This window comes from Phaseolus vulgaris, chromosome 6, assembly GCF_051622355.1.
Source record: "Phaseolus vulgaris cultivar YP4 chromosome 6, ASM5162235v1, whole genome shotgun sequence".
Taxonomy (NCBI): domain Eukaryota; kingdom Viridiplantae; phylum Streptophyta; class Magnoliopsida; order Fabales; family Fabaceae; genus Phaseolus; species Phaseolus vulgaris.
In genome coordinates, this window is record NC_143503.1 from 30245779 (window position 1) to 30313276 (window position 67498).

Consider the following 67498-nt stretch of genomic DNA (forward strand, 5'->3'; position numbering starts at 1 on the left):
ACTTTTTTAAGTCATAATGGGATATTACTTAACAAAGAAAACTTCCCATTTTTTCCCTACTCCTACACTAATCCTTTTTAATTGTTTAAAAATATGATACTAATTTTCCTTAAAGATTATACCAATCTTCTTAATTATTTAAAATATATTATACTGTATTTAGAAAATGACCTAAACTAAAAGAACAAAGAGTGTAAGATAGAGTTGAAGAGAAGGAGAAGAAGTAGAAACTGGCCCACATAACCAAAAAACACCACACTTGTTAAGCCCACCATCTGAATTTCTTTTCATACCTCCTAATTGAACGGGAATTGATTTTCATACCTCCCTGTATAATTACTAGTTAACGATAAAATAATTTTAACAGTGAGAACGCATGAAATTTAACTTACTTTTCCAACTCAATTGTAGCCTCATGCTGGTTTATAATGCCATTGTTCCAAAAGCTAAATATTTAAAATACATTAAAATATTTAAATCTTAGAGAAACTAAATGTATTTAATTTAATTTTCTAAATAGATATTTTTGTTTGCTTTTGTAAAACCAAAGCGTGCTTAGTTTTTTTTAACAAAAGATTTTATTATATATTTAATATTAATTATGTGCCTATTCGTTATAGATATATTGGAATTATTGATTTTTTATAATTACTAATATTTATAAATATTTATTTTATATTATTAAAATTATTATTATTCTATTCAGTTAATTTTATCTTATATATTTATTCAATGAATTATTTTAACTTAGTTGATATGATCATATTTTCTATTTTTTTCATTTATTAATTTTATTATAAAAGATTAAATAGATAAATAAATAATGTTTAGTTATAGATATTCCTTATTTTGAGACCAATTTAGTGATAATTTTTTATCTTTACATATTTGATCAACAAAGTTGGTTTAAAATTTTATAAAATTTAGTTACAAGAAAATCATCAAATAAAAACCAATTTTAGAGATTAAAGAAAATTAGTTGCTATAGTGACTAAATTATAGACTATTTTAGAGACTAAAAAAATTTTGGTTTCTAAATTAGTTTTTATTACTGTTAAATAGTTTCTAAATTGGTATCTAATTAGTTACTAAGATTCTAACTATCAATTATTTTCTAAATTTAATTAGATACCAATTTAAAATTATCTTAAATATAGTGACTAATTGTCTCTAAATAAATAAATAAATAAATAAATATTTTTTATGATCAATAGTTACTAAAAAATGTATATTATATATTATAAGTTTTTATTAATAATAAAAACTATTTTAAATATCAAATGAATTTTAGTTTATAAAATAGTTTTTAATTTAATAAATATAATGCTTTCGTCTACATTTAATAAATTTATTGTACTCCCTCATATATCTAATTCTAAGCATATCTTTACACAATATCTAGCAAGTGTAGACATCTAATTCTAATCATCAACTTTTGTTTAGTTTCAGAAACAGTGTACATTTTCTTAATTTTGTTGGACGTGCTCCAGCCATATTAATTGAAGATTGAATTTGGATTCAAGATGTGCTGAACTTATTACATGAGTTTTTTGGTCTTATCGCAAGAACATATTTGTGTGAAACATTAACATTTTCTTAAATTTGTTGCTTTTGTGCTCCAGCCACATTTAACTAGAAAAAACATTTCAAGAAGATAATGATTTCTGGTCTTTCTTTCTTGCCCTACACGATGCAAGAGGTAGTCGTCGTGAGCAAGCATGATATCATCATACAGTATAATACGTACGTCATATTAATTTTATGTTCCCTTTCTGAGAAATAGTTAATACAAGAAATCCACCCAACGATCTCCATAAACAGAGGCTTGGGATGAGATCTGAGCACAAGCAAACTCAGTATTAACTGCAGAACACTCAACATGGGTTCCATGAGTGCAGTAGCAGTGGCAGTGTTCTGTGCATTTGCTATGCATGCAAGCTTTTTAGTCACTAATGCTCAGCTCAGTCCCACGTTCTACAACGAAACATGTCCAACGCTAAGCGATATTGTGTTTAGTGTCGTCTCAAATGCTTCCCTCACCGATCCCCGAATCGGTGCCAGCCTCGTCAGGCTTCATTTTCATGATTGCTTTGTTCAAGTACGTATATTCTCTACATGCAAACATATGTAATTACTAGCTAGATTTGTTTTTTCACAACCTTACGTTTGTTTGGTTTGAATCAGTAAAGTAATGGGAAAAAAATTTAGGAGAAACTTTTCTTGAATGGATTGTTAGATATAGATGAATGCGAGAGTTTTTTAGCAGAGATAAAAAAGAATCTGTTCTTCTCAAACCTTATTTCGATCCTTACAAAGGAAGAGAAAGAAAAGAGTAATGGACTCCATATTTTTTGCTAATCCTAAAACCTAACAAACAAACGTTGACCTTTTAGCTGTCTAAGTAATGGACGGTGCCTCGATAGTATATATATATGCTTGCTATGATTAACTAATTTCAGTAACTAAAATATTAATTGGAGTATATATATAAGAATTTAGAAGTAGAGTGATAAATCAAGAAGAATGAAGTTGTTATTCTTGTGACAGGGTTGCGATGGATCAGTTTTGCTGAACAGCACTGACACCATACTAAGTGAGCAAGATGCACTTCCAAATGCCAACTCACTCAGGGGCTTAGATGTGGTGAATAACATCAAGACAGAAGTCGAAAATAGCTGTCCACAGACAGTTTCTTGTGCTGATATTTTAGCTATTGCAGCTGAAGTAGGTTCTGTTCTGGTAAGTTCTACTTTCCAACCTTTTTAGCTTTTGGTGACTAGTATATAGTGCCCTAATGGTGAATTAGACCAAAAACACAAATCAAAGTTCCTTTTAGATTAGATTCTCCAGTAAAAAATGTGGGATGGATTCAATTTTTTTGTATTAGGGTTCAAATTTAAAATCTGTAAGTTGCAATCGAAACATCGAAAACAATGAAATAGTTGAAAAATAACTATTTTAAAATTCGAACATAACACTTTTTAAATTGGAGCTAGTGATGTACTAGTTGGTCGATCTCTATTATCAATAAACATTCATAATTTAATTGAAAATACTCTCACTGTGATTCGGTGTTATTTTATTAAAAATAAAATAGAAAAGAAGTAAAACTCTTTAGGTTTACATTTAACCAAGAAGTAAAACACACTTATTATTTAATTCCTCATTTTAAAGATAATATTATTTTCTCATGTTTGTTATCCACCACTATTTTGTAGGAAAAGTATGGTATATTTGTTGTAGTTGCTATTCAACTTGGCTGATCATATGTTATGTGTAGGTATATAAGGGTTGAAATATTTCTAAAATAATTTTTTTAATTTTATTTAATTTTTGCTGATAAAAAAATTATATATGTATGAAAATGATTAGTAATCAGTAAAATTTTCATTCTTTTATATTTAGACCTGAACTATAACATATTGTCTTGATAAGGTTTACAACCAATTTATTTCAGATTTTAAATATATTCTGAAGTAAAGTAATTTACTGATTTATGTTTTAGAGATTTAAAAAAATAAAAAGTCTAATTAAAGTTTGTTGACATTAATTTTTTAAAGAAGTAATTGATTTTATTTCAGTAATCAAATTTATGATTCGTTAAATTTTTATTATTTTAAAAGTTGTAACAAACGCATGACAAAATTAATTATCTAGAAGCCTACAATTATGTAAAAGCTGTCCAGAAGCCTACAAGATTATATAACTTGTTCTTCCTATATATTCTCTCTCTTTGCATTTTTCTATTGTTTTTCCTAAATTTTTAAACTGTTTTCAAGGGTTCAGCGATCTATTTCTTAAAAGCAATTATTTAATGAAAAAAACTTGAACAATGAGCCTTAATCTACTTGTAGTCAGCTGGATGCTAGGGATATATGTTTTAATACTCCCAAATAACAGCTGCACAAAATATATACTTCAAAAGAAAAAGAAAAATCTTAAGCAATTTTTTTATTTTCGAACCCCTGAGTGTGAAATTGGCTAATTCTTTCATGTTCAGAGCGATGAAGTTAGGTATCTTTATAACTAATATCTCAAAAATTCAACTCTAGTAGGTCGGCAGAAATTATTTTGATAATCTCAATATATATACTATTGCAGTATTAATTATTATAGTCAACTTTTGATGTATGTAATGTAGGACATGTACAATGCTTATTCCATACCCTAATTCTTGGAAAATAGTAATGAACTCAAGGAAAATAATAGCATAGTTTCGTAAGAGTGAAAGGTGATATTTAAATAATTAATGAAAACCCATACATACAATTTGGTGCAATATATTGAATAAAAATAACGTTAGATACCATAGGTTATATATGGTATCCCCAAAATTATTTTCTGTGTTTTAATTATAAGATAGTTACCTTCTTTCTAAATTGCCCTACGTTATTATAGATATCTTATAGTAATTTATGTTAAATTTCACACTGCAATTACTTATCGTTATGATTGCATACCACAACAACAATATTATTGGGGCTATCATTACCTGAATTAGAAACTATAAGTTTTAATAAGTCATTTTTTTTGCAAAGGAGAGGATACAGTTAGGGCTCTCTGTGCTAATCCGTAAAGTTTTAATCTGAAAGTGCAGTGCTTAAATTGTTTGATGTAGGAGGAGGACACAGATTTTACACAGAGGATTAGTCTCAAAAACATTAAGTTAGTTGTATTTGAGGGACTTGAAAGAGTGTATTGAGAGAGGAAAATATGAAACATTGCAGTGTATATATTTTTAAAAAAGGTTGGAACATGCAAATGTTCCGATTTTGGTTTATAATATTTGAATCTATTTACAGGGAGGTGGTCCATCGTGGGAAGTTCCATTAGGAAGAAGAGATAGCTTAAACGCAAGTCAAGCTCTTGCAAATACAAATCTTCCAGCACCCTTCTTCACAATAGATCAACTCACGGCTTCCTTTGCAGCTCAAGGTCTCAACACCACTGATTTAGTTACTCTCTCAGGTACACATAATCAAATTCGTATTTGTTAGCAACAACAAATAGATAAATATTTTAGTTTAGATAATTTTTCCATTATTAAACCATGGATAATACATGTGTAGGTGCTCATACGTTTGGAAGAGCTCGGTGCAGTACATTCTTAAACCGATTATACAACTTCAACAACAGTGAGCCTGATCCAACTCTAAACCCAACTTACTTAGCCGTATTGCGTGAGATATGCCCTGAGGATGCAACTGTGGATAACATCACTGATTTGGACCTCACCACACCTGATCAGTTTGATAACGCCTACTACTCCAATCTTCAGCAACTCAACGGCTTGCTTCAGAGCGACCAAGAACTCTTCTCCACTCCTGGTGCTGTTACCGTTGACCTTGTCAACAGTTTCAGCAGTGACCAAAGCGTTTTCTTTGACAACTTCATAGTGTCAATGATAAAAATGGGAAATATTGGAGTGCTGACAGGAACTGATGGAGAAATTCGCACGCAATGTAATTTTGTGAACGAGGATTTGTCCGCAATATTAGCTGGTGTGGCCTCCAAAGATCCTAATGAGAACCTGCTTGCTCAATCTAAGTAAGTTAATACGTGTAAGTTAATATGTGTAGTAAAGGGAAAATAAAAGGTTCTAAACCTTGGTGCTGTGTTGAAATTGTCCAATTAGTGTGGATGGCAAAGTGATTTTGCCATGTACCTCTCAGTTTGCTATGTATTTACTTCGATGAATCTCATTATCATTTCCACCTTTCTCTCTCTCCTCTCTTACTTGAATAATATAAAGTCTATACATTTCTTTCTTCAAATGCTACAGAAGTAAAACCATATGGAAATTAATTGTGCATACAATTAGGACAGGAATATGTATCAGACAAACAGGCACAAGTCTGGTAAGATCTGATATATATACGCATTGGGATACCCTGTCTGCTACACAAAATGTTTTGTAATACAAATCTACGGGTATCTTGTACTTGTAGCAGTGTGACTGATTCATGTAGATGCATACAGTCCTTGTCCTGATAATGTAATGACAATTTTAAACACATAATATGGCAAGAGTTGCATAGCAAAAGATCACGTTTTCATGCATACTTTGTTTTATTTCAATATTGTAGTAAAGAGGTTTACAACCTTTAATTTGCTTTTACAGCTCACATTTCCCGTTAACTTATTAAGATTGAGAAACCATGTTTTGTTTAGAATTTTTGGACGTCATACTAGCTAGTCCAAAGGAGTCTCCATTCACAAAATTACACTGTAACCGAATTTCTCCTTCACCCCCCGTCAGCACTCCAATATTTCCCATTTTTATCATTGACGCCCTAAAGTTGTCAAAGAAAGTGTTTTGGTTACTGCTGAAGCTATTGACAATGGGAATGGTATCAGCAGCAGGAGTAGAGAATAGTTCTTGGTCGCTCTGAAGTAAGCCATTGAGTTGCTGAAGATTGGAGTAATATTTGTTATCAAATTGATCAGGAGTGGTGAGGTCCAAATTGGTGAGGTTGTTCCCAGTTGCATTCTGGGGGCATATCTGACGCAGTGTTGCTAAGTAAACTGTATTCAGAGTTGGATCAGGGTTTCCAGTGTTGTTGAAGTTGTATAATCGGTTATTGAATGTACTGCAGTGAGCTCTTCCAAACGTATGAGCACCTGTGTATATGCATATATATAATGGTTTGAAAATTAGAAATAGTACATGTAGTGTTTGATACCATGTTAACTTATTCACTTTTCAACAAATTAAACAAAAATTAAGAAACTCTATACCTTAAATACAATTTGAGATCATGAAGTTGATGCTAGGTATTAGTAATGTGAATTTGATTATGCATACCTGAGAGTGCAACTAAATCAGTGGTGTTGAGACCTTGAACAGCAAATGATGCTTTAAGTTGAGTGAGGTTGAAGAAAGGAGGAGGAAGGTTTTGATTTGCAAGGGTTCTGTTTGCAGTTAAACTATCTTTTCTTCCTAATGGAACTAACCATCCTGGACCTCCTCCCTGAAATAGATAAATTAAAACACTTTAGTACATATTTTATAAAACTCAACCAAAAGTTAATGGTGGATGTTTAACTAACTGAAATTTTAATTTATTGTCTCGAACAAAACAACAATGTACCATATATATAGTTGTATACTTTGATATTTTATATTTTTTAAATATGGCACAGATATTTTTTATAGGGTGATGATACACTGATACCCATTAAATAAAAACACACACATTGACATTCTTAAATAATAATTTTGTAATCATATTTTTTTTTATTTTTTAATTTTAAATTCTAATATATATTATTATATTATTAAAATAGTTTGTAAAGTGAATGTTATTTTTTGAAGAGTGTCAATAAAACTTTTTTCTTTTTATAGAGATAGTGATTAATTATTTAAAACATCATCAAAGATATTTCAGTACAAACAAAAGTCAAATTATGTTCTATTTTCTTTTCAATGACTTTTTTCGCAAAGAAGAAAACATATACGTAATAATAAGCATTTTGCACGAAAAGCCAGGTCACATGCAACACATTAATTCATCCTATATACTTCAATTTGACTTTCTATGTTGATGATGCGAGGTATTTCAAAATCATTTTTGCCGTGCAAGAGTTGAACACGATGATAACGAATTGTCTATAAATAAGGAAAAGTTTCTTTTGACATTCAAAAAGAAAACCAAAATAAAATTAATATATTAAAGTAATAATTAATAGGGTTGTTAAATGTATGTGTTTTACGGATGTCACCACCCTATTAATAAATACCTAAATACCCGAATTTTGAGATGTTATTAAAATAATAATATATTGACAATTCAATTTTTTATATAACCATATTATAATTTTAATATTTTAATATCATTTAATTATAAATTTATTATTTATTATATATATTTATTTTTAAATTTATTACATAAAAAATTATATACTTCTTTTTCAAAATTGTGAAACCATCATTTCTCATATTATTACTTATTACTTGAGAGTTGGCTAGCTGTTTCACACTCAAGGGTGTATAATATATTATTACAATTAAACATTGCTTAAGTTTTTTTTCCTCTTTCGCATATCTTGGAGGCAAGTAAGTTCAACACGGATTGAGTCCATTTATTCATGTGATTAATGGTGACTCACACACACACACTAAAATTATGGTATTAAAAACTATGCCCTTAGGTTTAATCTTAATTACGCCAGTTAATTATCATAAAGAATAACCTACAACTCTTGCCAATCTTCTCTATCTTGCTTTTTTGTTCAAAAAGCCCGGAAAAGTTATTTATAATCAGTTATTGCTGATAAAAAAAAGGTTATTATAATCAATCAAAATTTTCGAGTCTAAGAGTATTAAAATTAAAAACTATGACTGATTCCCATCCATTAATACTTATTGAGGATTGAGATCTTTCAATGATATCCGGTGTGACCCTTATTCAAAGAATTGGGTTTGAATTTTAATTATAATTTTTTTTAATCAGCCAAAATTTTTTTGTTACAAATTTTATATTTGAATCCCAATACCATGTATATAATTTTTAATCCATGCCATTTTTTAAATCTAACATAAACTGTATATTTCCTTTTTTTTCTAATTCACCTTAATTAGGACATCACACTACGTTAAATGATTGAGAATTTGAACTTACCAGAATAGAACCTATTTCAGCTGCAATAGTAAGAATATCAGCACAAGAAACTGTCCCCGGACAACTATTTTCCACCGCTGTCTTGATATTATTGACCACATCCAAACCCCTTATTGAATTGTTATTTGGAATTGCATCTTGTTCGCTTTCTATAATAGCAGTGTTGTTCAGTAAAACTGATGCATCACAACCCTGTCAAGAATATAACAATATAGCTTTAGTTGTTGTTAATGAGATTTCTCCTTTTTACCATAGTATCTATATCCTATTCTAATGATATAAAAACAGTAAATGTTGTCCAGGTTTGTTTGTTCCTTGTTCAAGAAAACTGTATTAAGCTGAATTAAGCCACCTTTTTTCTTTAAGTACCTAATTACAACATTAGGTAATGAATGAATGCAACTGTGCACATACCATGGTTGTTTTAATAAGCACAGTGCTTAGTAAAAAGAGCAAAAAACAATGACAAGTGTTTTGGAAAAAAGAAGTACATACTTGAACAAAGCAATCATGAAAATGAAGCCTGACGAGGCTAGCCCCTATTCGGGGATCGGTTAAGGAAGCTTGAAAGATGACTTGAAACACAATATTGAATAGATTTGGACATGTTTCTCTGTAGAACGTAGGACTAAGCTGAGCATTAGTGACTGAAAACCCTGCATGCAATGCAAATGCACACAACACTGCCACTACTACTACACGCATGGAACCCATTTTGGCTGTTCTTGATCCCAACTTAATATGTTCTCAGATCTCACATCGATCCTTTATTTATACAAGATATGAAATGGGTGGATATCTTGGAAATCACGACATCTCATATGTTTGCATTAACTTCATTTTTTTTAAATTATTCTTTCACGAATGTATTCTTTATGATATGGCGCCCAATTGGCTATGATGCTTCTTGATTTTTTTTACTTGAATTATTGTGCCATGGTAGGACCAGTAAAGAGTAGGAATCGTTATCTTCTTGAAATGTTATTCCCACATTCTGTAGAATGTGATGGAGCACACAAAGCCACGAATTTAGAAAATGTTATATTTCACACAAGTATTTTTTGATGAAAACTGAATTTCAAAAAACTTGTGTACACTAAGTTCAGCATCTTGATCCTAACTAAAATTTGCTTTGTAGGACCACAGCAACACCACATACCACTGCAGTAGGCACTGTGCAAAATAATTCACCTCTCTTAAGAGAGCATCCACTCCCCTGAACCTCTCTGCATAAACATTTTCATACTAAATTACCTTTAGCATTGACCTGTAATGTAGTAGGGGTAAAAGAGTGATTTTCAGGGAAATTGTGAAGCATTAGAGCTTTCTTCAACTTTGGCTTACATAAAATAAAATCATGAAATAAAAATCAATTTTAGAGAGAAAAAATAATTAGTTGTTATAGTAACTAAATTAGATACTATTTTAGAAATTATTTTTTTTAATTCTAAATTAGTTTCGATTATTGTTAAATAATTTTTAAATTAGTATCAAATTAGCTATCAAGGTTTTAACTACTAATTAAATAGAAACCATTTAACAATAATATAAGCTAATTTAGAAACCAAAATTTTTTTAGTCTTTAAAATGATCTTTAATTTAATCATTATAACAACTAATTATTTTTTATTTCTAAAAATTAGTTTTTATTTCATAATTTTCTTTTAATGTAATAAAAGCATGTTATGTGACTTTTAAAATAATTATTAAAAGTGTACATATTCTATATAAAAAGCATTACACCTTTTACTGACAAAAAGTTATCTTTGAGTGTGATTTTAAAATAAGTATTAGAAATATATATAAAAAAATGTACCAAATATGATATAGTATCTAGTTTTAATAACTATGAAAAAATTATATTATAAAAGAAATTTAATCTAAGTTACACTACAAGGAAATCATGAAATAGAAACTAATTTTTTTTTTAGTTTTTAAAATGGTATCTAATTTAATTACTATTGCAACTAATTATTTTGGTCTCTAAAAATTGGTTTTTATTTCATGATTTTCTTGTAGTGTTAATTTGATTGCATACACTACAAGAAAATCATGAAATAGAAATCTATTTTAAAGACAAAAAATAATTAGTTGTTATAGTGACTAAATTAGAAACCATTTTAAAAACTAAACAAACTTTTGGTTTTAAAATTAGTTTCTATTATTGTTAAATGATTTCTAAATTGGTATCTAATTAGCTACCAAGGTTTTTGCTACCAAATTTAGAATCTAAATAATTGGTAGTTAAAATCTTAGTAGCTAATTAGATACAAATTTAGTAACTATTTAACAATATAAAAACTAATTTAAAACCAATTTTTTTTAGTTTCTGAAATAGTCTATAATTTATTCACTATAATAACTAATTGTTTTTTTTTTTTAAATTAATTTCTATTTCACAATTTTATTGATAAATCTAATTAAACATGGTGGATGATTAAGAGTAATTAATAATTATGGTATTCTCTTTTAAGTTTCTTATGTCAAAGTCAAGTTTCTAAACAGGAATTCTGTAATAAATCTTTTAAAGATCTTCTTTCTAGAAAGCCACCTATTTCTTAATTATTAGAAGAGTGATGATATTTTGATATTCTTTTTTGTTTTAGATAAAATTGTTTAATAACTTGTTACAATAATATAATAATATGAATATTCTAATTATAACAAGATCATTTTTAAATGATATATTATATGTTATTATAATAAGGTTCTACACATTAATTTGCTCATTTTTACTCCATCATTAGCATAAGGTTACAAAAGTCAAATGGTTGTCCATTAACCATCTGCATGACTTTGGAGTACTTGGTCATAACCTTCAATTGATTAAATATTAGCATGTTCGGTGTTAACTAATCATATATTAATAATTAATATTATCAAAATAATATTTTGATAATTGTTTATTAATAAAATATAAGTATTTAATTGAAATACTATTATTATTATTATAAAAAACTATTATTCTTTTTATCGACAACCACTACGAGAAAAATTTGATTTAGCTTCCAAATTTTTGCGTGGGCCATTTGCGGACGCTACTCTCGTTGGCCAAAATGAGTAAAAGCCCACGCAAGATTTACATTGGACGCATATATTAATTTATTTATTTTTTTTAAAAAAAGTTTTGCGTCGGCCGCGGCCCACGCATAGGCGTCGGTTTTGCGTCGGCCGCGGCCCACGCATATGCGTCCGTTTTGCATTGCCCACAGAACCCACGCGTCCGCTATAGCCCACACATGTTTAGAATTTTAAAATTTAAATATTTTTAATGTATAATAAATATTTTAATTTTGAATTCTTTATTATATTTATTTTAGAATTATTTTTTTAATATTATAATAAATTATTTAATTTATCAATTTTGAATATAAATTAATTAAATTAGATTTATTAAATTAAATAAGCGTTTGATTTAAAATTAATTGAGTAAAATAAAATATATATTTAAATTATCTAAATGTTATATAAAATATTTGTTTATTTTAAATATTATTTATTTTAAATTTATTTTATTTATATATTGTCATAACTATTTTATTTTTGAAATTATGATATAAATTAGTTAAATTAAATTTATTAAATTGATGATAATAATATTAAATTTATTAAATATTAATATTAATACTAATAATATTAATAATATGTATAATAATATTAATTATAATATTAATAATAATTTTTATAATAATATTAATTATAATGTTAATTATAATATTAATTATAATGTTAATTATAATATTAATTATAATGTTAATTATAATATTAATTATAATGTTAATAATAATATTAATTATAATGTTAATAATATTATTAATAATAATGTTAATGATAATTTAATAATAATGTTAATAATATGAGTATAATTTATTTTATTATTATTAATAATAATTATATTAATATATATAAATTTATTTTGCACTTCCTCCCATACAAACTCCATCAAAGGCAACATCTCATTCCAACTTCCCAGATGATCCAACACACATGTCCTCACAAATCTTTTAAGGACTAGATCGTTCTCTCATACTGCTCATTTGTTTGAGGATGATATGCAGAGCTCATTCTCAATCTAGACCCCAAATAATCTTGTAGAATTTTTCAAAACTATGAAGTAAATCTGACATCTCTATCAGAAACAATATTCGAAGGCACTCCAAGCAATTTCATAATCCCTCTGATGTACAACTGTGCCAACTTGGCTATATTATTCTCAAATTAACTGGAAGAAAAATGAGCGCTCTTTGTTAGTCGATCATCTATCACCCAGACTGCATCAATGTCTCTTACTATTCTCGGCATATAGGTAATAAAATCCATAACAATGCTATCCCATTTTTACTCGAGAATATCCCACTACTGCAACAACCACTAGGTCTCTGATGTTCTACCTTTGCCTTTTGAGATGTCAAACTTGTCACAACATACTAAGCTATTTCTTTTCTCATGTCTGATCACCAAAAGGATTCCTTCAAATTTTGGTACATCTTATTCATACTGGGATGTAAACTTATATAACCCTTATAACCCTCTTCTAGAATCATTATCTTCAGTTCTTCATTGGTAGATATACAAACTCTGCCGTTGAATCTCAATATCTCATCTTCTCCCATCACAAAGTCCTTAGTTTGATATATACTACAACTAATATGATTAACATGGAATTGTACTCCCAAATTTAGATTTCTGAACTGCTCAATCAACTTCTGCTCTTCAATCATCATGGCTGACACTTGTGCTGACTTTCTTCTAAGAGTATATGCAACTACATTAGTCTTCCTTGGATAGTACATAAGCTGGAAATCAAAATCTTTCATAAACTCCAGCCATTCTCTCTACCTCATGTTCAACTCTTTCTGATCCAACAAGTATTCACTGAACATCTGAAATTGAGTTTCATATAAATAATGTCTTCAAATCTTCAAAGCAAACACCACCACTGGAAACTCTAAGTCATAAGTAGAATAATTTCTCTCATGAACTTTGAGTTTCATTGAAACATATGCAACTCCTATCTTCTCTTGTATTAAGACACAATTCAATCTCTGATGTGAAGCATCATACTAAACCTCAAAAGGATTTTTTTTTTCCTGTATCAGGAATCTCCAACACTAGAACACTTGTCAACCTTTTCTTCAGCTTTATGAAACTCTGCTCACATCTTGGTTGGATCCACTGAGACCCCTGAGCTGATAATACATACTCATAAAGTTCATATCGAGACCTAAAGATTGTCTTCTGCACATCTTCAGCCTTTACCAAAATCTTGTGCTATCCAAATCTCATATCAAACTTTGAGAACTGTGGCTCCATGTAACTGATCCATCAAATCATCAATTCTGGGTAGAGGATACTTGTCCTTGATGATCAACTTATTCAACCATCAAATCACCTTTCTTTTTAACTAACAATAGTGGAAACCCCGTGAAAATATATTGAGCCAGATTAACCACTTCTCTAACAACTCTTCTACTTGTTTCTTCAATTTAGTCAACTCAGTTGGAGTCATTCTGTAAGGTCCAATTGACATTGGTCCAACTTCAGGTACCAGATCAATGTAACATTCTACTTCTCTCTTTAGAGTTAATCCAGGTATTTCTTTTTGGAAATACTTCTACGAATTCCTTCACCACATGTATACTACTCATCTCATCTTCATTCTTAACTCCCATCTGAATAAAAATTATAAAACAACTTGATCTTTTCTTCAGTTCAGACCACACTTGTTGAGTAGACATAGATTCTAACTCATTGGAATTTGGAAACACTATCTTTCATTGAGCACAACCTTTGAAAATGTGATTGGCAGATAGCCAATCCATTTCTGGAATAATATCCAATTCATCTCCTACATACTTGGCATAAGCTAGTGTGTCGATTCCAAATCATACAATGCTTTCAAATCCATATCAACTAAACAACATCCATTCTGCATGAATTTTTTTTTTTTCCAAGTAATTTCTCTGTCTGTTCCTTTTCAACAATTTTCTTTGTCTAACTATAATCTAAACACAATTAAGATATCTCACCTTTCTTCTTTCTCAATATTATTGATACTTCTCAAATGATATAATCAACTTGTAAACTTTTTTCACCATAAAATCTCAAATTTTCTTTTAAGCTTTGTTGTTCAGCTAGAGCCATCTTATGTTGTGTTATCAACACTAACCTTTTCCAAGCTTCATATCAAAGAAAATTCATACTTTCATCTTGGAACTTAACTCGGGTACTTCCCATGGAAACACGTGCTTAAATCTTTAAACCTTCAACATACTATTTATTTACTCTTCATAACTTATATGTATCTGAAACTAAACCTTGACACAACTAAATCTAACTTGCACTTGCTCTACACTTATAGGGTAACTATCCATTCTTACTTTCTAGGGATTTTTGGAACTATTGTTTACTATTTCTATTCCTATTCCTATAAAATGTAATTCATAAAGAATCAATTTATTTAGAAGACAACATCTAGATCTTACAAAGGCAAGCAATCTCAAAATCATCTAGAATTTGAGTTTATCAAAAAATTCATAATACTTATAATATAAAGTATTATACCAAAATAATTATTGATGTACAACTGTTAATCTAAAAGACAACTTTCCATCAAATACAAAAACACTTAATGAAATAAAATGAATCACACAAAAATTTAATATATGCTAAACATCAAACTTTTAGAATTAAGATAGAGAATCATCTTGATTCAGTTATGAGTGTGCACCCTCACTACTTTATCAAGATCTTTTCATTCTTAATACTAAAATTTTCATTTAGAACACACATTTACTATAGCACAAACAAGATTTTCAAAAACCTTTTTAAAAAAAATATTTGAAAACCTTTCACTATAACTTTAATTAAGACTCCAATAATTATTTATAAGCAAAAGAAGCACAATGAACCCACTACCCTCAGGTCATCCTAAGGATGAACTGCTCTGATACCAAATGTAACATCCCTATATTTTCCCATATCTATAACCATAATCTGTATGAAATATTAAAATAAATATATAAACATAATACAAATATATCTAAAATTTCATTATTATAATGTTTCAAATTATCTCTCTCTTCATAAGACTCATTTACATAAAATTTAAAACAAAATTTCAAAAGAAAAATAAACATTTTCCATTATCCATCTTCTCACCGAAAAACTTTATCACCTCTAACATCATCTGCTCCCGTGTAAAATACACGATCATCATAGATCAAAGAAAAACAACCACAAAACAAAACAAATGGTAAGCTAGGTATTTTTAAAACTTATAACACAAATATGACTTTAAACATCCACATAAATTCATCATTTCTCATGCATTTCACATAACCATCAAGTGTCTATCAACAATTTCAATATTCCTCTTTTTCATGTTAGACTTCTACTGACTCATAACACATAGACACTTGACTCTACTTCCGGAAGACTCGTGCGTTGACTTAGACTCAGAGATCTGCACCTGTCATACTACATCACTGTGAAATCCACACAGCTATGCGCATAATTAATCTCAATATCATCTCTCTCCTAGTATGACAGGGTTAATTCATATAACATGTCAAGTTAATTATCTTTCAAACAACTTACTCATTCATATGAACCTCCTTCGACTCTCACCACCTGAATAACTTCATCTATATGATTCCATTATCTCAGGAGAGTCAGGATATCTCTTTCTAGACGAATCCCTAGTCAATGCACATCCTAAACAATCTTAACACGGTATTTTCTTTCCTGAAAATACTATGTCTCGATTAGAATTCATATTTTGAACCTCATAATATCCACCATCAAACAATCAAATCATATCAATGTTTAGAATATCCAAAATACACAACAATTCATTAACTAATCATATAAATGTCTAATTAAAGAGATTTTCAATTAACTATACATGAAATAAAAGTTTACATACTTTATACGAAAAATTATATAGGAATGAATAAATCAATCTTTTAAAAGCAAATAAAAATTAGTTTAATATTTTTATTTATTATTTTATTTTACTTTAGCTTGAGCTAGAATTCGCTAGCTTGAGCTAAAATACTCCAGAGAGCACCAGAATTTTTAGCTTGGGCTAAAATTCGCTAGCTTGGGCTAAAATCCTTCAGAGAGCACCCATAACTTTTTTAGCTTAGGCTAAAATTCGCTAGCTTGGGCTAAAAACCTCCAGAGAGCACCCAGAATCTGTTTAGCTTAGGCTAAAATTCGCTAGCTTGAGCGAAATATGCAGAAAATTTTTGCATAACTTAATATACCTATCAGATTATAAATCAATACCTCATTCAATTCATAAATTATAAATCTACATATTACATTGACAGTTCCTGTTCAGCATGATACAATCACTCTCATTGAATCCTTGAGCTATTATGTCCATTTATACATATATATGATTTTTAATTCCAAAACCATTTAAATCAAACAACCAATTCTCAATCACAACACTTTCAATTTCAATCAAACTACAATCTACTCAGAACAAGAAATCTTGCAACAAAATTTGGAATTGGTGACCACGTCACACTCACATTCAAATCTTCTAACCTAGGGTTCTATTGAAGATTTTAAACTAGCTCCCTTTACCTGGACTTTAGCAGATGCTCATTAAGATCTCCAAACCCACCAAAAGCTTAAGGATACCCTAACCTGCACCACAGAGTCCTGGTCACAAATCTAAGTACATCACTAGGACCCTGAGCTAACAGAGACTAATTCTGAAGATAAAAAACCTCACATGCAAACTTAAATTAAAAGGTAACCCAACCAGATCAAAACTAACTCAAAGGAAAAAGAGCCAAGAATGAACTTACTCTATCTAAGATTTTGATCGGTCAAACTTGTAGAGTTCACTGCCAGGAGTCCAATGGCAGACTCTAATCATCAAACTAATGAAAGAGGAGGTCAGAATCTAAGAGAGAGGAGAGAGGAAAGGAAAAAGGAAACAAAAGTGAACATACTCTATGAAAGATTGTGATCGATCAATCTTGTAGATCTCGCTGCCAGGAGTCCAATGGTGGACTCCGATCGTCAAACAGATGAGCGAGGAGGTCGGGATTTTAGAGAGAAGGCAGAGGAAAGGAAAAATGAGTTTTTAGAGAGATGATGGTTCTTTTTAAAATGAAACCTGAATAACTAAATTTCTATTTATATAGCCTTTTCACTTTAATAATAAAATATTCAGGTGTCATTTTAATTGTACCATTTCTACTCTAAGACTATTTTTCTCGGTCCTTACAGTAGATACATCTTGTTTGGTTATAGATGACAAATGAATCCATCTTACGAGTATTGTCATAACTCCGTTCTTGGAAATTCCTACTTTAATTGGGTATGGATAATATCTAAATTTTGTAAATTGTGTATAAAGACGTGTAAAAAACTGATACTCGAATAATATTTTTAAAAATAATAAAAAAATATCTATCATTTAAAAGAGTGTGAAAGTCATCAAGTTCATATTACAACAATCTTGTAATGAATTGATTGCGGTAATCCTAAATCTAAACCCTAAATCCCAGAAAAAATATTTCAAAACTCTCCTTAAATACCACGAGTTTAAAAATTTTCATAAAATACTATGAATTTCAAAACCTTCATAAAATACCACGGATTTCAAAACCTCCATAAAACACCATAGATTTCAGAACCTCCGTAAAATATCATGGGTTTCAAAACCTGCATAAAATATCACAGATTTCATAGCCTCCTTAAAATTTCAGAGCCTCCTTAAAATATGACAAATTTAAGAACTGATGGAGAAATTCGCACGCAGTGTAATTTTGTTAACGAGGATTTGTCCGCATTATTAGCTGGTGTGGCCTACAAAGATCCTAATGTGAACCTGCTTGCTCAATCTAAGTAAGTTAATACGTGTAAGTTAATATGTGTAGTAAAGGGAAAATAAAAGGTTCTAAACCTTGGTGCTGTGCTGAAATTGTCCAATTAGTGTGGATGGCAAAGTGATTTTGCCATGTACCTCTCAGTTTGCTATGTATTTACTTCGATGAATCTCATTATCATTTCCACCTTTCTCTCTCTCCTCTCTTACTTGAATAATATAAAGTCTATACATTTCTTTCTTTCAAATGCTACAGAAGTAAAACCATATTATGAATTTAATTGTGTGCCATACAATTGCGTAGCAAAACCATATTATGAATTTAATTGTGTGCCATACAATTGCGAGCCTAAAAGCATTTTGTTAATTTCAAGTTAAGTGGAGTAAAAAAAGTGTTAATTAGATTTGAAGTTGTATGTGGATAGCAGTGATAGTAAAATTATAGAAACACAAGAATAAGAAGATTTTCAGACACATGAGATAAATCATAATGAGATTTTTACTTTCGCGCAACTGAAGGCTTGATCTTGGGTAAAGTCCAAAACCTATAGGGTATGTGTTTTCCTTTTCTGATTGGTCTCAAGAGTCACTGATTTGTATAAAATCTGTCAAAAAAAATTAGAAGGTATAACTGATGAGTAGAGGGTTCAATGTTAGTTTTAACGCTTTTTAGTTACGTTTTTGTAAAAGAGGTTAGACTCAAAGTTTTTGCTTATGTTATGAGATTGGAGTAAGAGAGAGTGGTAGGTCTTTTATACAATAATTGATGTATTTATGAAATAACTCTTATTTATTCATTGTTTTTTATAAAAAATTAATTAGGATAGGAATATATCAGACCAACAGGCACACCGTGCTTTGAAGTATTAATATGTTAATCACCTGGAAGTTGGAGATAAAATCTGATATAAGCATTGGGATATATACCCTGTCTGCTACACAAAAATGTATTGTAATACAAACCTACGGGTATCTTGTACTTGTAGCAGTGTGACTGATTCATGTAGATGCACACAGTCCTTGTCCTGATAATGTAATGACAATATTAAACACATAATATGCCAAGAGTTGCATAGCAAAATCACGTTTGCATGCACACTTTGTTTTATTTCAGTATTGTAGTAAAGAGGTTTACAACCTTTAGTTTGCTTTTACAGCTCACATTTCCCATTAACTTAATAAGATTGAGAAACCATGTTTTATTATGGATTTTTGTTCACAAAATTACACTGGGACCGAATTTCTCCTTCATCCCCCGTCAGCACTCCAATATTTCCCATTTTTATCATTGACGCCCTAAAGTTGGCAAAGAAAGTGTTTTGGTTACTGCTGAAGCTATTGACAATGGGAATGGTATCAGCACCAGGAGTAGAGAACAGTTCTTGGTCGGTCTGAAGTAAGCCTTTGCGTTGCTGAAGATTGGAGTAATATTTGTTATCAAATTGATCAGGAGTGGTGAGGTCCAAATTGGTGAGGTTGTTCCCAGTTGCATTCTGGGGGCATATCTGACGCAGTGTTGCTAAGTAATTTGTATCCAGAGTTGGATCAGGGTTTCCAGTGTTGTTGAAGTTGTATAATCGGTTGACGAATGTAATGCAGTGAGCTCTTCCAAACGTATGAGCACCTGTGTATATGCATATATATATATAATGGTTTGAAAATTAGAAATAGTACATGTAGTGTTTGTTGCCATGTTTGAAAAAACTTATTCACCTTCACTTTTCAACAAATTAAACAAAAATTAAGAAACTCTATACACCTTAAATAGAATTTGAGATCATGAAGTTGATGCTTGGTATTAGTGATGTGAATTTGATTATGTATACCTGAGAGTGCAACTAAATCAGTGGTGTTGAGACCTTGATTAGCAAATGATGCTTTAAGTTGAGGGAGGGTGAAGAAAGGAGGAGGAAGGTTTTGATTTGCAAGGGTTCTGTTTGCAGTTAAACTATCTTTTCTTCCTAATAGAACTGCCCATGCTGGACCTCCTCCCTGAAATAGATAGATTAAAACATTTTAGTACATATTTTATAAAACTCACAAAAAGTTAATGGTGGATGTTTAGCTAACTGAAATTTTAATTTATTGCCTCCAACAAAACAACAATGTACCATATAGCACAAATATTCATTAATTATTTAAAACATCATCAAAGATATCTCATTACAGACAAAAATCAAATTATCTTCTCTTTCCTTTTCAATGACTTTTTCTCAAGAAAAAAACAAAACTATAAGTAATAATAAGCATTTTGCACGAAAATCCAGGTCACATGTACTTAAATTATTGACTTTCAATGTTGATGATGCCAGGTATTACCAAAATCATTTTTGCCGTGCTAGAGTTCAACACGATAACGAATTGTCCTTATAAATAAGGAAAAATTTCTTTTGACATTCCAAAATAAAATAAATATAATTAAAATAATATTTTATAGGGTTGTTAAATGTATGTGTTTTACGGGTGTTAAATATCACCACCCTATAAATAAATACCTAAATACCCGAATTTTGGAGATGTTATTATTTGAGTGTATAATATATTATTATAATTAAACATTGCTTAAGTTTTATTTTTTCTCTTTTTGCATATCTTGGAGGCAAGTAAGTTCAACACGGTTTGAGTCCATTTATTCATGTCATTAATGGTGACTCACACACACACACTAAAATTATGGTATTAAAAACTATGCCCTTTTTTCAACCAGCTGACTCAAATAGGTTTAATCTTAATCACGCAAGTTATTTTTTTTTTTCAATCAAGGCTTTAATTACGCCAATTAATTTTCATAAAGAATAACCTACAACTCTTGGGAATGTTCTCTGTCTTGCTTCTTTTTTTCAAAAGCCCGGAAAAGTTATTATAATCAGTCAATTTTTTCGAGTCTAAGAGTATCAAAATTAAACATTATCACTGATTTCCATCCATTAATACTTATCCCATCATTAATACTTATTGAGATTGAGATTTTTCAATGATATCCGGTGTGATCTGATTCAAAGAATTCACTACAAGAAAAAAAAGTTAAGCTAGTTTTAGTGAGAAAAAGTAATGATAAATATAAGATTGGTTACTATTTATATATTATTTGTGATTATTATTTTTTCACTAATATTGTTTATAATAGTGACAAAATTAAAAATATCACAATAAATATATTAAAATTAATGATAAAAATAAAATTTGTTCCTATTTATTTATTATTTGTGACTATTCATTTTATTTGTCACAAATGTTATTCATGATAGTGACAATATTAAGAAATATCACAATAATTATATTAAAAGGTTAAAAACACATATCATAAATAATTACTAAAAAATATATAATATTTTTTATAATAAAAATATAATTAATATAATTTACTAATTATTTATAAATTAATAGTTATTTTTATCAATGATAAATTTTTAATTATTAGTCTGTTAAAATATGTCTAACATTATTTTCATTTTATGATAATATAATTAACGGTGATAACTATAAAAATTATGACTATTTTTTTAAGTTATTAAAAAATAATTGTTCTACTTTAGATTTGAACTCAAAATCCTTTAATGAAAAAAATTCATTATTTTCACTATATCACTTTAGAATTATCATGATGTTTGTATCAATAATAATAATTCATTCTTAAAAAAAACTATTAAATTTATGTTATTTTATATTTAAATGTATGATTTTCTTTTTTATAAGTCAATATTATTTTTATTTTGTGATAATGCAATTAATAGTGTTATATATAAAATTTGTCACTATTTGTATATTAGTTGTGACTATATTTTAAGTTGTCACTATTTGTATATTAGTTGTTACTATATTTTAAATGTGACTAATTTTAAGTTGTCACTAATTTTTTATTAAAAATAAAAAATATACATGCTATAAATAATTATTTATTAATGTAAAATACCATATGATAAATTTATTTTTCTTTCAATAAAAATATAATTAATAAAAAATTTATTGAATTTTTATAAATTAATAATGATTATTTAATATAAAATATCATATAATACTAATTTCATTATTATATAACTAGTAATTGTGAAAAAAAATATTAAAATTTTTCTATTTTAAATTTGAACCCATAATCTTTTATTAAAGAGACAATTTTACTTTCATTGTGTCACGTTACAATTACAATACTTATTTTGACACGATCGGTCGGTTACTTAGACCGAGTGACTGACTCGTCTAGTACCAACCGGTACATTAACAATTTAAGAAATTATACAACTAATGTGTTAAAGTGAAAATGAAAACATATAATCAGAATTCATGAAATTATAAAATAAATAATCAAAAGTACATAATTCATCCGTCAACAATTTTTTTTTATCTTTTCTTTTCAATTTAACACTCTTTTTATTTGACTATGTTCTTCTTTTTTCTTCATACTTTATAAATTATATAGACTTATACTATTTATTAAATTTTATCTTTTTCTAAAAATAAATATAATTATAAAATATAAATGATTAAGTACAAAGTTTGTTATTATGTATAAATACATAAATACAAGATAATGAATCAATCTCTATTTGTAGTAGGCTTATAACTGGTTAAAATATTCAAAAATAAGTTTGAAGCTTATAATTTAGTCAATTATAACTAAATCAGTTATCATGTATTGTTCTCCACATATGTTGAAACAATGTATATTTCTAAATATCTCAAGAGTTAAGATACGAATAAGATGTTAGTACTTAAGCTTATATATTATGAGAAAAATGCAATTATTCTCTTTGAAATTAGGTTTATCAATGTTGTCTTACAAAAATATGCGGTAAATTTTGTCATTAACATCATAATATATAATATACAATTATTTAATTGTAATTATTATTTTATTGTTGACCTTATAATATATTTAAATAAATAATAAAATATAAATATAGTTATATTTAAGTTAATATATAATCAATGTTTATGGTTAAATAAAATAAGATAATTAAGTATTACTTTATTAAAAATATATAAAAATTTAACATCATTTATTAAAATAAAAAATTATAAATTTATTTAAAAAATTAAAAATATATAAATTTTATTAAAAGATTATGAAAAATAAATATTTTTTTAAGAATATAAACGTTTGAGTAACATTTAAAATGATTTATAATGAGATAATTATATTTTTTAAATTAAATTATAAAAAAGACAAGTTTTTTTAAAGTAAACTTGAATAAAAATTACTCTTATTTTATACTTCTTAGATTGATCCATCACATATGTAACCTTAGGATTACACCTCTCCTCAATATTACTCAAAGACTCATGTTTATATGTTTGTGCATATCTAAAACAGTTATTTTCATGAGATTTATGTAACCTTTGGTTTTGGTAATTTATTTAGATTGAGCTAACTAAGCCATCTTCTGATGATTCTTTGGTGGCCAAAGTAGCCAATCCAGCAGAGTTCCCATTAACAAAATTACATTGTTTTCTAATCTCTCCTTGAGATCCCGTTAGCACTCCAATGTTGCCCATTTTTATCATTGCTGCCTTGAAACTCTCAAAGAAAAGAGTTTGGTTGCTACTGAACCTATTAACAATGTCAATGGTGTCAGCACCAATTGTGGAAAACAGCTCTTGATCACTCTGAAGCAAGCCCTTGTGAACCTGAAGATTGGAGTAGTAGTTTTTGTCAAATTTGTCTGGTGTAGTTGGGTCGAAGTTGGTGAGGTTAGTGCCCCCTCCACCATTGGGGCATACTGCACGAAGTGTTTGTAAATAAGTTGTGTTAAGTGTTGGATCAGGGTTGCCAGTGTTGCTGAAATTGTATAATCTGTTAACAAATGTACTGCACTGAGCTCGGCCAAATGTATGAGCACCTGAAAAATGAAGGGTCAAAATGTTCTATCATTTATTATAACTAGTCATATGAATTTTCTGAATTGTGAAATATATATATATACACACACACATACCTGAGAGTGCCACTAAATCAGTAGTGTTGAGGCCTTGAACAGCAAAGGCAGCTTTAAGTAGAGTAAGGTTGAAGAATGGAGCTGGAAGATTTTGATTAGCAAGTGTTCTGTTTGCTGTTAAACTATCCTTTCTCCCCAATGGAACTTTCCAGTCTGGACCCTGAGCCTGTGGAAGGTTGTAAATTTCATAAGGGATAAAGTAAAAGCAAAAGTCATATACTTATCAACTTAGACTTTGGTTAACACTTTGCTAATGATTTGTCTTAGCTAATTTGCTTACCAATCTTCATTTTCTTCTCTGTTTTCTCTCCTTAAATTGTTAGTGAGCCTTAGTTAAAGGAGACCACCACTTAAAATATATGAACAATTATGCAGAAGTCATTCTCAAGAAGCAGAACCTCCTTACTTATGTCAGTTAAACATTAAAAAGTCGACACATTCAAAAAACTAAGAAAAAAATTGGTAAACTATTAAGGTTTCATAATATGCACATAGAAAACCCACTAACACATGGAGAATGTCTAAAGTTATAAGGTTTGTGTTAACTCCATCTATTACTTTATATAAAGGGGAAAGTGATGGTATTCAACATATTAGAAGAAATCAATAGAAAACATAGAAGCGGGACATACCAGAACAGAAGATATTTCAGCTGCAAGGGTAAGAATATCAGCACAAGAAACTACACCAGGACAAGCATTTTCCACTGCAGTCTTGATCTGGTTCACAACATCCAAACCTCTTATTGAGTTGATATTTGGCAAAGCTTCTTGCTCGCTCACTATCGTGTCTGTGTTGTTCAACAAAATTGATGCGTCACACCCCTGCATGCATCAGGAAAATCATAATAAACTTATTTTGTTAAGACTAAATTATGATACCATGCTCTTTAAGCTATAAAATTTGAATGAGATCTTGATTTAAAAAACTAATTTTAATCTTGGGTTTCATTGTGAATGAACATACTTGAAAGTAGTCATGACATTAAACTGATGAATGTAACAAAAGAGATTTGTCAATGACATTAAACTAAGGAAACTTGACGACCAAACATGAAACATACTTGAACGAAGCAGTCATGAAAGTGGAGCCTGATGAGACTAGCAAGCATTCTGGGGTCTGATTTAGAAACATTTCTGATGACTTCACGAACAATAGAATGCACAGAGGGACATGTGTTCCTATAGAAGGAAGGGTCTAGTTGTGCATCAGAAGAGAATGGTAAAGCTCCAAGCACAACCACCACACAACACAAAAGTGTTACTTCCATACGAAGGGGACCCATTTCTCTATTATTTGTGCTAATTAGTATTGAACCTGTTGGCTATGTGAGACCCTTTGGATGAGAAAACAGCTATTTATAGTGATACATGGCCTTTTAATCAATGCAATGTCCCTGCATTTCGTACTTCAGTCATTCAAATAATTTTCAATCATGTCACTTCAGAGGAAAACGTGTAAAGTGATGAGAAAGATCTGGAGATTGCATGTGCATGTAGGAAAGTTTCATTTTGATTCAACTTACAATTTGTTTCTCCAAATGATATGAGCTTTTTAAGCCTTGGTATTAGATGAACTTGGATTTACAGAGTTTAATTTTTATATATGTTACTGATTAATCCAATAAGAAATTTTATTAGATCCTTTTATAGTAGTTATTGAAAATGTGAACAAATCTTTTTATGCTTGGATGATAGGTTTTTGTTATTATACATAAAAGAATTTAGTTAAATTTATTAACAAAGTACTACATTGATTTTAATAATGTGGAAGATGATTTAAGATTGAAGAGGAAATTTGTGAGGTGGAGAAAGAGTGAATTTATGAGGTTGGTTGGATTGAGGGATGAGAGTGAATTTATGATGATGGTTTATTAAAATTTGAGAATGATGTGATAGATGAGAGAAAATTTAGAAATTATTTTAAAAATATAAGTTTACAAATTTATCCTTGTTATTAAAAAATATTTGAATAATAAATTATAATATTATTTTTGTGTATGTTTGAATTAATTGAAATTTTCTAATATATAATATCCATAATTACTTTATTTTTTAATAAAAAATAAAAAATATAATAGAAAATATTTTTATGTTAAATTAAAATAATTTTATTAAATATATTAAAAATTATAAAAATAATATTTATTAATATATATTTGTTATTTTATATAACTATGTGTTGTTGATATTATAATTTTATTTTATTATTTTCATTATTTATAAATGTATATTGTTATTAATAATAGTATAATTAAATATTTTTGAAATTGTTCAATAAATTTATGTATTTGTATATTGTATATTATGATAAAATATATGCACAAAGATATTTGGATAAAATATAATAATCTTACTTGAAATCAACACAAATATATTTATTTGTGTGAAAATTGAAAAAACATTTTCACCCTCTTCCTCATCGAGTCCATCACTCTCAAAACCATTGAAACAAACACAAGAAGTATCCTCTCCATTTTCCTTTCTCCCAATTCATGCCTACCTAGAAAGAAACACAAATTCAAATGTCTTTTTATGAAACTAAGTGAATTTAACAAGTGTACATTTTAGATTTGACTGGGAAAAAAAATAAGAAAGTAAAATATTTTTTTTATAAATTTATCAAATAAATATAAAAACTATAATGTTTGAGAAATAAAATTATTTGATATTTTTATTTTATAAAACTATTATACTAGTATTAAAAAATATTTAATTTTAGTTGAGTTTAAAATTGTTAATTTATATTTACTTTATAGTTTAAAAGGAAAAAAAATATATACATTTGTGCTATGTGATGATACCAAAATATTATCCTTACCATTTTAAAATAATTACCTTTTAAATCTTTAAATTAATTATAAAAACTTAGAAATATTAACAAATAATTTCATTTTGTTATATTATAACATTTGTACTAAATAAAACATTTTTTAGTAAAATAATATAATAACATAGTTAAAAACTTATAATATTGAATTAAGAAATGCTAGTAATTTTTATGATTAGATAGAAAGTTTAAATGATTATTAATTTAAAATAGATAAAAAAAAAGTCGTATTCAAATATTATAATAAAATTTAAAGAACAAGTAAAAGTAAACTCACTGCAAGAAAATCATGAAATAAAAACCAATTTTTAGAAATTAAAATAATTAGTTGTAATAGTAACTAAATTAGAGACCACTTTATAAACTAAAAAAAAATTGGTTTCTAAATTAGTTTCTATTATTATTAAATAGTTTCTAAATTAGTATCTAATTAACAACCAAGGTTTTAGAGACCTTTAGAAACTAAATAATTGGTAGTTAAAACTGGTTGCTAATAAGATACCAATTTAGAAACTATTTAACAATAATAGAAACTAATTTAGAAATCAATTTTTTTTTAGTTTCTAAAATGGTCTCTAATTTAATTACTATTGCAACTAATTATTTTGGTTTTTAAAAATTGGTTTCTATTTCATGATTTTTTTTAGTGACTTTAAATAATCAATAACATGATTTATGTCGCATGTGTAGTGGATTTTAAAAATATGGATGCTAATTTTAATTTTTAATTTTTTAAGGCTGATTTTAAATAGTTTTAATTTATTATTAAAGTTTAAATTAATTTTTAATTAAAACGACACTAATATGTTTTTACTTTAAAAAAATTATAATTTAATGTTAACTAAATAACATTAAATAAAATTATTTTTAATATTAATTTAATTTGTGTCGTCATTTAAATATATATATATATATAATTCATCTTCAATAAAAATAAAACACAAACAAGAGAATACACATAAAAAAAATTGAGTAGAAGGATATAAGTATAGATAAAGAGTATGAGTATGAATATAGAGACGGGTGGGTAGGAAGAAATGAGTATAGATGAAATATATAAGAAAAATGAATGAGATAAATGTGAAAAATAAAAATTGTGATAGAAGAGATTTGTCATTTAAAATATAAGCTTAAAAATAATTTACTATTCTTATTTATTGTTGCACCTAGTATATAAATAAAATTAATGTCGCTAATATTAACTTAAATAAATATTAAAAATATATTATACCAAAATTAGTTCAATCAATATTAACTTAAATAAATAAAATACATATTAATCTGAGTGACACTAACTTTAATAAATATAAATATTAAAAATAAATAAGATTAATATCAATTAAATTATCACTAACTTTATTTATTTTTAATATTTTTTTCAATTATTATCGATAATATTTTTATTTTTACATTATTAAAAAGTTAATCTATTATTATAGTCAACGTTTAATTGACATGTATATTTTACATAATATAAAATTTAATTTAAAAATAATTTTATAATTTTTAACTTTTAAAAAAATTTAACCTTATGTGGTTAAAATTAATTTAATCACATCTAATAACGTCGTATTCTAGTACATATTATTATTTCAAGTTAATTAATGTTTTTTTAATAAAATATATTATATACTAAAATGAAGCAATAAAAATAAGATTGGAGGTAATAAAACACAATTATAATAATAAATTAAATAATAATGTATGTACACGTAGAATCAATATTTAAATTATTATATTTTAATAATTAATTTTCTAATAAATTATTTTAATTTTATTTTCTTAAATATACGTTACTTGTTAAAGTCAATAAACAATGGAAAAGAGAGTTTGTTTCTTGTTGCCTATTAAAGGATATGAGATGGAACATTGTCTATAGACTTTTAAAAAGGGAAAAAAAATGAACACCTTCTTAGTGGGTAGTTTTCTCTCCATTATATTATGGAACTCCTTATTGAATTTATCAAATAATTAATCTATATAAGATCAATACTCATGATCTTTGAATTTAGGACACTTCTCTTAAATGGCGTGTCGGTGTTATAGTATCGAACACCGACACTTGTATGATACCTGTAGGACACGTATCCGTGAAGTGTCCAATTCAAAAAGTATTTTTTAAATTTGTGACAATTCTAGTACGTTCTAACACAATTTTAAAAAGAAAAAATACATTAATTTTTTAAAAAATCAAATTTTATTGTATAAATTGTCATTATGATTATAAAAATAAGAAATAAATTCTTGGGAACCAGACAAAAAATAATCTGGAACATACCTATACACATAAATATTTATTGTCAACTTATATAATTCATAATATATAGATTTGTGTCCCCGTGTCCTACATTTTAAAGATTTTACGTATCTCTGTGTCCATGTCCGTGTCGTATCAGTATCCGTAACTGTATCAGTGCTACATAGCTCACAATATTTAATATGTTTAATTAACTCTTCAAGTAGATTAGAATTTTGATAACTAATTATAAGAAATAAAAGATAAAATATGCAAATATTGATTGAATATAACCCTATCAAAGAAATTTATTTTTTATAAACTAAAAGGGTACGAACGGGATAATTGATTGAAGATAAAAAAATAAAATTGGGGGAAATTTACATGAGTTTATAATTATTATTTATCTAGAAAAGAGGCTCAAACAATCCACCACCAAGTGCATATTTTTTTATTCACTTCAAAGAAAAATATCAGCAATACACTTCTTAATATTTTTATTTTATTAAAGATTATATAATTTCGTAAATTCTAAATTGAATTTTATAAATGTCTAATATGGTTTTTATAGTTTCGAAAAAATATAACAATAATGGGGCATAAATTTGAATGACGCTGTTTATATTCCAATTCATGGTTTGCAGCGTCCTTGGAAAGTTAATTTTATGAATAAATAAACCATGAGACAAAATCATCACTGCTTTCTAAGTATTTGAATATAAAATAATAAAATATAATTTCGAGTATCAAACCATGGTTTAAATATATAAAAAAAAAGTGAAAACTTTGTTTTCCAATTATAATCATGACATGTGTATTATGTTAATGAAAAATAAGGAAAAAATAATAAAAAAATATAGATTATTTAAAGATTCGTCTAACTCTGTATAAAATAAAAAATAAAAATTACACACTTTATTAAGTTGGGCCAAACTAGCTTTTGGATTATTTTGGATTAATGGTTATTATTAGAATAATTAAATTGGTAGGAGAGACATATCAGTCAAAATATCTTGCTATAAAGTCAGTGATACCTAACTTAAGCATCCAACAAAAACAATTTGTTATGTTCTAAAGATATTATTCCGTTAACCAATGAAACTCATGATATAAGTCGAAGTGAATATACACATCAAATATCCAAAACATAAACAAACACTAGATTTAAGGGTTGGAATACCTCTACAATATCCTCTTTTAATTAATTTAATTTTTTTGATAAAAAAATAAAAATAAAAAATAAACACTAAATTGAGAAAACTTCTAAGAAACTCATTTACATTTATCTCCATTTCATCACATACTCATAAATACCCTTTTATCATTTATCTCTTTCCTCTAGCAATTCCACCGACAAATTGTCTAAGCTTTAGCCTCTATTTCTCCTAAAGTCCTCTTTAGTTAAAGAATGAACATCTCTTTCTAAAGCAAATGTTTACTCTGGAGACATATTGCTTACCCCTAACCTACAAAAACACACAACTTTCCTCCCTAAAACAAGAAAATAACTATTCAAAACCACTAAAACTAAAATACTACTCATTAACATATTTTATACATACCAATGATTTCATGCATCAAAATTCTGCAAAATTTTCTTTATAACACCACAAAGACCTCTATATAATCAACTCTTTCATTCTTAAATACACTCATATTTCTATATTTCTAAATTTCACCTAAAAATACAATCCACACAATTCCTAAATTCTCAAAGCAACCTAGGACTTTCTTCTTATGACTCTTTAATTTGTTTGGTTTTTGAGGAAGAAGACAAATGCATTATAACACACAAAATCCTGTGCTTGAGATGACAAGGGCACGATTTAGAACCTTTGATTTAAAATTAAATTATTCAATTATCCCTGCATCTTAGAAATTCGAGACTAAATCTTCAAATTAATTATTTTTTATAAAATAATATAAAATATTTTTGAAATATTCCAACAGTATAAAAAACATTATGTATTTGTATAACTCCAAAATTATCAATAACCAATAAAGTCTTTATCTACATATAACTCATAATTATTAATGGCAAACAAATTTTTTTTCTGCATATAATTCGTATAACATCTTTTTACTATCTCTATCCAAAAACATCTAAATTAGAAATTAATTAATTAGTTATTGCTTTAGGCCACTAAAAAATTATGGAGCCTTGAAATCACTGTACCATGATAATTTATGATGGTTTTAAAAGTTCTAAACATATAAAATAGTCATATCAGCAACACTTGATTATTTTTCACCTCAAAATCTTATTTAAAAGTTTTAAATAGTTCAGAAAGGAATTAGTAAGTTAACTTTTATTTATTTCACTTTAACTGTATTATTATTATTATTATTATTATTATTATTATTATTATTATTATTATTATTATTATTATTATTATTATTATTATTATTATTATTATTATTATTATTGTATTGTTAGGCTGAGAGGTCTAACCGGCATAAAAATATATATATATATATATATATATATATAAATTAAATGTAATGTATATATAATAAATATTGTTATTGTAGTAAGGTTAAACATGATAAAGTTCAAGTAGGTTATGAGCTTAATAAGAAAACATTATAAATAGGACGTCAGTCTAAGAAGTAAGTAGGGTGATTTTTATCGGATAATTACTTAAAACTAATCCCGACTTTGGCATAAGCGCCTTGTAGTTACACACAACCAATAGTGAGAGGAGACCGAGAGAAGAAGCTGGAAGTTGCAGTTAATCTAGCCCAACTTAGGAAGCTTGCCAAACTTAGGTTCAATCCGAAAGTCTAACCTAAAGAGCCTAATATGAGAGTTCAACCCGAAAACTCAGTCAATACATTCTGCTTGAAGAGATTTTCTGACCTTTTTGCAAGAACAATTATTATTATTATTATTATATTTGTTGGAATTAAAATGATATAAAGTATGTAAAACTATTATTCATTTTTATAATTTACAGTATGATATTTAGATTTAATTTCAATATACCAGTTTATCGAATGAACAATATGTTAAATTTTGTAATAAGTGATTTAAAAATTATATCTATAAATTATTTCATGTTGACAACATGAAAATAAACCTATAACTATTTTTGAATTTTTCAATGATGCCATTAAAGTTTATCCTCATTAATTTAATGATTTTATTGACTATGGGGAAGGCTAGTGAAGGACAAGGACAATGAATACAGCAAGATAGCGTGTAAGACATAAATGACGAGACCAACTAAGAAGCTCATGCTTAATGATAAAGTTGTTAAAATGGTTTGGTCAATCGATTTTTTTGTGGTCTTAAAATTATTATTTTTTTCGCGGTTTTTTTTGAGTTATATTGTCTCAGTTTCATTCCGAGCTTCAATAATTTATTTTCTCTGATATTTTCTTTTCTATTTTTTTTAGCAGCATTCAAACAAATATATACACACTAAGCCCAGATATTAATATGTAATATTAAACCGACAAGATTATGAAAAAAGGGAGACATATATTTTAGTAACTTACGTTGGAGGAATACGAAAAAGAATCCAAGTGTTGAAGAAATGAAACCTACTTTTGTCAGTCATGTTTGTCTGCTTTAGCTCGTTTTCTTGCTTATCTTCTGCACGAACAAAGAAGATAGTGTCGTGAGAACGTGCTTTGGTTGTGGCACACACACATGCATCTAAACATATGACATAATCCTAACATAAATTTAATCATTTATCACAATTTTTCAAACTTTTCCGTTAGGATCTAATCTATGATATAGACTTTTAGTGATTGCTTCCTAATTTCTAACTCAACTTTTTTAGATTATATACGTGCACAATCTGACGTTGACGTTCTACTTTTTAATTTCTCAAATTTAATTTAAACAAAAATACTTTTTAAACCCAAAATCCCCAGAAGAAATCTTATAACATTTTTGGATAATCATTTATAAAGAAAAATATTTACATAGTATTTAGAGTCTTAAAAGCCTGATATATTATTACATACAGTATTAAAGTATATATGCGTATCTTTAGACAGACATGGATAGAATATGACATAAAGATTTGGGCATTGACCCGTGAACCGTGTTACCTTCTCCAGTTCAATACTCTATACCAATAATAGGTTACTTCAACAACGAAATTTGAAACATGTTTTTTTGACAAAAGAGCAACAACCATCTAAATATTGACATTTTCTTATTAATTGTTGTATACTCAACTTGATAGAGTTAGCGTGTGTAGAGCAAGACATGGGTTAATTAGAAAAAAATAGCGTGTGGTGAGCTAACTCTGCATCACAAAAGAAGATTTTGAATATGTACAAGTTTTGGAGACCACTCAAAGAGTTAACGTCAATGACAAATGACTACAGACAAAACTGGACACGTCACCACCTATCATAAGGTTATGAACTTTCTACACATCTCAACAACAACCTTAATTTCTGCTTAACTTCACTGACTAGGTCATCCATTATTGCAATGCATGATTTCAAACAATTTTGTTCATGCAACGTTTTTTCTCCCTTTATAGGCAGATTATCCATTTTGTATTTTGTACGTTGTGTCTCGTAGACATAAATCGATTAGAAATCTTCTTCACATCATTTATGTTTGTGTGCGAAAATTATAGCCCTTAATGTAAATAAGTTTTTCAACTTTTCTTAACAATCTCCGTGCTAATCAAACACGAATGTATATTTTCAATTTGAATATGTTATTTTGAATATATATATATATATATATATATATATATATATAAATTACAGGTATCAGCACTCTACTTGTAAATAGTTTCAGATGAAAGAAAAAAAAAAGTCGAATAAAAAAACGATACCTTTACAATGTAATAAGAGAAAGAAAGACGAAAGGAAAATAACCTCCCAAAAATGAAATATCACGAAAAAAAAGGAAAAAGAAGGATTTAGTCTCTTTGAAATATATATAATTAAGTTTTAATATTTTTTAAAATATATTGTTTGTAAAATATAAATCCATCCAATTAACAACTCAATAATTAATATTTTAATTATATTTATTTTTTAATTAAAGTATTATTGTATTATTACAAGAGATTCAAGTGAATGTTTTTATTATTGATAATGGCAAACAATATTTTTCAATAAATAAGATGTACTTTTATTATTTTAGATTTCAAATGATAGAGAATATCTTTATTAAAAGAAAAAAAAACAAACTATTTTGACAATTCAGATTGTCTCTTACTTCCATTTAACAATTTTATATATTAATAAAATATTTAATTAAAATATTAATAAAAGTGGTGTAGGATGGTGGTATAAATTTTGATGGAACTGAAATTATTAGGTCTTTATAAAAAAGATAGGAAATGTCATTGGACACCTTCTTTTAATTAATGTTATTTGTTTAAGCTAAAACTTACCGAGTCTCATTAATTTAAAAAGTAAAAATAAAACTCATACAAGTTTTATAGAAGAAAAAAGACAAGATTATAAAAAAATTGTATAAAAAATTAAATATTAAAAAAACATGTTTATTACATTTTCTAAAAACTGGTGCGCAGGTAGTGATAGCGTGTCATGCGTAGACCCGCAAAAGCAAGTCCACCAACCAATGAAATTTATATTCCTCTCTCTCTCTCTCTATTTTTTTCAAAATTATTTTTTATTTTTTTATTTTTCACCTCATTTTTAATCAATTTATATATGTATTATAATGTAAAAATTAAAAGTGTAAATGATTTTTTTTATAAAAAAATATTAAAGTTAAAAAGATTTATTATATTTTTTATTTCTAAAAAAACTTGAAATCATACTTAAAAAGGAGGGAGTATTTATTACATGACATGGTGATGCTTAGGTGACAGAAGGAGGATTTGTTTGAAAAATGAAAAGTATCTTATCTTGAGATTTATTATATTTATAGTAAGTAACATGGTATGGTGCATCGAAATTAGTTTATAATTAGGAATTAAGAAGCATAAGTGTTGCATTAAAGTAAGCCATGCTCTAACATAACACAGATCTCGACCAGTTATCGGTTGTGTATGCATTTTTTAATTATTTCTTTCGTTTTCAGTTTCTGTTTTTGGCATCTACTTTTCACTTTTCTGGGTTTTCCTCTTCCATTATTTGTTTCTTCACCTTCTGCTTACTTTTAAACACACTTTTAATACTGCTTACTTTTCTCGTGCAGGATTAATCCTACTCCAAAGATCCAAATTATTTATTAGATTAAGATAATCTTGGATCTCTTCGGCTACTTATAATAGTAACATAATAAAAGATTCTCTTTACATATAAAAAAACACCTTATCTCTTATTAATTACAGTACTTTCTTTTTATTTGAATATAAGATATTTTTTAATTTTTTTCCTTATTTGTTTGATAACCTTTTTTATTAATTATTTTTAACTACAGCACTTTTAATTATTTTAGCAATGAATAATAAAATATTAATGATTTCTTTCTCTCTTACGAGAATTGAAGAATACGACTGATTCACTGCTATTATTTCTAAAAAATTATTAAATAAAACTATTTTTTTATAAATTAACCATTTAGGTCGAAAGTAAATAAATAGAATGAAGTGATATAGTTAAGAGAAAATTCGAAAATTTGTATTACAATTATAGATATTGCTGCTACTTAATTAACAAACTTTCTTAGTAGACCTGGTACTTTTATATTTAGGAGTGAAAAAAGTGAAAGATAAATGAATGAAAGTAAGTTTGAATTTGACTTTTATTTAAATTAAAAACTTAATTCATTTTAAATTAAGACGTGTTGTTATATTCTTGATGTTTATCTATGATGAATTTTATGAAAATCTTGACTAGTTATATTTAATGGATATTTTTTTCTTAGTCACTTTTTTATTATTAATATTCTTTGTTCTTATAATTCATTAAGAAAAAGGAGGAACATAGAAAGACTAAAGAAAACTTTCTCGATATGTGGTATTTTCTTTTTGCTTCATAATTGTACTTTGACCATTTTAAAATTTGAAAAAAACTTGCACAAGTGGAGCTTGCCAAAAAAACACGTGTAGGCACAAGTGGCCCATGTTTTGTGTCTTATTATCTTTTCCATATTTTTCTTCTTCTTTTTCTAACGATGGATTTAGAATTTTTAAATTCTTTAATTATTATTTAATCAGAAACCAACTAGGAGACAAAGTTACCCCATTCAAATAAAACCCCGAAGATGCAATTACACTTATGTAAATATTTTTTTTTTGGCAAAGAATATAATGAATTAAAAGGAAAAACTTTACATATATGTTACTTATGTAAATATTTAGTGTAATTTTGATATTAGCACAACACCCAATCATGACTCTTTAAGCATATAAAATATTAATAACTATAACAAGTAACATATATTTTTTAAAGCACATGAAGTGAATGGTTAAGGAAATATTTTGGATTAAACGTAAAATAGTTTTTTTAGATAAAATCCTAAGCATATACTTCTATCATTTCCCATATGTAAGAAAAAGAAAGAGTGGCTCCTGAAGATTTCATTTAAACTATTATTTCAATGACAAGTTGATCCATTGGCCAAGTGGACAAACCATAAGCGAATTAAATATAAACAATGGTGGATTATAGTTTAAATGTTTTGTTTAACTTCTATCATCTATTTTTTAACTTAACTTTGTAATTATATAATTATAATTAGCTTCTTCAGGATCTCTTTCAAAAATTAGAAGAAGGACACAAACAACGGGTTAGAGGCACAAAAAGAAATTGGTTTTGAACACTGCATGATTCAAACTACAATGAGAGTAACACACACATTACATAACTTTGTCAGGCACATGCCATGAATGTGCCTAATAACTTCTTTATTGGTGGCCTCAAATCACACCATTTCAAGTAACTAGTCATCCTAATTCATTTAGTATGAGCTAACCATAACCTCTGCAGAAGATTCCTCAGAAGCCACACTAGCAATCTCAAGTTCAGCAGTTCTCTTGTTAACAAAATTACAATGCTTTCTGATTTCTCCTTTTTTCCCAGTGAGCACATCAATATTACCCATTTTAATCATTGAAGCCTCAAATGCGTCAAAGAAAGCCTTTTGATCACTATTGAATTTGACCACAATGGGATTGGTATCACCAGGTGTGGAAAACAACACTTGATCACTCTGAAGCAAGCCCTTCTTAACCTGAAGATTGGAGTAGTAGGCCTTGTCGAATTTATCAGGAGTAGTTACATCAAAATTGACAAGGTTGTTAGGTCCACCTTGGGGGCACTGTGTGCGCAATTGTTGTAAATAAGTTGTGTCCAGAGATGGATCGGGTCTTCCAGTACCACTGAAGTTGTACAATCGGTTAAGAATGAAATTGCAGTGAGCTCTGCCAAACGTATGAGCACCTGAAATGAATCATAAATATATATACTAATTAATGTTTTCTCTATGATATGTTTATCATTGTTTCTTTCAACTCATAATAAATTTGATGTAGACATTTTTCATTACCTGAGAGTGCAACTAGATCAGTAGTGGTAAGACCTTGTTTAAGAAATGCAGCTTTAAGTACACTGACGTTGGAGAAAGGAGATGGAAGGTTTTCATTGGCAAGTGTTTGGTTTGCTGTTAAACTATCTCTTCTTCCCAATGGAACTTTCCAGTCAGGACCACCTCCCTATATTCACATACATACACTTGTCATTTTAGCATAAGCATGTCTAACAATAACATTTAGATTTTGAATCATGTAACAATTAATCAATGCTAAATCATCGTGGACTTCATAGACTTTTGAGTTACTATATTTATGATGAACATAATGCTTTTATGAAAGATCTCTGTATAATTATGATTGAAAGGTTACTCAGAAATCATGTTTTTATGTACTTTGAATATATTGCAACCCTTGTTGTATATACTATATCTGACAATCATTCTATCTATACACAAATCTTAAAATTAAAAAAAATTGATTTTTTATGAACTCGGTCAAACATATAAAATGTAATTTATTATACTGAACACAAGGAAAATAAATTGGAAATAGCATTTATATGTACCAGAACTGAAGATATTTCAGATGCAAGGGTAAGAATATCTGCACAAGAAACCACCCCGGGACAAGCTGCTTCCACTGCTGTCTTGATATCATTCACAACATTCAAACCTCTTAAGGAGTTGTTGTTTGGCAGAGCTTGCTGCTCACTCACTATTGTATCAGTGTTGTTCAATAAAACTGATGCATCACACCCCTGCATGCCACAACCATCAATAACATAATCAATTTATTTCTTTTTCACTAATTTAAGTACATATCACCATATGGTACTATGTGTAATTTACAAAAACGTTTTTTGTTTTGGTCTCTCGTGGTTTATTCACTTGTTTATTGTAAAAAATAGTACGTCAAAATTTTAATGGGAAATGATCAACCGAGAGCTTAATATATAGTAAATAAAAAATGCTACTCTTATAATAATATCCCACAATAATTTCCACATTAAAGATAGAAAAAAGAGTGAGATGGAAAATAAATGATGTGATGAAGCAAGATAGAGAAAGAAATACTGTGAAAAAATATTATAAAACGTGTAAAGAAAGGTATATTTTTGGAATATAACTTGTGAACCTTTTGACATTTCGATTATCTTACCAACACTTCCATTTCTCTTTCATTTATTTATTGCATCGTATTATTAATCATATTTATGTTTTATGTATAATATAACATAATATGTGGATGCTAATCAAACATATTATTATTAAGAATCATAGAGTCATAATGAGATAAGATTGAATCATAGAAAAAGAGGGAGGTTATCATTAGTGAGGGTCATTGGTGCTTAGGACCATGGTCCACCATTCCTACTGCCATAAATTAAAGAAAATGCATTGCTTGTGCTTGACATTATTATACACTTAAAATTAGGATTGGTGAGTGGAGGCTGCCAGAAGACATGTCCCTTAAGGCCAGTCAAATGATATTTTCTCCATATCTCACTGAAACATGTCGCAGAAGTTTGGTTCACACACAAAAATTATGTTCTTGTCTTACGGAAAAGTGTTTCACAAATATATGTAGAAGACCCAAAAAAGTAAGTACAAAAATATATGATTGCTTGAGAAAATAAGAAAACCGAAAGAAAACAAAGTTGTTGAAGTTGAAGTGTATGAATGTATGTGTATATGCGTACTTGAACAAAGCAGTCATGGAAGTGAAGTCTAATGAGACTGGCAAGCATGCGAGGGTCCTTCTTTGAAACCTCCCTCACCACTTCACGAACAATGGAGTGAACCCTGGGACATGTGTTCCTGTAAAACGAAGGATCAAGTTGTGCATCCAGAGAGGGTGTAAACACTCCAAGCACAACCACTACACAGCACAGAACTTTTAGTGTAGCATGAAAACTCCTCATTTTCTCTTTTTTTTTTCTAACTGATAGTGTTCAGCTCTCTGTAGGTGTGCTTTGGTGAGTTATGCAGATAGGAAGCCTTTATTTATAGGGACAAATCGCCATCATCATATGCCAGATTTCAAACCATCATTTTTAACTTTCCCCAACTTTCTCTTTTCCTACTTTCTTATCCCTTCACATAAAAAACTTTAATTTTCATCTTCAAAAATATTTAAGATTTCAAAAATTATTCAAGGCACTTCTACAAAAATAAAAATTGAATTATTAAATATTAAAATATGCACTGAGAAAGTTTTTTGGTGCAGTGCGTACGAAGTGGTAGCGGATGTGTGGGCCCCGTAAAAAATAAAGTCCGCAATGGGTGATTGCCAGAAATTTATGTTCCTATTTTCTTCTATTACAAAATAAAGTGGTCTTGATGATGACACGTGGATGGCACGTGGGCGGCACGACCACGATTTGCTTTATAAAATTTGTAAAATGTAGATTCTCTTGAAATTTACGTGATTAGTTAATTATAGTACTTTAGCAAATGGCAAGGTGGTGGGGAAAATTATTCAACACAAACATAAGTGTTGTAGAGTAGTGTTAAAGTAAGCAATGTTTGCAAGTTCTAACAATAAGTTGTGGTTTTTGTCTCTGGAGTTTTCACTTTTTCCATGTGTTCAGCCATAGCACGATCATTTTGTTCAACTGCTGCATTCATTATTGCCGCCTTTAACACATTAGGTGAACCCGTTTACTATAATTAAATACTACACCATAACCCTCACCATCCTCAAAAGTCAGTTTTTTTTTATATATCATAAAGTATTTAATTTTATCTTTTAAAAAAAGTTAATTTCCATATATAGTATGTTACACAAATATTTATTTTGTAACACTTAAATTTTGAAAAGAATATGTTTCAGAAAAAATATAAATAATCTAAACTAGAACATTCAGTTTAACTTAGAAACACAACAAAATTTAATCGAGTAGTTGATCTGTTTTTCTTCTGATCATACATATCTTTTTTATGTTAAATCTTTTTCTTTAAGTGAGATTTTATACTTAATATTTGCTTTATATTTTGCTTATCCATTTTTGACCCAACAGAACCAAAGAATTAGATGATTGTTTGTCAAAAATAGGAAAGTACAATAGTTATTAGTTAAAGTAAAAGTTTCATTCCTTATGTTTCTTTAATTAATAGATTAAATAATGAAAAGAGTGGTTTAAGATTGTTTAAAATAAAAAAAGGTGAGGGGTCTATCCAAAAACAGCATAAAATATTGAATGAAAAAATGAAAGAAAAAAACAAAGCGTCTCGATATGTGATATTTTTTGTTTGTGTTGGTAAACAATAAAACTTTAAACATTTAAATAGCAGAAATAAGCTTGGGGTGGTGGCTTTCACTAAAACCGTAATAAAGTCTGAGTCTATATATTATTGTTTGGTAGCTAAAAGCAATATTTTCACATATAGCTATTCAATTTTCAAGCACTACTTTATGTTAGCCACCATAAAGAAGGACCTTTCATGCCCCTCAGAGTTAATTTAAAACTATTCCCTTCCCATCTTTTCCAACACTGTTTCTTATGTTCATAATTTTTTACAACTATATTATTAATATATAATATATTCCAACCTTGTTGCTAATTAATTTATGTTAAAGATCTAGATCTCTATCTTTAGAAGAGTTTTTATTTTAATCAAAACGTTTGAACTATACACCTTATGTTATTAAATAAAACTTTTAAAAATAATAAATTTCATGAGTCTCTTTTAAATTGAAAGACACTAAGTGACACCTACCAAATTTTGTACTACAATCTCATCGACATTGTGCAATCAGTCATAACACTTCATTGTTATATATATATATATATATATATATATATATATATATATATATATATATATATATATATATATATATATATATATATATATATATATATATATATATATATATATATCAGGAGTTGTTGGGTCAAAATCAAGTAATTAATTAATAGTATATTTGGATAAAAAAAATATATAAAACGTGTTTCAACATCTAATAAATATTAAATATATAATAAATGATGATAAATTATTTAGGGGTAAAAATTGTAAGGACCGAGAAAGAGTAGAAGTGGTATAATTAAAATGATGTCTTAATATTTTATTAGTAAATTTAAAAGAGCATATAAATAGAAATTCAGTTATTCAAGTTTTATTTTAAAAGAATCATCATTACTCTAAAAAATTTATTTTCTTTTTCTGTGTCGGAGTCGCCATTGAACTCCTGCCAGTGAACTCTACAAGATTGCCTGATCAAAATCTCTCAGATAGAGTAAGTTCATTCTTGACTCCTTTTCCTTTGAGTTAGTTTTGATCTGGTTAGGTTTGTTTTTAGTTTAAGCTGGCATGTGATGCTTTTATCTTCAGAAATAGTCTATGTTAGTTCAGTATCCTAGTGGTATAGTTAGATTTTTTATCAGGACTCTGTGGTGCAAGGTAGGCTACCCTTGAATTTTTTATAGTTTGGAGCTCTTAGACAGCATCTGCTTAAGTTCAGGTAAGATAAAGCTAGTTTAAATTGTCAATAAAATCCTAGGCTAGAAGATCTGAATCTGGGGGTGACGTGGTCACTAATCTCAAATTTTCTTGCAGGATTTCTTGTTTTTTAGTAGATTGGGATTTGTTTGAAATTGAAATGTGAAAGTGTAGATATAATAGATGTTGTAGAATGTATAGGAGTTTGGAATTGAATGAGTTATTGAATGTATTTGAATAGTTTGTTGAATTAATTCAAATAAAATGTTTGATCAGAATTGGTGGTTTGATTTTAAATGATTTTGGTTTAGAAATTATATATATATATGTATAGATTGACATAATAGTTAATTGAGTCAATGAGAGAGCTTATAATAATGTTGAACAGGAACAATCAATGTAATGTATAGTTTTTATAAAATTATGAGTTAAATGAAATTCTAAGTTTTTGTATGATTTAATTGTGTATTTTTGGATTGTGTAGAAAGTTTAAAATATGATGTGATTAAATGGTGCATTGATGTGTTACACGAGATATGGAAGAGTGTGAAAGTGTGATCAATACATAGTATTTTCAGGAAAGGAAATACGGTGTTGAGTTGTTGTTAATATAGGCCCGTAATGAGACATCCTGACTTTACTGATATAATGGAATCAAATATATGAAGTTATTTAGTTGGTGAGAGTTGATGGAGGTTCATATGACTTTGTCTGCGATTTGGAATATAATCTGGTCTTTAAGGTCATATGAATTTACCCTGTCATACAAGATGATGAGATATTGAGATGTTATGCGCATAGCTGTGTGGATTTCACAGCGAGTAGTATGACAAGTGCAGGTCTTCGGAGGCTAATTTCAATACACGAGTCTTCTAGAGGTAGAGTCAAATGTTTATGTGTTGTGAGTCGGTAGAAGTCTGACATGCATGTGAAAGATAAATTGTGAATTTTAATAGACACTTGGTTTGAGAAATTATATGAGACTTTATGAATTATTTTTATTAATTTGAAATTGAAATTATATAGAAATATTTATATAGCTAGCTTACCCTGTTCTGTGTCTATGTTTTTTTTTTTTATCTGTGATGATCGTGTTTTACATGAGAACAAATGAGGTTGCGGGTAATAGAACTCCTTAGTAAACAACTGGAGGATGAGATAACTTTCATTTGAATATTTTATTTTATTTTAAAAACTTTTGATGTATATATTAAAATCCGTATAATAAAGGATATCTTTTTAAAAATACTTGTACATTTTTATATCTTAATTACAACTTATTTTACTTTTATTTTATTATATATGGATAAAAAAATTAAATTAAGAATGTTACAAAAAATACTATTTTTGTAAAATTCTTGAATTCAGACTAAAAAAAATTACAATTATTTTAACAGTGCAATACATCTAAAAATATAAAAAAAAAACATTTTCATAAAATAAAACTAAAATTCAAAAATAATTATTTTTATTACTGTATTATTCTATAATTTTACTATTTTTAAGATTTTACTATTATTTTAAAATTTCATTACTATTATTTTAAAATAATATATTTGTGAATACTTAAATTATCTCTATTATTATAAATAATTAAATTCAATTTTAATTTTATTAATATTATTATTTTCTATTATAAGTGAATTTATTATTATTATTATCATATAAATTTTAGTTTTTATTATTATAATCAATTATATTATTTAAATTATTTTATAATTTATTTTTATTAATAATATTTGTTAATATTTGTTGTCATCATTTTAATTTATTTTTAATCTTATTTATATTATATTACATAATCGATTATATTAAAATATTATTTATTATGCATAGAGTATAATTGATTATAACTTTTTCGGCAACCTCCTCTATATACAAAGCACCATTTTATTAATAGCATCATAGTTACTCGTGAACGTGAAAACCATAACAGTGAAAGTCATGTACAAAATTTTCATCTTTAAGCTGATGCATACGTGATTCTTCTTCTTTCTTTCTTTCTGCGAGGATGCCAAAATCATTTTTCCCTCTTTTCTACGCTCTTATTTCTACACACAACACTTTAGAGATTTATGAGTGGGATTTAATTATTTAAAATTATAAAATTTTATCCAAAAATATAAGAATTTGAAAATCTTCATAACTATTTCTCTCTCATGTTTATATTTTTCTTCATGTTCCTCTTTTTAATTTGTCTGGATTAGGAGATAGTTGGCTTGATTGAAATTGAGACAATGTATTTTTTTTGTTGTTGATGTTGATAAACATTTATTTTATATTAAAGTCAACGAAAGTTATTTTTTCTTATACATACTAGTACTAGTTTTTAATTTTTTTTAACAAGACTTTTTAATCTCTAATAGATGTGAGACTATATATTATGAGTGATCCGATAACGGGTGACACGATAGATCCAACACAAACACTTATTAGGATAGACTTGAAATGACTCTAATATCATATTACAAAATGGAGTTTAAGCCTAATTCAACCTCATAAAACCGACTCATGGAGTGAGGTTTGCATCCACTTATATACTATGATTTTAATCTCCATTTTATTATCGTTCAACTAATTTAAATTTTCTTATCTATAAATATAATTAAAATTTTAAATAATTTATAATAAAAACAATTCAAATCTAAATATATACTGTAAACTTTTTATTTAAATATATTTTTTCTTATTTTAATATTTTAAATCAGTACACGTTGGCTCATATATTTTTTTAAATAATTTTTATTTTTTCGAAATTTTATGTAAAAAAATCTACCACTCAATTAAAAAATGATAAAAGTGTTTTTTAAGAGACAAGGGTAATACAATAGAAAAGTCTGATATTTATGGCGAGAGCAATTTGATTGGTTTAATTTGAAAAAATACAAATGAATTGGTAGTACTTTAATGTAAGTTGTTGGATGCAATTGAAGAAGCATGTGTACTTATCCTACACGTATGTTACTGTACACATGTACGTTTCTGAAACCGAGTTCTTGAACAAATCATTATCAAAGACAGTGAAGTTGAAGAGTCAAATAAGGAAGCCATGTTGGTTTTAGAAAGTTACCAAAATCTATGCAAGTTTTCATGGTAATTATTCTTTTGTTTTACAATAATTTGATTCATAATTTGGTATTTAAATATTAAGGACAAAGTTTCTGACAAAGCTATTTAAATATATTATATGTACCCCATAACACAACACATAAAAAATTGTAATTTTCTACAACAAATTGCCTTGAAATTATGGAGTAAACGGAATTCTCTATTATTATTATTATTATTATTTATATCATAAATCGTACAGTCTAACCTGACGGCTCACAACTTCATGAATTTGCTCGTACATTTGGATAAAAAAGGAAAGCAAAAGAAAAATATGAAGAAGGATAGATTTTTCTTTTATGTAGAGTGACTTTGATAAAAAAATATATTTGTGAGAGATATAATTAGAGTAAAGATAATCCAAAAAGAGAATGAAAAATAAAATAATACAGCGAAAAAGGTTAGTATTAGAACAATAATATTATTTTAACTTTTATATTTGCAAATATATAAAATAATAAATACAGATTTCTTAATGTAAAGTAATAAATGAACCTAACTCAAGTCAGACTTGAGATTCTAATTCATCTTTTGATCTTTGGGTAAAAAAGGGATCTGATTCAAAGTTAATTCTAATTCGATTGTACACTATTATTGACCATCATCCCACAGGGCCACAGTAACAAGAAGAAATAGGTTCCATCTAAGTGACAGTGACATTTTCTTAATGGGATTATACAATGTGGGTAATTCTAAAACGAAGTTTAGAGTGAATTTTCGGTGAAACCTCTCACCACCTCAATACCTTCTTCAAATTCATGTTAATTATGAAAAATTGTTTTTTTTTTAATTTTAAATGAAACATAAATTTATATTTTTAAATAAATTATATCTTTACACCCAATATCTTTTTTGAGCTACAGACCTCCATTTATGTCATAACACTCCCATTTTTTTAGTCGCATTGTTTGATCGAGTAATTACATAATTTAAGCGTGTGTGAGATGGTTGACGAGGATATTTGTTTTATTTGACATCAATGAAAAGACTTTTTTTTTTAATTTTGTACTCTATTTTTTTTATTTTATTGGATTTTTTTTTAGTTTTGTGACTACAAAACTTATCTCAACCCCAACAGTTCACCACCGCTTGAAAATGAAGAAAAAAATATCACACTTTCCATAATACTTAAAAGAATATTGTTAATTTTTTTTTTTAAAAAAAAAAATAATAAAATAAATATAAAAAATTATATATATAGGGAGGTAATTTGGCAAAACTTTTTAAAAGTTAATATTAATGGACTCTTAATATATATATATATATATATATATATATATATATATATATATATAATCTTTCTTCGATTTGGTTCAGACCCTGATGAAAAAAAAAACGCTAGTTACAGTAAACCAACTTAATTAATAGTAAAAAGTTTTAAAATATTTTACTAATCTCTATAATGGTATGGATTTTTACTTTTTTAGTTTCTATTCTTAAAAATAATTTATTTTAGTTTTTATATATACTATTTTCACAATGGACCAGAGCCCATGAGACCGGAAAGAAAAATCAAAGCACAATAATGGAATTTTACTTTTCATAATCTGTTATTTCTTTCTGCACCCCATTTATTTCAAAATGGTTGCTTTGTCTTTTCCATTTCATAACAATTATGGTTTTCGAAGTATTTTTAAATCGAACAATTTAAAATAGTAATTTGTGTTTCAATATAATCATTAGATTGTACTAGAATACCAAATCTAAAAGTAAAATATAATTAAAGATCATTTTGAAATATAATTCATGCACCCTATTTTAATTAAAAAATATAATTTTAAATTCTGAATCTGACAATCCATTTTTATATATTTTTAAATAAACTTATCTAGATTTTTTTTTTCACTTCCACATATTTAATTAATCAATCCAAAAGGTTTTTTTTTTTTTTTTTTTATCAAATCCTCGTATTATTGTTTATTCATAAGTTTTATGAAAGTGTAAGAAAAAATTATTTTTTTAAAAAATAAAATTCATGTTAGACAACATATTTCATCACATAAAAAATAACATAAAAGTTATAGAAAAAACAATAATATAAAGATTAGACCAAACTCATCAAGAAAAAAAAATTCAAAAAATAACTTAAGCAAAGGAGTTTAAACAAAAATTAAATAAAAATTTAAAAACAAAAAAAATAAATTTCTTTAATAATACGTGGCTCTCCTAAAAACAACAAACAAAAAAGTTACTCATTTCAATTTTTTTTAAGTTTTCCAAAATAGGAAAGGATGGACGATGACATATTTTTAAGTTTTCAAAAGATGGTACTGTGCATCTTTCCAATGAGATAAAAAAAAATGTCTGATATTTTACTGATGGTAACTGGTTTATAAATAATTTACTAATATTTTAATCCAAAACTTCAAAAATATTATTATATATTATACAAACTAAAATTCTTTTAATAGATATTTTTTATTGTATAATCTAAAACATATTTTATTTTAATCACGAATGTTTCTTAGTTTTTATCATCTTAAATTACAAACTCTATCTGAAAAGTAAAGGAAGAATAGCGAGAAAAATAATAATTAAATAGAAATAAAATATTAGGTAGTAAGTATGTATTTTTAAAATTAAAGACTTTAAAATGAAAAGCGAAAAAAATAAATATGAATATAGGTGTCGAAATAAATAATAAAAATATGAAAAGTAGGTAATAAGACATTATTAAAGATCAATTTTATCTACATTTTTTTTAACATTATAAACTCTAAATCAAATGAGAATATATGAGTTGAATGAATAAATTAAATGGAAAAACTCATTTGAGTGGAAAACAAATTCAAATAAGTTTCCTCAAAAAATATAAATTACACTTGGTACGAGAAAAACAATTTTGAAATATTCAAAAGTTATAGACATGTGCCAAACAAAATAATAGATATTTGAATTATATCGTGATTCAAATGATGAAGTGTCAAGAAAAATAAATTTTTGGATATATATAAAGGAAGGTAGATAGTTTTTTTTTACTAATATTATTATATTTTTGTATAAATAAAATTATTCAACCACAAGATAGAAAAAAAAATTATAAATATAATCTATTAACACCAACCATCCAATAAAATTATATATGCATTCTCTTGGTTGGTCACCCAATCAAGACATAAATGTATAAGTTAGACTTTTTCGTATAAGTTTTATTATTTCAAACCTAAATCTTTTGTTGCAAGACAAAATAAATACATTGACACTCTTTGATAGACAAGAGACGTAAGACAAGGATACTCATACAAAATTAAGGGCAAAAAGTATAAGTGTTTTTAAAAGTTATTTTAAACAACATATGGGTCAACAAATATATCATGTCTGGTTACTATGCTTGTCATTTGGGAGAATGTAACTATGTTATTATGTTAATTGTTATTGATGTTTTTATAAATTCCTTATGCTTTTAATAAAATAATATTTATTTTAGATTCAATAATAACTTACACAATATTAACTACACAATCAACTAAATTTTTAGATTCAAACAAAAATATCTAAATTAAATCATCCATATCAAAATCTAACATATTCACGTTTGATTCCAAACAATATATTACATTACTAAAAAACAATCAATCATGTAAATAAAAAAATTTGGAATTGGTGATCACGTTAAACCCACATTCAGATATTCTAACCAACATTAAAGAGTTTTGATAAAAAAATTTAATTATATTACTAAGACACTAAGCTAAAAGAGACTAATTCTGAAGATAAAAGCATAACATGCAAAGTTAATATAAAAACAAACCTAAGCATATAAAAAACTAACTTAAAAGAAAAAAAAGAAGTCAAAATGAACTTATTCTATTTGAGAGATTTTGATTATACAATTTTGTAGAATTTACTATTAGGAGTTCAATACCAGACTCTAATTGTTGATATGATGAACAGGGATGTTAGAATTTTAGAAAAAAAAAGAATAAAACTTTTAGAAAAATTGTGATTCTTTTAAAATAAAACTTAATAACTGAATTTTTTTTTATATATTTTTTTTCCATTTAAATAATAAAATATTTCTATATCATTTAAAATCATATCAATTTTATTATAATTAAAATTTAATTAAACTTAACTAATATTTTAAGAAAACGATATTTGATTAGATTATCACTTCACTAATTCTTTTAAAGATTTCAATAAAAATATTGGCCATTTCTGTATAATTTCAAGTAATTTGTCTCTGTCTCGAATTTATATACAACTGATTCTATATATTTATGGTGGTAACCAGACAAGATCCGAGTAAGATGGAATATTAAATACTATAACAGACAAAATTAATTCGTTGAGAGTAGCATACAGTATTAATATAAGAGGATACTATTAACACTTTCTCTAATATTCTCTTCATCTTTTCAATTAATTGAAATTACTAAAATATAATATAAATTTGATAAGTCCCACTTTTAAGTTTAGAAAAACTATTAAATAAAAAATAAAAATGATTAAAATATACTAGAAAGAGAGTGCCACTTCTTACCACAATATAAAGTGCTGGTCAACATAACACGTATATAATAAGACTGTTGAATACTAAAATTTCATCATGAAATGTTAAAAAAATGGGATAAAATATAGAAGGAAATTAGTGAAATGATCCCAGCTATTTTTAACATTATTTATTCTTGTATTTTTTTTTAACTAATCCCCCTTGGCATTAGATATAGCCAGCTGTTGTCAACTACGTCATATTTGGACCAAGCAGATTTATTCAGTAAATAATTCAAGAGTTAAATATGTTTTTTATTTATATATTTTATTGAAATTATTTTTTTATTTTTAATTCAAATTTTAGATTTTATAAACTATTTTAGTAAAAAATTATTGAAATTAATTTTTATTATTTTTTAAATAATAAAATTTTCAGTGTAAATTAAATTGTTAATTTTTTTTATTAACTAATCATGGATATTATAATATTACGAGACATTCGTTTGTTTTCTTGTTAACTAATCGTTAATATTATAATATATTTTATTTATGTTAAAAATTTATTTATTTATTTTTAAAATTGATAAATACTTATTTAAATAATATTTTTATTATAATTGGTCTAAAATTTGAAAAAAAAAATTGTTTGATAAAAAATATATTTAATACATAAATATTATTAGTGTAAACATGTTTAATAATAATAATAATATGTTTTATTATATTTAATGAAAAATATGATTTTAAAAAATACGCCATCTATTTATATTTAATTGATAATTTTGTTAAATATATTCTTAGTTTTTAGAATTAATTTATTCATTATTTTATTATTAATTATCATTACCTTTTTAATTTAATTCCTAGTTAAGTTACATTTTTATATTTATTGTGATGTAGAAATATTCATTTTTTTTTTGTTTTTCAAAATTCTTTTCTTAATTTATTTTGTCAAAGAAAATAATCTTGCTTGCAGTATTATAAGTGTACTAAAACGAATGCATGATGATTGGTATTACATAAAAAAAGAAGTTATATTGAAAATGTACACATTAAACTCTTTTATTACTACCACTGCAATCCTAACAACCCTAATTATATATTTAAATTCATGTTAATCAATGTAATCCATTCATTGTTCCTACCCTTGAATATTTTGTTTCCTCCCTCTTTTTCCTTGTTATAAGAAATCTTATTTGAAGGGATTTATCAAAATGTTCAACTTCAACAAACCATTAACTAATCTATACAACAACTATATATATATTGCTTATTTGACCCATCTTCATAAATTGGAGAACACCAAATTTATACTTAAATTGTTAATAATAGACTTCTAAATAGGAGTTGAACTCTTAATTAAATAAATAACATAAAAAAGAAAATACAGAAATTTATTATTGTAAAATTTGAAATTGAAAATAATGTGATAATCTCTTACAAACTATTAATAGCATATCCTTTGGGAAGACTCATACGTCTTAACCTATTAAACTTATTTTTTAATTGTAAAAATGTGATGCAGTCTTTTTCAAAATAGTGGTATTTAAAGGACTGACAAGTTCAAAGTCTTTTTCTAGTTCTGATTCCATAATTGGTTTGTCTTTCTTCCATCACGTTCTTCGTTTCTCATGCACTTCTTTTAAACATACTGCTATTTAAAGGACTAACAAAGTCAAAGTCTTTTTTTAGTTCCGATTCCAAATTTTTTTATCTTTCTTCCATGACCTTGTTCGTGACGCTTCGTGCCCACATGCTCAAAAAAATATAGGTTCGATGTAAAAAACAATAAATGTTAGCAGAGCTTTTATGTATTAAACTAGCTTCTTAAGGGAACATTATCTATATTTAGTTATAATGGAAGCTTAATTGTGAATAGAAGTAATGGAGTGACAATGATAAACCTATTTTTTATTTCACCAAAACATATTATAAACTCTTTTACATGTGTTTAATCCCTACACATAAAAATATGATTTCGTGAGAGAGAAAAACAATATATCAACTGTGAAAATTGTTATTAAAGACTATTTTTTTTTAAAACTTTACTCGTTTATATATTACTTGCGCTGCGTTTTAAGAGAAAAAATTAGTTAAAAAATAGTGAAAAAAGTATAAAATAAAAGTTGTTTGGCAGAAAAAACAATGTAAGAACATGTGACTGTTAACTTTTATGTTTTTTTTAACGTGGCTATCGTTTGACTTAGATTTGACAGTTAATTTTTTATATGCTGAAATTTATTTAAAAAGTATTTTTTATAGACTTGAAATCGAATCCCTTATCGCTCAAGAGATAATATTATTTCTCAATCATTATACACCATATTAGTATTTTTCTATGTATTTTAATGACTATAAATGGCAGTAAATAATAGTTTGAAAAATTAGCTTTTGTATTATTTATGGTATATGGCTGATAGAATTGTTATTGACTATTATATATCTAATCTATGGCGTAGTGATGTAGTTTTTGTTATTATATGAATGCATTTACAATAAAAAAATCCATGTTTATTCTTATTAATAATTTCTTCAAATGTCTTATACATTATAGAAATTTCATTATATATATATATATTTGAATTTTATCAAACAAATTTAAAAGGATCAAGATATAATTTTATATCATGGCTTTACCATGACTAATAACGAGATTTCTTTTTTTATCCACAGTCTGGTATTTTTTTTAAGAATAATGAATAATATGTCATACACCAACTAAACCCATCATAATAAATTATTTATAAATTGAAATGATTTGTCTATTACTTTTTTAAGTCATAATGGGATATTACTTAACAAAGAAAACTTCCCATTTTTTCCCTACTCCTACACTAATCCTTTTTAATTGTTTAAAAATATGATACTAATTTTCCTTAAAGATTATACCAATCTTCTTAATTATTTAAAATATATTATACTGTATTTAGAAAATGACCTAAACTAAAAGAACAAAGAGTGTAAGATAGAGTTGAAGAGAAGGAGAAGAAGTAGAAACTGGCCCACATAACCAAAAAACACCACACTTGTTAAGCCCACCATCTGAATTTCTTTTCATACCTCCTAATTGAACGGGAATTGATTTTCATACCTCCCTGTATAATTACTAGTTAACGATAAAATAATTTTAACAGTGAGAACGCATGAAATTTAACTTACTTTTCCAACTCAATTGTAGCCTCATGCTGGTTTATAATGCCATTGTTCCAAAAGCTAAATATTTAAAATACATTAAAATATTTAAATCTTAGAGAAACTAAATGTATTTAATTTAATTTTCTAAATAGATATTTTTGTTTGCTTTTGTAAAACCAAAGCGTGCTTAGTTTTTTTTAACAAAAGATTTTATTATATATTTAATATTAATTATGTGCCTATTCGTTATAGATATATTGGAATTATTGATTTTTTATAATTACTAATATTTATAAATATTTATTTTATATTATTAAAATTATTATTATTCTATTCAGTTAATTTTATCTTATATATTTATTCAATGAATTATTTTAACTTAGTTGATATGATCATATTTTCTATTTTTTTCATTTATTAATTTTATTATAAAAGATTAAATAGATAAATAAATAATGTTTAGTTATAGATATTCCTTATTTTGAGACCAATTTAGTGATAATTTTTTATCTTTACATATTTGATCAACAAAGTTGGTTTAAAATTTTATAAAATTTAGTTACAAGAAAATCATCAAATAAAAACCAATTTTAGAGATTAAAGAAAATTAGTTGCTATAGTGACTAAATTATAGACTATTTTAGAGACTAAAAAAATTTTGGTTTCTAAATTAGTTTTTATTACTGTTAAATAGTTTCTAAATTGGTATCTAATTAGTTACTAAGATTCTAACTATCAATTATTTTCTAAATTTAATTAGATACCAATTTAAAATTATCTTAAATATAGTGACTAATTGTCTCTAAATAAATAAATAAATAAATAAATATTTTTTATGATCAATAGTTACTAAAAAATGTATATTATATATTATAAGTTTTTATTAATAATAAAAACTATTTTAAATATCAAATGAATTTTAGTTTATAAAATAGTTTTTAATTTAATAAATATAATGCTTTCGTCTACATTTAATAAATTTATTGTACTCCCTCATATATCTAATTCTAAGCATATCTTTACACAATATCTAGCAAGTGTAGACATCTAATTCTAATCATCAACTTTTGTTTAGTTTCAGAAACAGTGTACATTTTCTTAATTTTGTTGGACGTGCTCCAGCCATATTAATTGAAGATTGAATTTGGATTCAAGATGTGCTGAACTTATTACATGAGTTTTTTGGTCTTATCGCAAGAACATATTTGTGTGAAACATTAACATTTTCTTAAATTTGTTGCTTTTGTGCTCCAGCCACATTTAACTAGAAAAAACATTTCAAGAAGATAATGATTTCTGGTCTTTCTTTCTTGCCCTACACGATGCAAGAGGTAGTCGTCGTGAGCAAGCATGATATCATCATACAGTATAATACGTACGTCATATTAATTTTATGTTCCCTTTCTGAGAAATAGTTAATACAAGAAATCCACCCAACGATCTCCATAAACAGAGGCTTGGGATGAGATCTGAGCACAAGCAAACTCAGTATTAACTGCAGAACACTCAACATGGGTTCCATGAGTGCAGTAGCAGTGGCAGTGTTCTGTGCATTTGCTATGCATGCAAGCTTTTTAGTCACTAATGCTCAGCTCAGTCCCACGTTCTACAACGAAACATGTCCAACGCTAAGCGATATTGTGTTTAGTGTCGTCTCAAATGCTTCCCTCACCGATCCCCGAATCGGTGCCAGCCTCGTCAGGCTTCATTTTCATGATTGCTTTGTTCAAGTACGTATATTCTCTACATGCAAACATATGTAATTACTAGCTAGATTTGTTTTTTCACAACCTTACGTTTGTTTGGTTTGAATCAGTAAAGTAATGGGAAAAAAATTTAGGAGAAACTTTTCTTGAATGGATTGTTAGATATAGATGAATGCGAGAGTTTTTTAGCAGAGATAAAAAAGAATCTGTTCTTCTCAAACCTTATTTCGATCCTTACAAAGGAAGAGAAAGAAAAGAGTAATGGACTCCATATTTTTTGCTAATCCTAAAACCTAACAAACAAACGTTGACCTTTTAGCTGTCTAAGTAATGGACGGTGCCTCGATAGTATATATATATGCTTGCTATGATTAACTAATTTCAGTAACTAAAATATTAATTGGAGTATATATATAAGAATTTAGAAGTAGAGTGATAAATCAAGAAGAATGAAGTTGTTATTCTTGTGACAGGGTTGCGATGGATCAGTTTTGCTGAACAGCACTGACACCATACTAAGTGAGCAAGATGCACTTCCAAATGCCAACTCACTCAGGGGCTTAGATGTGGTGAATAACATCAAGACAGAAGTCGAAAATAGCTGTCCACAGACAGTTTCTTGTGCTGATATTTTAGCTATTGCAGCTGAAGTAGGTTCTGTTCTGGTAAGTTCTACTTTCCAACCTTTTTAGCTTTTGGTGACTAGTATATAGTGCCCTAATGGTGAATTAGACCAAAAACACAAATCAAAGTTCCTTTTAGATTAGATTCTCCAGTAAAAAATGTGGGATGGATTCAATTTTTTTGTATTAGGGTTCAAATTTAAAATCTGTAAGTTGCAATCGAAACATCGAAAACAATGAAATAGTTGAAAAATAACTATTTTAAAATTCGAACATAACACTTTTTAAATTGGAGCTAGTGATGTACTAGTTGGTCGATCTCTATTATCAATAAACATTCATAATTTAATTGAAAATACTCTCACTGTGATTCGGTGTTATTTTATTAAAAATAAAATAGAAAAGAAGTAAAACTCTTTAGGTTTACATTTAACCAAGAAGTAAAACACACTTATTATTTAATTCCTCATTTTAAAGATAATATTATTTTCTCATGTTTGTTATCCACCACTATTTTGTAGGAAAAGTATGGTATATTTGTTGTAGTTGCTATTCAACTTGGCTGATCATATGTTATGTGTAGGTATATAAGGGTTGAAATATTTCTAAAATAATTTTTTTAATTTTATTTAATTTTTGCTGATAAAAAAATTATATATGTATGAAAATGATTAGTAATCAGTAAAATTTTCATTCTTTTATATTTAGACCTGAACTATAACATATTGTCTTGATAAGGTTTACAACCAATTTATTTCAGATTTTAAATATATTCTGAAGTAAAGTAATTTACTGATTTATGTTTTAGAGATTTAAAAAAATAAAAAGTCTAATTAAAGTTTGTTGACATTAATTTTTTAAAGAAGTAATTGATTTTATTTCAGTAATCAAATTTATGATTCGTTAAATTTTTATTATTTTAAAAGTTGTAACAAACGCATGACAAAATTAATTATCTAGAAGCCTACAATTATGTAAAAGCTGTCCAGAAGCCTACAAGATTATATAACTTGTTCTTCCTATATATTCTCTCTCTTTGCATTTTTCTATTGTTTTTCCTAAATTTTTAAACTGTTTTCAAGGGTTCAGCGATCTATTTCTTAAAAGCAATTATTTAATGAAAAAAACTTGAACAATGAGCCTTAATCTACTTGTAGTCAGCTGGATGCTAGGGATATATGTTTTAATACTCCCAAATAACAGCTGCACAAAATATATACTTCAAAAGAAAAAGAAAAATCTTAAGCAATTTTTTTATTTTCGAACCCCTGAGTGTGAAATTGGCTAATTCTTTCATGTTCAGAGCGATGAAGTTAGGTATCTTTATAACTAATATCTCAAAAATTCAACTCTAGTAGGTCGGCAGAAATTATTTTGATAATCTCAATATATATACTATTGCAGTATTAATTATTATAGTCAACTTTTGATGTATGTAATGTAGGACATGTACAATGCTTATTCCATACCCTAATTCTTGGAAAATAGTAATGAACTCAAGGAAAATAATAGCATAGTTTCGTAAGAGTGAAAGGTGATATTTAAATAATTAATGAAAACCCATACATACAATTTGGTGCAATATATTGAATAAAAATAACGTTAGATACCATAGGTTATATATGGTATCCCCAAAATTATTTTCTGTGTTTTAATTATAAGATAGTTACCTTCTTTCTAAATTGCCCTACGTTATTATAGATATCTTATAGTAATTTATGTTAAATTTCACACTGCAATTACTTATCGTTATGATTGCATACCACAACAACAATATTATTGGGGCTATCATTACCTGAATTAGAAACTATAAGTTTTAATAAGTCATTTTTTTTGCAAAGGAGAGGATACAGTTAGGGCTCTCTGTGCTAATCCGTAAAGTTTTAATCTGAAAGTGCAGTGCTTAAATTGTTTGATGTAGGAGGAGGACACAGATTTTACACAGAGGATTAGTCTCAAAAACATTAAGTTAGTTGTATTTGAGGGACTTGAAAGAGTGTATTGAGAGAGGAAAATATGAAACATTGCAGTGTATATATTTTTAAAAAAGGTTGGAACATGCAAATGTTCCGATTTTGGTTTATAATATTTGAATCTATTTACAGGGAGGTGGTCCATCGTGGGAAGTTCCATTAGGAAGAAGAGATAGCTTAAACGCAAGTCAAGCTCTTGCAAATACAAATCTTCCAGCACCCTTCTTCACAATAGATCAACTCACGGCTTCCTTTGCAGCTCAAGGTCTCAACACCACTGATTTAGTTACTCTCTCAGGTACACATAATCAAATTCGTATTTGTTAGCAACAACAAATAGATAAATATTTTAGTTTAGATAATTTTTCCATTATTAAACCATGGATAATACATGTGTAGGTGCTCATACGTTTGGAAGAGCTCGGTGCAGTACATTCTTAAACCGATTATACAACTTCAACAACAGTGAGCCTGATCCAACTCTAAACCCAACTTACTTAGCCGTATTGCGTGAGATATGCCCTGAGGATGCAACTGTGGATAACATCACTGATTTGGACCTCACCACACCTGATCAGTTTGATAACGCCTACTACTCCAATCTTCAGCAACTCAACGGCTTGCTTCAGAGCGACCAAGAACTCTTCTCCACTCCTGGTGCTGTTACCGTTGACCTTGTCAACAGTTTCAGCAGTGACCAAAGCGTTTTCTTTGACAACTTCATAGTGTCAATGATAAAAATGGGAAATATTGGAGTGCTGACAGGAACTGATGGAGAAATTCGCACGCAATGTAATTTTGTGAACGAGGATTTGTCCGCAATATTAGCTGGTGTGGCCTCCAAAGATCCTAATGAGAACCTGCTTGCTCAATCTAAGTAAGTTAATACGTGTAAGTTAATATGTGTAGTAAAGGGAAAATAAAAGGTTCTAAACCTTGGTGCTGTGTTGAAATTGTCCAATTAGTGTGGATGGCAAAGTGATTTTGCCATGTACCTCTCAGTTTGCTATGTATTTACTTCGATGAATCTCATTATCATTTCCACCTTTCTCTCTCTCCTCTCTTACTTGAATAATATAAAGTCTATACATTTCTTTCTTCAAATGCTACAGAAGTAAAACCATATGGAAATTAATTGTGCATACAATTAGGACAGGAATATGTATCAGACAAACAGGCACAAGTCTGGTAAGATCTGATATATATACGCATTGGGATACCCTGTCTGCTACACAAAATGTTTTGTAATACAAATCTACGGGTATCTTGTACTTGTAGCAGTGTGACTGATTCATGTAGATGCATACAGTCCTTGTCCTGATAATGTAATGACAATTTTAAACACATAATATGGCAAGAGTTGCATAGCAAAAGATCACGTTTTCATGCATACTTTGTTTTATTTCAATATTGTAGTAAAGAGGTTTACAACCTTTAATTTGCTTTTACAGCTCACATTTCCCGTTAACTTATTAAGATTGAGAAACCATGTTTTGTTTAGAATTTTTGGACGTCATACTAGCTAGTCCAAAGGAGTCTCCATTCACAAAATTACACTGTAACCGAATTTCTCCTTCACCCCCCGTCAGCACTCCAATATTTCCCATTTTTATCATTGACGCCCTAAAGTTGTCAAAGAAAGTGTTTTGGTTACTGCTGAAGCTATTGACAATGGGAATGGTATCAGCAGCAGGAGTAGAGAATAGTTCTTGGTCGCTCTGAAGTAAGCCATTGAGTTGCTGAAGATTGGAGTAATATTTGTTATCAAATTGATCAGGAGTGGTGAGGTCCAAATTGGTGAGGTTGTTCCCAGTTGCATTCTGGGGGCATATCTGACGCAGTGTTGCTAAGTAAACTGTATTCAGAGTTGGATCAGGGTTTCCAGTGTTGTTGAAGTTGTATAATCGGTTATTGAATGTACTGCAGTGAGCTCTTCCAAACGTATGAGCACCTGTGTATATGCATATATATAATGGTTTGAAAATTAGAAATAGTACATGTAGTGTTTGATACCATGTTAACTTATTCACTTTTCAACAAATTAAACAAAAATTAAGAAACTCTATACCTTAAATACAATTTGAGATCATGAAGTTGATGCTAGGTATTAGTAATGTGAATTTGATTATGCATACCTGAGAGTGCAACTAAATCAGTGGTGTTGAGACCTTGAACAGCAAATGATGCTTTAAGTTGAGTGAGGTTGAAGAAAGGAGGAGGAAGGTTTTGATTTGCAAGGGTTCTGTTTGCAGTTAAACTATCTTTTCTTCCTAATGGAACTAACCATCCTGGACCTCCTCCCTGAAATAGATAAATTAAAACACTTTAGTACATATTTTATAAAACTCAACCAAAAGTTAATGGTGGATGTTTAACTAACTGAAATTTTAATTTATTGTCTCGAACAAAACAACAATGTACCATATATATAGTTGTATACTTTGATATTTTATATTTTTTAAATATGGCACAGATATTTTTTATAGGGTGATGATACACTGATACCCATTAAATAAAAACACACACATTGACATTCTTAAATAATAATTTTGTAATCATATTTTTTTTTATTTTTTAATTTTAAATTCTAATATATATTATTATATTATTAAAATAGTTTGTAAAGTGAATGTTATTTTTTGAAGAGTGTCAATAAAACTTTTTTCTTTTTATAGAGATAGTGATTAATTATTTAAAACATCATCAAAGATATTTCAGTACAAACAAAAGTCAAATTATGTTCTATTTTCTTTTCAATGACTTTTTTCGCAAAGAAGAAAACATATACGTAATAATAAGCATTTTGCACGAAAAGCCAGGTCACATGCAACACATTAATTCATCCTATATACTTCAATTTGACTTTCTATGTTGATGATGCGAGGTATTTCAAAATCATTTTTGCCGTGCAAGAGTTGAACACGATGATAACGAATTGTCTATAAATAAGGAAAAGTTTCTTTTGACATTCAAAAAGAAAACCAAAATAAAATTAATATATTAAAGTAATAATTAATAGGGTTGTTAAATGTATGTGTTTTACGGATGTCACCACCCTATTAATAAATACCTAAATACCCGAATTTTGAGATGTTATTAAAATAATAATATATTGACAATTCAATTTTTTATATAACCATATTATAATTTTAATATTTTAATATCATTTAATTATAAATTTATTATTTATTATATATATTTATTTTTAAATTTATTACATAAAAAATTATATACTTCTTTTTCAAAATTGTGAAACCATCATTTCTCATATTATTACTTATTACTTGAGAGTTGGCTAGCTGTTTCACACTCAAGGGTGTATAATATATTATTACAATTAAACATTGCTTAAGTTTTTTTTCCTCTTTCGCATATCTTGGAGGCAAGTAAGTTCAACACGGATTGAGTCCATTTATTCATGTGATTAATGGTGACTCACACACACACACTAAAATTATGGTATTAAAAACTATGCCCTTAGGTTTAATCTTAATTACGCCAGTTAATTATCATAAAGAATAACCTACAACTCTTGCCAATCTTCTCTATCTTGCTTTTTTGTTCAAAAAGCCCGGAAAAGTTATTTATAATCAGTTATTGCTGATAAAAAAAAGGTTATTATAATCAATCAAAATTTTCGAGTCTAAGAGTATTAAAATTAAAAACTATGACTGATTCCCATCCATTAATACTTATTGAGGATTGAGATCTTTCAATGATATCCGGTGTGACCCTTATTCAAAGAATTGGGTTTGAATTTTAATTATAATTTTTTTTAATCAGCCAAAATTTTTTTGTTACAAATTTTATATTTGAATCCCAATACCATGTATATAATTTTTAATCCATGCCATTTTTTAAATCTAACATAAACTGTATATTTCCTTTTTTTTCTAATTCACCTTAATTAGGACATCACACTACGTTAAATGATTGAGAATTTGAACTTACCAGAATAGAACCTATTTCAGCTGCAATAGTAAGAATATCAGCACAAGAAACTGTCCCCGGACAACTATTTTCCACCGCTGTCTTGATATTATTGACCACATCCAAACCCCTTATTGAATTGTTATTTGGAATTGCATCTTGTTCGCTTTCTATAATAGCAGTGTTGTTCAGTAAAACTGATGCATCACAACCCTGTCAAGAATATAACAATATAGCTTTAGTTGTTGTTAATGAGATTTCTCCTTTTTACCATAGTATCTATATCCTATTCTAATGATATAAAAACAGTAAATGTTGTCCAGGTTTGTTTGTTCCTTGTTCAAGAAAACTGTATTAAGCTGAATTAAGCCACCTTTTTTCTTTAAGTACCTAATTACAACATTAGGTAATGAATGAATGCAACTGTGCACATACCATGGTTGTTTTAATAAGCACAGTGCTTAGTAAAAAGAGCAAAAAACAATGACAAGTGTTTTGGAAAAAAGAAGTACATACTTGAACAAAGCAATCATGAAAATGAAGCCTGACGAGGCTAGCCCCTATTCGGGGATCGGTTAAGGAAGCTTGAAAGATGACTTGAAACACAATATTGAATAGATTTGGACATGTTTCTCTGTAGAACGTAGGACTAAGCTGAGCATTAGTGACTGAAAACCCTGCATGCAATGCAAATGCACACAACACTGCCACTACTACTACACGCATGGAACCCATTTTGGCTGTTCTTGATCCCAACTTAATATGTTCTCAGATCTCACATCGATCCTTTATTTATACAAGATATGAAATGGGTGGATATCTTGGAAATCACGACATCTCATATGTTTGCATTAACTTCATTTTTTTTAAATTATTCTTTCACGAATGTATTCTTTATGATATGGCGCCCAATTGGCTATGATGCTTCTTGATTTTTTTTACTTGAATTATTGTGCCATGGTAGGACCAGTAAAGAGTAGGAATCGTTATCTTCTTGAAATGTTATTCCCACATTCTGTAGAATGTGATGGAGCACACAAAGCCACGAATTTAGAAAATGTTATATTTCACACAAGTATTTTTTGATGAAAACTGAATTTCAAAAAACTTGTGTACACTAAGTTCAGCATCTTGATCCTAACTAAAATTTGCTTTGTAGGACCACAGCAACACCACATACCACTGCAGTAGGCACTGTGCAAAATAATTCACCTCTCTTAAGAGAGCATCCACTCCCCTGAACCTCTCTGCATAAACATTTTCATACTAAATTACCTTTAGCATTGACCTGTAATGTAGTAGGGGTAAAAGAGTGATTTTCAGGGAAATTGTGAAGCATTAGAGCTTTCTTCAACTTTGGCTTACATAAAATAAAATCATGAAATAAAAATCAATTTTAGAGAGAAAAAATAATTAGTTGTTATAGTAACTAAATTAGATACTATTTTAGAAATTATTTTTTTTAATTCTAAATTAGTTTCGATTATTGTTAAATAATTTTTAAATTAGTATCAAATTAGCTATCAAGGTTTTAACTACTAATTAAATAGAAACCATTTAACAATAATATAAGCTAATTTAGAAACCAAAATTTTTTTAGTCTTTAAAATGATCTTTAATTTAATCATTATAACAACTAATTATTTTTTATTTCTAAAAATTAGTTTTTATTTCATAATTTTCTTTTAATGTAATAAAAGCATGTTATGTGACTTTTAAAATAATTATTAAAAGTGTACATATTCTATATAAAAAGCATTACACCTTTTACTGACAAAAAGTTATCTTTGAGTGTGATTTTAAAATAAGTATTAGAAATATATATAAAAAAATGTACCAAATATGATATAGTATCTAGTTTTAATAACTATGAAAAAATTATATTATAAAAGAAATTTAATCTAAGTTACACTACAAGGAAATCATGAAATAGAAACTAATTTTTTTTTTAGTTTTTAAAATGGTATCTAATTTAATTACTATTGCAACTAATTATTTTGGTCTCTAAAAATTGGTTTTTATTTCATGATTTTCTTGTAGTGTTAATTTGATTGCATACACTACAAGAAAATCATGAAATAGAAATCTATTTTAAAGACAAAAAATAATTAGTTGTTATAGTGACTAAATTAGAAACCATTTTAAAAACTAAACAAACTTTTGGTTTTAAAATTAGTTTCTATTATTGTTAAATGATTTCTAAATTGGTATCTAATTAGCTACCAAGGTTTTTGCTACCAAATTTAGAATCTAAATAATTGGTAGTTAAAATCTTAGTAGCTAATTAGATACAAATTTAGTAACTATTTAACAATATAAAAACTAATTTAAAACCAATTTTTTTTAGTTTCTGAAATAGTCTATAATTTATTCACTATAATAACTAATTGTTTTTTTTTTTTAAATTAATTTCTATTTCACAATTTTATTGATAAATCTAATTAAACATGGTGGATGATTAAGAGTAATTAATAATTATGGTATTCTCTTTTAAGTTTCTTATGTCAAAGTCAAGTTTCTAAACAGGAATTCTGTAATAAATCTTTTAAAGATCTTCTTTCTAGAAAGCCACCTATTTCTTAATTATTAGAAGAGTGATGATATTTTGATATTCTTTTTTGTTTTAGATAAAATTGTTTAATAACTTGTTACAATAATATAATAATATGAATATTCTAATTATAACAAGATCATTTTTAAATGATATATTATATGTTATTATAATAAGGTTCTACACATTAATTTGCTCATTTTTACTCCATCATTAGCATAAGGTTACAAAAGTCAAATGGTTGTCCATTAACCATCTGCATGACTTTGGAGTACTTGGTCATAACCTTCAATTGATTAAATATTAGCATGTTCGGTGTTAACTAATCATATATTAATAATTAATATTATCAAAATAATATTTTGATAATTGTTTATTAATAAAATATAAGTATTTAATTGAAATACTATTATTATTATTATAAAAAACTATTATTCTTTTTATCGACAACCACTACGAGAAAAATTTGATTTAGCTTCCAAATTTTTGCGTGGGCCATTTGCGGACGCTACTCTCGTTGGCCAAAATGAGTAAAAGCCCACGCAAGATTTACATTGGACGCATATATTAATTTATTTATTTTTTTTAAAAAAAGTTTTGCGTCGGCCGCGGCCCACGCATAGGCGTCGGTTTTGCGTCGGCCGCGGCCCACGCATATGCGTCCGTTTTGCATTGCCCACAGAACCCACGCGTCCGCTATAGCCCACACATGTTTAGAATTTTAAAATTTAAATATTTTTAATGTATAATAAATATTTTAATTTTGAATTCTTTATTATATTTATTTTAGAATTATTTTTTTAATATTATAATAAATTATTTAATTTATCAATTTTGAATATAAATTAATTAAATTAGATTTATTAAATTAAATAAGCGTTTGATTTAAAATTAATTGAGTAAAATAAAATATATATTTAAATTATCTAAATGTTATATAAAATATTTGTTTATTTTAAATATTATTTATTTTAAATTTATTTTATTTATATATTGTCATAACTATTTTATTTTTGAAATTATGATATAAATTAGTTAAATTAAATTTATTAAATTGATGATAATAATATTAAATTTATTAAATATTAATATTAATACTAATAATATTAATAATATGTATAATAATATTAATTATAATATTAATAATAATTTTTATAATAATATTAATTATAATGTTAATTATAATATTAATTATAATGTTAATTATAATATTAATTATAATGTTAATTATAATATTAATTATAATGTTAATAATAATATTAATTATAATGTTAATAATATTATTAATAATAATGTTAATAATAATTTAATAATAATGTTAATAATATGAGTATAATTTATTTTATTATTATTAATAATAATTATATTAATATATATAAATTTATTTTGCACTTCCTCCCATACAAACTCCATCAAAGGCAACATCTCATTCCAACTTCCCAGATGATCCAACACACATGTCCTCACAAATCTTTTAAGGACTAGATCGTTCTCTCATACTGCTCATTTGTTTGAGGATGATATGCAGAGCTCATTCTCAATCTAGACCCCAAATAATCTTGTAGAATTTTTCAAAACTATGAAGTAAATCTGACATCTCTATCAGAAACAATATTCGAAGGCACTCCAAGCAATTTCATAATCCCTCTGATGTACAACTGTGCCAACTTGGCTATATTATTCTCAAATTAACTGGAAGAAAAATGAGCGCTCTTTGTTAGTCGATCATCTATCACCCAGACTGCATCAATGTCTCTTACTATTCTCGGCATATAGGTAATAAAATCCATAACAATGCTATCCCATTTTTACTCGAGAATATCCCACTACTGCAACAACCACTAGGTCTCTGATGTTCTACCTTTGCCTTTTGAGATGTCAAACTTGTCACAACATACTAAGCTATTTCTTTTCTCATGTCTGATCACCAAAAGGATTCCTTCAAATTTTGGTACATCTTATTCATACTGGGATGTAAACTTATATAACCCTTATAACCCTCTTCTAGAATCATTATCTTCAGTTCTTCATTGGTAGATATACAAACTCTGCCGTTGAATCTCAATATCTCATCTTCTCCCATCACAAAGTCCTTAGTTTGATATATACTACAACTAATATGATTAACATGGAATTGTACTCCCAAATTTAGATTTCTGAACTGCTCAATCAACTTCTGCTCTTCAATCATCATGGCTGACACTTGTGCTGACTTTCTTCTAAGAGTATATGCAACTACATTAGTCTTCCTTGGATAGTACATAAGCTGGAAATCAAAATCTTTCATAAACTCCAGCCATTCTCTCTACCTCATGTTCAACTCTTTCTGATCCAACAAGTATTCACTGAACATCTGAAATTGAGTTTCATATAAATAATGTCTTCAAATCTTCAAAGCAAACACCACCACTGGAAACTCTAAGTCATAAGTAGAATAATTTCTCTCATGAACTTTGAGTTTCATTGAAACATATGCAACTCCTATCTTCTCTTGTATTAAGACACAATTCAATCTCTGATGTGAAGCATCATACTAAACCTCAAAAGGATTTTTTTTTTCCTGTATCAGGAATCTCCAACACTAGAACACTTGTCAACCTTTTCTTCAGCTTTATGAAACTCTGCTCACATCTTGGTTGGATCCACTGAGACCCCTGAGCTGATAATACATACTCATAAAGTTCATATCGAGACCTAAAGATTGTCTTCTGCACATCTTCAGCCTTTACCAAAATCTTGTGCTATCCAAATCTCATATCAAACTTTGAGAACTGTGGCTCCATGTAACTGATCCATCAAATCATCAATTCTGGGTAGAGGATACTTGTCCTTGATGATCAACTTATTCAACCATCAAATCACCTTTCTTTTTAACTAACAATAGTGGAAACCCCGTGAAAATATATTGAGCCAGATTAACCACTTCTCTAACAACTCTTCTACTTGTTTCTTCAATTTAGTCAACTCAGTTGGAGTCATTCTGTAAGGTCCAATTGACATTGGTCCAACTTCAGGTACCAGATCAATGTAACATTCTACTTCTCTCTTTAGAGTTAATCCAGGTATTTCTTTTTGGAAATACTTCTACGAATTCCTTCACCACATGTATACTACTCATCTCATCTTCATTCTTAACTCCCATCTGAATAAAAATTATAAAACAACTTGATCTTTTCTTCAGTTCAGACCACACTTGTTGAGTAGACATAGATTCTAACTCATTGGAATTTGGAAACACTATCTTTCATTGAGCACAACCTTTGAAAATGTGATTGGCAGATAGCCAATCCATTTCTGGAATAATATCCAATTCATCTCCTACATACTTGGCATAAGCTAGTGTGTCGATTCCAAATCATACAATGCTTTCAAATCCATATCAACTAAACAACATCCATTCTGCATGAATTTTTTTTTTTTCCAAGTAATTTCTCTGTCTGTTCCTTTTCAACAATTTTCTTTGTCTAACTATAATCTAAACACAATTAAGATATCTCACCTTTCTTCTTTCTCAATATTATTGATACTTCTCAAATGATATAATCAACTTGTAAACTTTTTTCACCATAAAATCTCAAATTTTCTTTTAAGCTTTGTTGTTCAGCTAGAGCCATCTTATGTTGTGTTATCAACACTAACCTTTTCCAAGCTTCATATCAAAGAAAATTCATACTTTCATCTTGGAACTT

The 67498-nt window shown here is 27.4% G+C and overlaps 6 protein-coding genes and 1 pseudogene across 7 annotated transcripts; 2 read left to right on the top strand and 5 right to left on the bottom strand.

The window, feature by feature from the left end:
- The first annotated feature begins 1815 nt into the window (after nt 1-1815).
- LOC150027348 (peroxidase A2-like) lies at nt 1816-5716 on the top strand. The gene is made up of 4 exons (XM_090303151.1): nt 1816-2098; nt 2548-2739; nt 4803-4968; nt 5070-5716. Exons 1-4 carry the CDS (start codon nt 1880-1882, stop codon nt 5549-5551), a joined length of 1059 nt encoding a protein of 352 aa, XP_090159277.1. The 5' UTR covers nt 1816-1879; the 3' UTR covers nt 5552-5716.
- A 334-nt stretch (nt 5717-6050) lies between these two features.
- LOC137832044 (peroxidase A2) lies at nt 6051-9414 on the bottom strand. The gene is made up of 4 exons (XM_068640017.2): nt 9117-9414; nt 8622-8813; nt 6806-6971; nt 6051-6621 (listed from the first exon to the last, which is right to left on the bottom strand). Exons 1-4 carry the CDS (start codon nt 9333-9335, stop codon nt 6143-6145), a joined length of 1056 nt encoding a protein of 351 aa, XP_068496118.2. The 5' UTR covers nt 9336-9414; the 3' UTR covers nt 6051-6142.
- A 10119-nt stretch (nt 9415-19533) lies between these two features.
- On the bottom strand, nt 19534-20802 carry LOC150027349 (peroxidase 15 pseudogene; annotated as a pseudogene). Its single transcript, XR_016521759.1, has 3 exons — nt 20794-20802; nt 20301-20466; nt 19534-20098 (listed from the first exon to the last, which is right to left on the bottom strand). The product of XR_016521759.1 is annotated as a peroxidase 15 pseudogene (transcript).
- Nucleotides 20803-23815: 3013 nt separating this feature from the next.
- Nucleotides 23816-25752, bottom strand: LOC137832041 (peroxidase 15-like). The gene is made up of 4 exons (XM_090303150.1): nt 25471-25752; nt 25040-25231; nt 24408-24573; nt 23816-24311 (listed from the first exon to the last, which is right to left on the bottom strand). Exons 1-4 carry the CDS (start codon nt 25690-25692, stop codon nt 23830-23832), a joined length of 1062 nt encoding a protein of 353 aa, XP_090159276.1. The 5' UTR covers nt 25693-25752; the 3' UTR covers nt 23816-23829.
- Nucleotides 25753-37160: 11408 nt separating this feature from the next.
- LOC150027350 (peroxidase E5-like) lies at nt 37161-40330 on the bottom strand. The gene is made up of 4 exons (XM_090303149.1): nt 39604-40330; nt 38470-38661; nt 37919-38084; nt 37161-37812 (listed from the first exon to the last, which is right to left on the bottom strand). The coding sequence occupies exons 1-4, from the start codon at nt 39823-39825 to the stop codon at nt 37331-37333; spliced, it is 1062 nt and encodes a 353-aa protein (XP_090159275.1). The 5' UTR covers nt 39826-40330; the 3' UTR covers nt 37161-37330.
- A 14143-nt stretch (nt 40331-54473) lies between these two features.
- Nucleotides 54474-58374, top strand: LOC137832043 (peroxidase A2). Its single transcript, XM_068640016.2, has 4 exons — nt 54474-54756; nt 55206-55397; nt 57461-57626; nt 57728-58374. The coding sequence occupies exons 1-4, from the start codon at nt 54538-54540 to the stop codon at nt 58207-58209; spliced, it is 1059 nt and encodes a 352-aa protein (XP_068496117.2). The 5' UTR covers nt 54474-54537; the 3' UTR covers nt 58210-58374.
- A 334-nt stretch (nt 58375-58708) lies between these two features.
- Nucleotides 58709-62072, bottom strand: LOC150027351 (peroxidase A2-like). Its single transcript, XM_090303152.1, has 4 exons — nt 61775-62072; nt 61280-61471; nt 59464-59629; nt 58709-59279 (listed from the first exon to the last, which is right to left on the bottom strand). Exons 1-4 carry the CDS (start codon nt 61991-61993, stop codon nt 58801-58803), a joined length of 1056 nt encoding a protein of 351 aa, XP_090159278.1. The 5' UTR covers nt 61994-62072; the 3' UTR covers nt 58709-58800.
- Nucleotides 62073-67498: the final 5426 nt, after the last annotated feature.

What these genes read in the sequence shown, in the direction of transcription:
- LOC150027348 (XM_090303151.1), top strand. Translation starts at nt 1,880, where the DNA reads ATGGGTTCCATGAGTGCAGTAGCAGTGGCAGTGTTCTGTGCATTTGCT. An exon ending in TTCATGATTGCTTTGTTCAA is followed by an intron (nt 2,099 to 2,547) that starts GTACGTATATTC and finishes TTCTTGTGACAG; the next exon opens with GGTTGCGATGGATCAGTTTT. An exon ending in TGATTTAGTTACTCTCTCAG is followed by an intron (nt 4,969 to 5,069) that starts GTACACATAATC and finishes ATACATGTGTAG; the next exon opens with GTGCTCATACGTTTGGAAGA.
- LOC137832044 (XM_068640017.2), bottom strand. Translation starts at nt 9,335, where the DNA reads ATGGGTTCCATGCGTGTAGTAGTAGTGGCAGTGTTGTGTGCATTTGCA. An exon ending in CTGAAATAGGTTCTATTCTG is followed by an intron (nt 6,972 to 8,621) that starts GTAAGTTCAAAT and finishes TATCTATTTCAG; the next exon opens with GGAGGAGGTCCAGGATGGTT. An exon ending in TGATTTAGTTGCACTCTCAG is followed by an intron (nt 6,622 to 6,805) that starts GTATGCATAATC and finishes GCATATACACAG; the next exon opens with GTGCTCATACGTTTGGAAGA.
- LOC137832041 (XM_090303150.1), bottom strand. Translation starts at nt 25,692, where the DNA reads ATGGGTCCCCTTCGTATGGAAGTAACACTTTTGTGTTGTGTGGTGGTT. An exon ending in CTGAAATATCTTCTGTTCTG is followed by an intron (nt 24,574 to 25,039) that starts GTATGTCCCGCT and finishes AACCTTCCACAG; the next exon opens with GCTCAGGGTCCAGACTGGAA. An exon ending in TGATTTAGTGGCACTCTCAG is followed by an intron (nt 24,312 to 24,407) that starts GTATGTGTGTGT and finishes TTCATTTTTCAG; the next exon opens with GTGCTCATACATTTGGCCGA.
- LOC150027350 (XM_090303149.1), bottom strand. Translation starts at nt 39,825, where the DNA reads ATGAGGAGTTTTCATGCTACACTAAAAGTTCTGTGCTGTGTAGTGGTT. An exon ending in TCCATGACTGCTTTGTTCAA is followed by an intron (nt 38,662 to 39,603) that starts GTACGCATATAC and finishes TGTGGCATGCAG; the next exon opens with GGGTGTGATGCATCAGTTTT. An exon ending in TGATCTAGTTGCACTCTCAG is followed by an intron (nt 37,813 to 37,918) that starts GTAATGAAAAAT and finishes GATTCATTTCAG; the next exon opens with GTGCTCATACGTTTGGCAGA.
- LOC137832043 (XM_068640016.2), top strand. Translation starts at nt 54,538, where the DNA reads ATGGGTTCCATGAGTGCAGTAGCAGTGGCAGTGTTCTGTGCATTTGCT. An exon ending in TTCATGATTGCTTTGTTCAA is followed by an intron (nt 54,757 to 55,205) that starts GTACGTATATTC and finishes TTCTTGTGACAG; the next exon opens with GGTTGCGATGGATCAGTTTT. An exon ending in CTGAAGTAGGTTCTGTTCTG is followed by an intron (nt 55,398 to 57,460) that starts GTAAGTTCTACT and finishes ATCTATTTACAG; the next exon opens with GGAGGTGGTCCATCGTGGGA.
- LOC150027351 (XM_090303152.1), bottom strand. Translation starts at nt 61,993, where the DNA reads ATGGGTTCCATGCGTGTAGTAGTAGTGGCAGTGTTGTGTGCATTTGCA. An exon ending in CTGAAATAGGTTCTATTCTG is followed by an intron (nt 59,630 to 61,279) that starts GTAAGTTCAAAT and finishes TATCTATTTCAG; the next exon opens with GGAGGAGGTCCAGGATGGTT. An exon ending in TGATTTAGTTGCACTCTCAG is followed by an intron (nt 59,280 to 59,463) that starts GTATGCATAATC and finishes GCATATACACAG; the next exon opens with GTGCTCATACGTTTGGAAGA.